Raw genomic sequence first — 69436 nt, forward strand, 5'->3', positions numbered from 1 at the left:
AGTTAATTGGGGTACTACAAACCGTTGATTTATTTTAATTTTGTATATACAAGGTATTTCATTTTTGTGGGCGAGTCTCAACTTTCTTATTTTAAATGGAACACCTGGTATACTACTTCATTTTTTAATTCTATACAAAATTTGAGACATATTTTGTGTATGATGTCCTATACCTAAGAGTAACCGTTTTTGACATTTTTAATTTTTTATGCGACCATTGACGTTTGCAAGACAAAATATCTGCCAATTTCTTCATTCTTCTTTCTTCATTATATGCTGTTCCCATATGATTTTTAAAGATTTAAAGATTTAGTCGGACGTCGGATAAGAGAAGATATCGGATATTTAAATGGGACTGAAGCTGTTAGAAATGCCATTATGTATTGAAGAACCCTTTATACTGCTTGTATTGCTCAAAAGGGAGGACATATTGAACAATTGCTAAAATAATTATTATCCTTTGTAAGCTATTAATTTTTTAATGATCGTTTATTAACAAAAAAATCACCGTTATCACTTATCCTTGGTTTTATTCTATATAATTAATGCATACATAATCTTTGGAACTTCATAAGTGCATCGGCAAGATTATGTCTATGAAATGGTAAATCATAGTGGCAGAACTTTAGCACGTCATAGCCGCCTGACACTAACTGAACTTATACGGCAACAGCATATTAATTGTGAGAGAAAAATGTTTAAAAGGAAATATTTCAAAAAGTAAATACTTTAAATAGACCTTAAAACCTTATATAAAATTACCTTCATTTTTGATGCTAAATATGACAAGATTATAAAAATAGGTAGTTTCCCTTAAAGAAAAAAAGTTTTTGGCAATTTTTTTTATTTCATTCTTAATATTTTTTTCCACGTATCCTGTATTATTATGTTTCGAAATTTCCTATAAAATCCAATATTCGAGTCCTTTGTCTACAACCAAATTTACTCAAGTGAAACAATAAATGGTTCCGAATGTAGAAATTGGAAGATATTTTACGCCTTGCAAACGTCATTTTCCACATAAAAAATTAAAATAAGTTACAAACGGTTAGACTTAGTAATAGAACATTATACACAAAACATATCTAGAATTTTGTATAGAATTCAAAAATGAGGCGTTCTATTTAAAATAAGAAAGTTGATACATACCCATGAAAAATGAAACACCCTGTATATAGAACATTAAAATAAATTGAAGGTTTGTAATATCCCCCTTAACTTTTGTATTTGACTTTTGGCTCCATCCCTATACATTGTATAACAAATATTAAATGAAAAACTCAAACACATTTATACATTTATTCTAGAAGCTCAAATATGAACTTTTTCCGATTACGATCTTTAACATTAAAACTCAACATGGGGAGCTCACTTCAAGGTATTGCCAATAGATTTGCATTTTTTCTCTTCGTTAGCATATAATCCGAATAAAATATCATTTCTTGTCTGATCATTTCTAATAAGGCTACTACGGAATATCAGAATTTGTAAGTCTTTGTTAATACTGCATAACAGCAGAAACCCTTTGAAAGGTGCAGAAGGGTATGATAGAAAACAAATACTAAGCGCCCAAAAGCGTAAAGAACCCATCGTTTTATAAATAATGCAATGTTTTAAGTAAAAAATTCAGAGGCACTCAAAGTATTAAAAGTTTTTAAATTGGGACCTGAAGGATATCAAGCAAACAATTTTCCCACTCTGTATATATTCCTCGCTGAACCGACAATTGATACGAACATACCGTCTAACGAATGAAAAGTGGTCCAAAGTATTTATTTATAAAACACACCTTTGTAATCGAAAGAAAGCATGTGAAAGCGCGTAATCGAATAAAGCCTAAGTGAAATAGAGCCGTCAAGTGTAATGGCTATAAGGATCTGCCGAAAACCAACACAACTCTGATAATTCATCACAGACTTTGTTGGCTGCAGCTTTGTCCGATTAGTTTTTGCTTTCATTTTCATTTGGACTTTCGATATTTGTAAATTGTCTCACCGTCGCTGTTTTTTAGAGAAGTATTCTTTATACAGTACTACCATCACCTATCTATCAACCAGCTCATTAAGTACATTTAGAGAGATTGTTTAAAATTGCGACTGCAAATTTTGCAGTTGTGTATTTTAGTAAGCGGGTATCCGAAATTCTTATCCTATCAAACGGGAGCAAAGTTGTGCAGTAAAATGAAATTAGATGAAATTTGCAATAGGTATTCTGACTTTTGAAGATATCCAGAAGTAAACGAAAATCGACAAATGTTACACCTCAACTGCAATAAATTTGTTAAAATCCTATGTACAACGCCAAACTGTCTCGAAAAGGCTTTGAAAAGGCTCCAAATGAATACAAGAAGTATAAACGCTTACGAAGTTTTGCAAAGAAAATTCAATTATGCCGAAAAGTAAGTCTGAGAAAATTAGAAAGAAAATTTACAAAAAAGTTTTGTGATGGCGGAAAAATACACTTTTCATTAGGTTGCTACTTTCAAACGAAATAACGCCAGCGACCGTCAAAATGTTGAGAAATACGGGTAGTTTCATCCTCAAGTTGGAGGAAAATGTACAGGGTGGCTCAAAACGAAATCTAAAATGTGCCCTATAGAATTTGTGGTTTGTTAAAGTTAAAGTTTGCTTTAACGGCGATAAAAGATTCCTCCATTTGTATGAACTTTTAATTTGGTGTTGAATTAGTTAAAGTAAAATACAAATAACGACTATAAAGGGCAAATGTTTCTTGTTTTTTAATGTGTTTATTGTTTACCAGTGTGTTCAAATGGTGCAAATGGTTTTCGAGAGAATAATATTTATTTGAAACAATGCGCACACCGTACGTCGTAATAGTAAGTGACGTCATCGCGTCTAAATTGAGCGCGATTTCACCATCGATTTTTTTCAAATATCTCGAGCAGCGTGTGTGATAGAAGAAAACCGTAAATACAAAAATTGTAATTCTCGATGTGGGCTATAACATTGTTTAAATCAAAAGCCTCTATTTTTGACGAATTTTGATTTACGGCTAATAATTTAATTGCAAAAAGAAAAATTTTCATGGTCTTTTAAATTTTTGTCCATAATTGAAAAACCCTGTAGATAATCGAAAAAATGCCTAAAATAAAAGATTTAGTCCCAGATCTGCCGCGTTTCCCTATTCAAGAATTTTTCGGGTTAATCGTTTTGGAGAAAATAATATTTTTGTGGAAGCCAAAATAAACCAAAAAATTTTTTCAACATTTTTTAAGAAATACTTTGCTATGTTTGATTGCACCCCACTTCTAAGTCGATAAGTTCAAATTTAGGACACCTACCACATTTTTTAATATAGAACAAAATAAACTGAACTCCCTGTAAAATTTGTGAAAACATTAAATACAAAAATCACCATGAAAATTTTTACAAGCCTCCAACCTTCTCCATCATTAGTTAATATTCTCAAACTATAATATTCATGGATATTATGATACTCCTCAAAAATTCTGGCTTTCATTTCTTTAAAACACCTACGTTGCTTCGAAAAGATTGAACTTTTTACTGAAGATTAAGGTCAATCAGGTCTATAAATCAAAATTCTAAAGTCCTCCCCAGCTCACACAATTTAATTGTAAATAATAATTAATATAATTTTTAAAAAATTGCAGTCTCCGACAAAAACCGTTCCCGACAAAAAACGATACAACTTATATAAGATCTTTTGGTATCATTAAATATAGAAAAGATTAAAGTATATAACGTATAAATTTCAAATTCTTAAAATTATAAATAACCGAAATATGAAACATTCTATCAAAAAAATCTGTTTTTTTTTTTGCCAATACTTTGTCCCCCGGAAGAACTAATTAAACAACCGACTTTTTTTTTAATAATCTCTCGACTCCCTATCTTCGTGCCAAATTTCAGACGGATCGGTTAATATCGACTTCGATCCAAAATTTTCATGGGGTTTGGTCGTAATTTTTCCAAAAAATTTACAGATCCCAGTCAAAATCAGCTTTTTCGAGTCGTATTGTAGCGAAATCTACCTTAGAAAAGCAATTATTTACTTAAATCCTCCTTTTCTGGGACAAATAATTGGTTTTCGAGCAGATTATAGATAAAACCAGCATTTTCATAACTTACCACACTGATATATACATTAAAACTAAAGATGACTACTTAAAAACCCATTTACGACCACCTACTACTTACGAATATTTATTAAATATTTTCAGTCGTTTTTAAGTTGAACATTTCATATAACAATTTAGCAATCTTACGTAGGATTATAAGATCTAAAGAGAGGGCCAGCCGCAAAAACGGAAAAACATTTTTGGAGTTGCTGCTCTAACGATACAATTAGGTTAAATATTTTCGCTCCGAAAAAATGATAAACGGCAGTTTTATGATGAAGTTGTTCAAACCGCCTCAATTCTCAATACGGAGCTAATTCCCGTCGCTCGCAACGCAACGCCTTTTATTAAGGACCGTCCGCCAACGAGAAAGGAACGCTTTTTGTACGACGCGATTTTAAAAACTTTGGGAAGTTGTTTGAATGAGGCTTAATTATGAACTTTGAATATTTGTATCCCTTAATTGCGCTGGTCCCACCGTTGATAATGGAAAATTCCTAAAATTGACCCTAAACGCTTTTGCTAAACCATACGGATAAACCAAGCATGTTAAAAATGTGGGCATCCACCAAAATGACAAGGAATTAAAGGATACCCAAATAATGTTATATACAAACGAACAATTAAAATTTACAGAATAAATAAAATAAATTTACAATTTATTTTTAACCTGGTAACAACAAAACACAACCATAACAAATCACAACAATGCCTTGCAAATATCGTATGTATTAAATTATTCAAAAACTTTACAGAAATATTCCTTTATACCAAGTTGGAAGCCACTAGTAAGCGATAACAGAAGAAATATAAAAATCGTTATTCAAGACTTAATATTCCTGGTGCTAGTAAGACAGTAAACAAAGAAAATAGTAAGAAAAATAGTTTCAAGTTACAATAACTTAGAAATAGAAGGCAATTGGTTTCATGTATATATACATATTACTGGAATACTTTGTTGTTCATACATATGAACGCTGCAGAAAGTTTTTATAAAAACAATTCCAATATGGATCCGCACTGTTAAGCTAATGTCACTTTGAACCCTGATGGAAGATCTTCTCTTAATTCTCCACGAAATTTGGCGTATCTAAAAAAATTTCAATAAGAACAGCATAGCAATTGAGTTGTTTATTTATTCGTTTTCTCACATTTATAGGAAATTTTAATAATAATTATTGCCTATCGTACTTACATTTTTTCATATTTTAACCTTTCGTTTCTAGTAAGGGAAGGTCTAGTACGCTTCAGCGCCTCGAGCAACGAATTTTGAGAAATTGGCGATGTCAAAAGTATACTACTACCCTAAAACCAAAACAAACTAACTAAAATTTACTTCAATTTTTTAGAGATAAGATTTTTGAATCATTTTTTGCGGTCATTCGAGTTACTTTGAGCTACAAAAACAGCACTACAAAGGACAGAACCCCTAAAATAAAAGTTTTTTAGAACAAAGTTAATTTTTCTAACAATTTTAATGAAGGTTGGATGTGTATACGACCACTATGTTCTCATTCCCCTATTAATAAAACACACGGCACCAGATGCCCATAGTACTTAAATGTTCTTAAAAGCAACATCATTGGAGATTATTTATAAAGAGACAGTTACAAAACTTAGAATACTATTAAGATTGCGTCTTGCATTGTGCAGCAATACAGCAATCAATAAAATTTTCACTGAAATATTTCACAACATTGTTCAGTGGCATAAATAATAAGATATTGATGTAACGCGAAGGAAATTGACAATCTCTTTTCTTCTTGGCATCTTGATACAGCTCTGGCTGTTGACTGGCACAATTTCGCAATACTTGACGGCAATCGAGATTTTAATTTTGGCACGAGGAAAATGCTCTCACGTTGGTCTCTACGTGAGGCGTACTAGTCCCGATCGCAGCGAAGTACGACACCGGAGCTACATATGAGTTTTTTCTGGCCATTTACCCAGTGAGATTGTCACCAAAATACGCGGAGAATATAACCGTAGCAGTTAATTAAATGAAAACTAATTTCAATTTGCTTGATATAAAAATTCCCGAATTATCAAAACTAAAGAGGAAAAATAAAACAAGGTGTCGATATCGTCTCGTAGCTATACCCATAACAATTTATATTAAATATACCTTATATAAGCCAGGCGCGAGAATTAAAGAATAATTGGGGCCGGCAACCGCAAGAAATCAATTTGCTTTTAGACCTTTAAAATCAAAGCGCTTCGCAAATTGCTTTGAAGCAATTTATGAATCCGTCGTTTATTTCAATTTTCAGTTTCTACGTTCGTTAGTGTAACCACTTTTGGTCTTCCACGAGCTGAATACTTATATTAATTTGTCGCTTTTGTATTTGTAATGACTACTATTGCGATTGTTGGTACCTTTTGCCGGCTCCAGTTTGAACAATGGTTACGTTAAAATTAGGGAACGGCAACAAAGACGCAAGGTTTGTTAATTAATTTTTCACACGTCTGTTGCTCGTTTATTTTTGGTTCTGGCTTATAATACAACGTATTTACCAAGTGGCTTATAGTATATACTATAATACTATACTAGTATTATAGTATGGCTTATAGCATCTGATATCGAGCAAAACGAATCAATACGGATTTAGTTTTAATAATTATGAAGTAAAGTAAAAGGTTATATGTTCCAGAACTAATTTGGACTGAAAAAAAGTATACTTCAACCACCAAACGTTTGTGGCCTTTATGATTGCCTCTTTGCCTTACCTTACGAAATATTTCCGTCTTTTACTTACGATAAACAGACCCACACTTTTTGTGCGGTGACGACCGACTTTCGTTAGTTTGAGATTTGTCCAATAACTCTGCCATTATGAATTGTTCACATTTCAACATGCGTTCGTCACTATTGTATTGGAAAATTTTTAGTTTATAACCTTGTGTGCATTTCATTCATTCAGTTCATTTTAATGGAACATTTTAATTATTTTTGCTTAATTAGGCATTCTTATCCAACCTATGCTCTTGCGAAAATTGAAGGAGGATGATACAGAAATAAGCTGTGGTCGTGACACTACAAAAACTGCTTTTGACAAAATAAAGAAATTAATAAGCAGTATGTGATTATGGAATCGACCCGTTTAAAGAAGTGGAGAACAGAATATCTGATATTAAATCACTTTTACAGCACAACATTTCACGCCATCAGAGAGTCTTTACTAATTCACTGACACCTTAACAGTAATTGTAAATCTATTTATGCGTATTAAAACTCTCCTGTCATTAACTAAGATTTAATTAAATTGTATATTTTTAAATAACGTAATCAAAATCGTTTAATTTTATTTGTTGGTAGATTTAAATTAACCAAACTAAGCCAATCAGGTCAAGCGTATCCGCAAAAGTGCCATTCTATTTATTACTATTTTTGATTCTTGTAATTTAGTGTATCCCATACTCTTATTTGATATTTTTGTTACTATATTTATTGCTATCACTGTTAATTTGTTAGAGAATTTGAGAAATCTTTTAATGATATTTGGAATGCATAAATGAGAAAATTACATCGGGTAACATTGTAAAATGTACACCTGCATAATTATCTCGTTTATCCATAATCTAATAACTACCTAAGAGTTTTACTACTTGTTAGTGCCGTAACAACACACATAAACGATATTGTTAGTTAATTTTGTACCATAACCATGTACCATGTACCAGAGAAAAAGAATAAATAGGTTCTTGCAGGGTAGTCATCAAAGTTAACAGGAAATATTTAATGAAAACATGTTCTGGGTTATTTGTTTGAGAGTGAGATAAAGAGTTGGAACCATAGAAATAAAAAATATTGGTTAAATGTACCTAGTTAGGAAAATATGTGTGTATTTTAAAACAGAATTTCTGATCAATATATTTTTTAAAACGTCAGAAAATACTTTGATTTTTACATTTCTAACATTTGAATGAGGGGGAAGGGGGTGGCTCTTGAGAAGTTAGATTATTATAAATTGTATTTTTTACAAATATTTAATGAAAATATTCTTTGATAATCAAATAATATGTAAAGGCAACAATCACCATTACCAGTAGGCTTTTTCTATTGTAAAATTTGCATCAATTTTCTATCTAGTGTAGATGGAGATCCTTATTTGGGCCTTTTCTTTTTTGACAAATTAAATCCCAGTTCAATAGCTGTAAAAGTTTTTAAAAATATAATATGGCGTTTATTTTGACCAGTATAAAAAGCGGAAAATGAATATCCCTACCTAATTCAGCAAAAAGAAAATATATTTCGTAATTCCTCATTTAATTTTAAATAAAAAAATCAAAATTATTTTTTGCTCTCGAAAAAACATCGCTCCAATTCCCAGCTACTACTAATTGATAATGTTCAGAAAAGAAAAACTCACATCCTCCTTAAAGCAATCAAGCTGCGCACTATACAATAATGATTGAAGGTCGGCACCAGAATAATCGTCTGTGAGTGACGCAATTTGATCAAAATTAACATCATTGTCAAGATCGAGACCCCGAGAAAGGACACTGAGAATCTCTTTGCGACTCTCCTGCAACAATTCAAATAAAATAAAACCTTGTCTAATAAAATCACTTCAAATTCACTTTTTGACTTACCTTATCTGGCATGGGACACAAGAGCTGCTTATCCAACCTTCCAGGTCTAAGTAAGGCTGGATCCAAAAGATCTGGTCTCGAGGTTGCAGCCAATACACAGACTCCTATCAGAGACTCGATTCCGTCCAAATGTGTTAGAAGTTGATTGACCACTCTATCTGTGACCCCTGTATTATCATGTCCTCGTCTGAAAGCATATGTTCTTTTTAAAAATATGCGCCTGTTTTGACCATTTCTTACCTTGGGGCCAAACTTTCAAATTCGTCGAAGAAAACAATACAAGGTCTAGCCCTCTGTGCTCTAAAATGGTTATTTTTTTACAAAATCCCAAATAACTAATAAATTTATATGTTACTTTTCAAACACATCCCTTACTGATTGTTCACTGGCACCTATATATTTACTTAGCAATTCCGGACCTTTGACGGAAATTAATCTCAAACTACACTGATTGGCGGCTGCACTGGCCACAAGTGTTTTTCCGCTACCAGGAGGTCCATATAAAAGCATCCCTGATGGCAACCTAAGTGGTGCTCCCGAAAAAAGCGTTGGATACTAGAAAAACCATCATTAGGCTAATCACTTCCACATGCTAGAATATATAGAGTCTGAACAACTTTATAAGAAAGTTTATTTTTTATAAAAGTATTACACTTACTTGTATAGGCCACAAAAAATTTTCTATCAGGATATTCTTAATATCATGCAATCCTCCTACATCTTCAAATGTTTTACCTTTGCTCGCACTAAATTTAATATTTTGAAGTGACAGGGCGCACGACTTTTTCAATGCCTCATCGCAATGGATTTGTTTTATGATGAGTGGTTGATTAACAGAACCTAGACGAGAAAAAGATACAAACCAAAAATGTTAATTTAGATCTAAATTGTCGAAAATACCTTCCTTGCAAGCTTCAAATCTAATTTTGCTGCATAGGTCGGCAATATCTTGTATAACAAACCCATCGGTCCTCACAGACAAATCATTAAAGTCAACATCAGACACATTGTGCGATAGGAAATAATATTTCAAAAGAGCTACTCTATCGCCCTAAATAATAAATAATTAATTAAGTAATCCTTACCTTCTTAATTAGTACCTTATGTAATTCATCTAGATTAAATACGTTTTTAAATAAGTGGTTCCCACGGGATCTATAAACATGTCTATTTATGTTGGATATTGAATCAACACTCGCTATGATGCCAATTGCATTTTGAGCAGTAAACTGAGAAAATATGTTGTATAATATTTCACTAACTCTAAAATAAGACAAAATTAAAAAGCTTACCAGAATCCGACAGTTCAGTGACTATTTTTGAAAAACAAAAGTTAGAATAACTTTAAATAAACTGTTGATAAAAATACAAAAATATATAAGTAAGTTTAATCTTTTAATTAACTCACAATCAATACTTTTCTAAATCAATTTGAGAAAAAAATTATTTGACCCCAAGTGAAATAATGTTGATTTGATAAAATTATTATTATTTATTAGAAACATATATTTCAGTAACCATACTGACCTATTGCAGTACAGGGTGTTGGGAGTCTCATCCCCCTTAGCACCCTCGCAAAGTACGTGGAAATCGTCCAGAACAAGTAAAGATGGTTGGCACAGTATAAGCTTTGCAAAACAGTCGCTAAAATATTTCTGTAGAGAATCTACAGTTTTGCCTTTAATTTGTTTACAATAAATTGTTTCGTTATACACAAAATAGGGATATTTCATTAAAATACCACTTAAATGGGTTAAAAAAGAACTCTTGCCCATGCCAGGTCTACCTAAAATTTTGTATTTGCTATTAGAACTTTTTTAGATTTATTGTGGAATCTTACCTATGATAATGCAATTTTCAGGGAAGAATACATTACAGCTTGTCAGAATTTGCAAAACTTTAGAAAGAATATTCGAAAACGGCGAAACATTCCAGTAAAATGAGTCTGACTGCTTTAATTTAATATCGAACTTTTCTAATGGCTTCACTTCTTCACTATGCAATGAGAAAGAGCAATTTCTTAAAAATTCCTCATCTACCACACAGAAATCTACCGGATCTGGCAAAAACTTTAAAAAACAATGGATATCGCTGCCAATATTTATAGGAATGTTAGAGTTTAATAACAGAGACTCTTTACAATTATCAGCCAAAAATAATTTTAATTTTTCTACTACATTTAGCAGATAATTCTTCTTGCAATGCATTTCAATCTCTTTAATAAACGGTTTTGTATCAATCATTTTTAATGATACTCTTGAACAAAAACTGACCTCAAGCACATCCAAAATTATATCGGGTACAAATATATTCTCATTATTTATGTCAACGTCTAATATATCTTCCAGAAAGTAAAGTCTAATATAAACATTTTTGTCATTCTGCTTTGCTAACACCCTCATTTTGTAGAAATGCGTCGTGTTTGCGTGAAAATATTCACCATAGCATCCTTTTCTTGAAACGAACCCACAAAAAGGGGGATACCTATCAATAATTTTTTTTAAACCAGGACACTCATTTAAAGGAAGTATGCGATACACTAATTCACTCTTTGATATAAAGAATTTCCTAAAAGTATTTATTTCTGCATTAGAGTTATTCTGAAACGATAATGTTGGTTTAGTTAGATTTTTCAAGTAATTAGACTCCACCTGACTAGAAAAGTCACCTAAAAACAATTTTCAAAAATCATGTCATTTCTTTGCGATTAAAATGACTACACATTTTATACAAAATACATACCAATAATATCCCTTTTTTCATTGGGAGATTTAATTTCAACTTCTGTTAAGAAATCAATAATTCCTGGGGAAACTGGTCGAACATTGCCTAGAAAATTTTATTTTCAATATGCTACAAAATGAACAGCATTCAACTTCAGGTCACCGAAATGAATATAAAACAACGAAAAAACATCCATACCCACATCCACCGTGACAGAAATACTGTTTCCTATCCAAATAACTAGATTTTGTTGTTCATTAACGACCCTCACTTGGTCTAGTAAACTTGATTGTACATCTTGGGCAAAAACCTCCTATTAAATAATGAAAATACTTAAAAATATATCAAACAAATAGGTAATAACTCCTACCAAAACCTCGTAGTCACTTTTATTTTTTGGTATTATGCTAAGACCATTTACTACAGAAAGTTGCTCAATCTGAGACACAGTAATATAATCGTTTTCTTTTATTCCTAAGGCTTTTGCATAAAGAGAGCTAATTCCTATTGTGTCTGTATCAAGAGAGTCTAAAGTGCATACTGAAAAATAGCCAGATTTTGTACAGTAGGACAGTTTCAAATAAATCTAAAATCATGCATTTAGTTAGCTTAAAACAGGCCAAAAATGTCTATTTAACCTTACCACTCTATGTATGTTAATAAGACGACCTGACAAATATACAAAACATGTCTTTGAACTGAGATACTTCACTTTTAAAACGCGTTCAAACATTTTTTTCTTAAAATTTACTTATAAACATTTAACCTAGCTTTTAGCTTAATAAATTGAGGTTATAATCATGACAGTTTGTTTACAAACGGCAGTAAAACATCTGTTGCAACTTAACGTTTCCTCCGCTAGAGACGGTTTGAAAAGAAATATGTCCCCACCTTTTGTAATCCACCAATCACGTTCTCGATTCGAAAATCGAACCAATACAACGTTCTGAAAACAACGGAATTACGAAAATCAAACGGACATCAAGCTGAAGGCTTGTCATAACGAATTTTACATGTGGTGCTTTTACAAAAATTTTGCAAGATTTGGCTCTTACTGGTGCAAAAAACACGGCTAAAGGTAATTCAAATTTTATATTAGAATGAGCTGAAAATAACAATTTGCTTAATTAGAAAAAGTTAAGGATTAGTGAGAAAGTAACCTAGAACATGGTCTCCATTTTTAATGGTCAGTGGCTTTTTTTTGTATTTTGTATATTCGTTACATTGCATACGAAATAACTTATTGCGGTATTAGTGCCTTATTTGCAATTAAATGTTCCTTGGTTTTGAATTAGATTTTTTTAATAGGAAACATGTGTAGAAAAAGGCGGCAAAACTATTGATTATTTATGAAATACTAGTAGTGTACTTAATCTGTGGAAAGTAAAAATACGCATAATTTTGCAGCATTTCTGTGAGTAACTTATTTAATGGAAGTTAATAGACTTCTATGACATGTCACTTTATTATTTTTCAATATATTTAAAACTCATGCAGTGGTAATTTATAAATTGTTTAATGTTAGCTTGTAGTTTAGTGCCGTAACATTGTACACTATTATGGATCTCCACTCACTTGAATATAAATTCATTTAAATTTTATGGAAATGTTGACCATTTTTTATAATTAATATGTTCACACAAATAGTTTTTGAGATGTTGCAACAACCTATTAGGAAACGAGTTAACCATAATTATCAGATCTTGTTGCCCCTGGTTGGTAAAGCTACTTTATTTCACTCACTTTTTTACTTTTTGAAGGGAAGCAACTTGTGTTTGATGATCACGTTTGTAGAAATAATTGTTGAAACATTAGTTTCTGTATTTATTAGAATGTATTTACGTATTAGAATAAATAAGTTTAGATAAAGTAGGTAGAGCTATGATGCTATCTACCAAACCAAATTTAAGACGACTGGCTGATATCCACTAGCTTGCCTTCACTTATTTTTGGTCAATGCCCATTTTCTACTTTAAGACATCACAACTGACTGAAATACCGATGTCACAAGAACAATTTTAGCCATAATTAAAAGGGTCCATACAAACCCAGACATGTCCTTATAAATTAATTTAAAGAGAAAAACGAAAAAACTTCTGAATATATGATTTTGACCGAACTGTGCATATTTATCACAATATATTATCACAACTCCAGTCGCCATAAGATAAATACTGTACTAAAGTTGAAATGTTGAAATTTTTAAAATTGCTTTTTACAAATCTTCTGGATTCCTCCTGCGTCGGTTTTTGCTTAGTCGAAATTGCTGACGGTTCGCCAATAATCCTGGTGGCTTCTTCAGAGCTTGACTGACTGACTGAAGACTGAAGAAGTTTTGTAAAAAGCATATTTTCTTTGTGATGTGTTAGGTATCTATTCAGAAAATTTGAAATCTTAAAGTAGGATATTTAAATTAACATCATTCTAATAAAAACAGCTCCAAGCGTTAAAATAAACTAACATATTCACTTAGAGTGCATTAAGTACTCACTAGTTACATGCGCTACTTTTTCACTCAACCTCTCTCTTCTGTGGGAGGAGTATCTCTTGTCCGTCTAAGCGGAAGGTATGCCCTTAGGCACATGCCACATGTTTCAATTGTTTTGCAGATTTTGGATTAATAACAATTCACTATATTCATCGGCTGCCCTTGTTCCAAAAAAAGAATGGCACCACTCAAAACGACGAAATTGTACACGAACAACGTAAATAAAATCGCAACCAGGAGTAGGGCGGCTACACACTTGAAGGAGATAAACGGCAACAAGGGTTTGGAGAGGGCGTTACGCGGCAAACGAAAGGCCGACTGCTCACCGACCAAAGAAAATGGCAACAAAAGAACCGCGTTAGGAGAATTAACCAACAACAAAATAGACTTTGCGGTAATATATTTGCACCTCGACTTTAATTTTTACTCGATGAACCACTTTCTGTTTTATTGCAGACAGGGAAAGGTATAAAAAAAGTCACAGTGCAATCGTCAGTGTTGCCGTCGGTAAAAACTGTAGTGAAAAATAACAAACAGAAGGAAAATGGTGCCCCACCCCCTGCCCCGCTCAACAAAATTATTACCCGGGCGTCGTTGAAACAGACGGTTCACCACATTCCCAATCAAACGGCAGTCAAGTCGAAGGAGACGCAAAAAGAAAACAATTTACCCCCAGCAACCAAAAAAAGACTGAGCAACGAGTTCGAAAAGACTGAATCTGAGCCATCGCTTTACAGCACCGCCTTGGAAGACGCGTTAGTATTGCTTTTATCTTTGCGCCTTCATGGGAGATTCTCCGCAATTCACAAGAGTCGGGGTATTGCTAAAGATTTTCCATTTTGCATACTAAATGTCAGTGGTATTTGCTGATTTTAGAAGTTTTAGCTTTACCAAATTTCCTCAAAGTTTTGTCTAATTGTAGTTGACTCCAAAGTCATATTTATGAACCATTTGGGAACAGTCAAATTAATGTCCACGAGGTCTCAAACTAACGAAACTTCGAGATTTTTCATTTTTATTGGACAAAATAAAAATTTTGCCATGTTATTTTTTTATTTTAATCAACGAAGCCTGTCTAAAAAATATCGTGAAAATTTTCAAATTGCTGAGAATCATGCCTCGACAATTATTCGTTGAACCCGTTCAAATTCCAGTTATAATTTCTAGTTAAAAATCGTTCGTTTTTCCGGGAAAATAAACTCAGTAAATTTTAGTAATGATTCTACCTACTTCAGTGCAAGAAAATCGACGAGACTGTCTTCGAAATCGTCCGAATCATCGACCATTGTCGAACAAAAGCCCAGTCCTTCAAATGTTTCTTTGGTCATTCAGCAATTAGAGTCGAAACTGAACCTAGGTAATCACGATGTTCCCCCCGGGATCAGGGATTTTGACAAAGAAAACTGGAACGATATTTATCAAGTTTCGCATTATGCCATGGACATTTTCAACTACTACAAAGAAAGGGAAGTAAGTGCACTAAATTTTACTTTTTTTAAGCTTTATTTTATACCGTTTGTTTCGTCAGAAAATGTTTCCAATTGGGGATTACATGGAAAGACAAGTCTGCCTAACTAAAATGATGAGGTCGCAACTGGTCGATTGGATGGTTGAGATACAAGAAAGCTTCGAGTTGAACCATGAGACTCTGTATCTGGGGGTTAAAGTGAGTGAAATTTGTTTTATTGTATTCTATAGTCTATTCGGAATTTTCTAAGGCACATACACGTAAGGGGCTTTAAGCATCAGGGACCATAATATCTAATAACTACAGGAAAGCTCGCTCGTTAGTAAAATAAGCAATTCACAAGAAATTTTTTAAAAATATTTAAATTGTCCTCACCTATGTTGGCCCAACATTATCAAAGTTGTGAATTTTAAATATCTATTAATCGCATGGATTAATTCTTGTTTTCCTTTGAAATATTGTACTTTAAGGATAACGTTGGAATTTTCATCAATTGTTTGTGATTTAGTATTGCAAGTTTTTTTTTATTATAGTTAGTCGACATGTACTTGGATAGAGTGACAGTATCGAAAGAAATGCTTCAATTGGTGGGCGCGGCAGCCATGTTTATCGCTAGCAAGTTTGACGAGAGAATACCGCCCATGATAGATGACTTTTTATACATCTGCGACGGAGCTTATACCCGGAGAGAAATGATTCGAATGGAGATCAACCTGCTCAAAATTATCGATTTCAACTTGGGAATACCAATCAGCTATCGATTTCTAAGAAGATTTGCCAGAGTAAGTTATAGCACTGACTAGTTTGATGTGTAGTTTTTTTTTCTTTCTTTTTTTCAGTGCGCGAGGATTACAATGCCGATACTGACACTGGCAAGATATATCCTGGAGTTTTCATTGATGGACTATGACACCATTTCGATTAAAGACTCTATACTGGCATCGGCAGCTTTATATATGGCCTTGAAAATGAAGAAAGTTTCCAATTGGACTCCTACACTTGAATTTTACACTGGTAAGAATATTTTTTTCTGTGAATACACAATACAGGTGTTATACAAAGTTATTATAATACATATGCAATACAATTCCAAATACATTTGCAAAACTGAAAAACATTTATCTAGGTTATAAATTAGAAGACTTCAAGGACACAATTCTGTTGCTCAACAAAGGATTGCACAGGCCGTCAAGAGAGCAGTTGATGACAGTACGTAATAAGTATTCCCACAAGATATTCTTCGAAGTAGCGACAACACCTTTACTAAAAGATGACGCATTCTTTTAGCCAATTTCGGTTAATTTAGTATATACATTAATTTTTCTAATGACGATTTATTTCTATGATATGTTTAAGAGCTTGTAAAATATACACACAATAAAATTTTTGCTTGATGGAGTATTTTGCTCCTATTATTATAATGTGTAGGTAAATTTGTTATCGAATATTGTTTTCGCGTCTTTCATTTTACATTTTCTCTACGTGAAATGGGTGTTTGAAATTGAATCTCATTGTCTAAAATTAATGCTTGAAGGTACTTGTTTGGCAAAGATCCGTTTTTTCCTGCTGTTTGCATCAACCAGCAAAGTACAAGCATTAGTTTTAAATGTATAACAGTAATTAAAGGTTGTATATAAATATAAATATTGTGGGAGATTGATTGGTTTTTCAATGATGCTTCAGTGCTATGGTGAGTTAGCTAAGTGCATGTTTTTGTATAAATGTTTGTTAGACCCTTGTGGAGAATAAATAAATTTTTAATAACTTATTTTTTGTTTTTCAAATAAAACATGAATTTAACCCCTTATACAATATACCATCATAATGTTCTCTACATACCAGACAATTTTCAGTGTTCATAAGCTGGAAACTTTTTTTTTGCCATTTTTGTTACATAAAAAGTTTTCCAGTATGTAGCAAATATGGAGGACAATATATGTACTCTATTAAATAAGGTAATCAGGCAAAATATGTAAAATAGATCTCACCAAGTTCCAATTTTTCCGGAAAATCTGTAAGATGTAGGGTACAAATGCTAAATCAGTCAATATGGGCGAGATCTCCAAAAAAAAATTTCTTATAATCTGGTCAAACCATCCCCAAATATTTAATTAGTTTTTAAATTTCTTTTTAATAAACCGGAAAGGACGTTTTTCAAAAATGTTGCTACTCTAAAGTTATTTATTTACTCCTTTATGATAACAACGTTAAAAAGTCAGTCACATTAACTAGCATATTTTTCGAATATCATTTATAATAGTCAAAATAATAATCTTTACATCTTACTGTCTTCGGCGGAATCATATTTACGCTTCATTATCCTCTCGCACTTCTCACACAATTGTTTGGAACTATTCCAACATTTGGTGTGATAGCAAGAAAAGCACTTGCCACATCTAGTAACGATTCGCATTTGCCACGGAAAAATAATCTCGTCTCTTTTACAGATTTCACAGATAAAACCTCTGGCTAAGCACAGCTGAAAGACAAAATTGACTAAACATAAAAGCAATTTTAAACAATAGTATTTTACTGCACCTTACACTCTGAGGTATGCTTGCAGCAAATCCCCACCAAATATTTCATCTTGGCTTTCATATTACCATTTTTGATATTAACAAGATCATCCATTGAGTACTCGTCGGGTTTTGTCAAAAAATAAACAGGAAGCTCTTGTTCCATGGTTTCTTGGACCCTAAGTGTGAACCGTTCAAAACAAACCGCCACTATTTAATAACAAACTCACGTTTCGGCAAATCGACAGCTGAATATATATTCCTTAAGGTAAAGAAGGCCTACTCTATACTTATGGATGAAAATTAGATTCTTGGAGAGCTTGCCTATATTCTTATTTAACTCAAACACTCTGAAGAGGGGATCCAAATACATTTGCTCCAGCAGTTTATAAGAAAAAGTTGACACGGGATATCTACAATAAACTATGTACTAAATGGAATACATTTATTACTGGACAAGTTGTGTCACCTGTTGAAATCCCATTTGTGCAAAACTCGAGCCGGAATTAAAGCAACTTGGTTTTTGTGGCAGCCAGTGCAAAAATATTTACCGAGATATTCACAATATCGAAATTTCATTGCATACTGCTGTGCTACCCTCATGCCGCACCCCGCGCACCTGTAGAACTGTTTCTCCATAAGCAATTTTCTTCTAAAAAGAGAACCAACTGGAATAAATATTTCCCTCTGCTAAAATTGCAAAAGTATGTAATATTTCCTTTGAATTACTAGATTATCGAGTAGTGTCTATATTTTCAACTTAGTTTTTATTCTTAAAGAAAACAGTAACTCTGCTTACGAGGGGGATGGATGCAGACTCAACACAATTTGCGGACGCGGAGGCGCCCAATCTTTTGTCCCCCTTAGAGGTATAGCAATTTCTTGTGGATCATCTGGGCTGACCGGCCAACTTTTTGGTAGAGGCAATAAAGCCTGGGGAGCGTCTTCTTCAGACACTAACCACTCCAAATCTGATGCCCTAGAAAACTACATTTTGTGAAATCCCTAAGGCATGGATAAAAATAAACTCTTACCTGGGTAAATGTTTCTCATTAAATTTACTAATTAAGGAGAGTGCAACCCCTTCTGCTGACAATATATCCGATGCGCCATCTGGAGCACCTCTAGGTTTTTTAGCAATGTCTGCGTCTGAATAAAGGGAAGCCATTGACATAGACAAACCATGGTTGTCATCTAAATTGCTTGCCTGATCTATCTCCAGATCATCAATATCATCTGAACTGAGTTTCCCTGATGAGGAATCAGGCGGTGTTGAACATGGGCTGACTGTAGTAGTAGCTAAAATTAAATTGTATAAAGCAAGAATCCTTTTTCATTAACTTATTATTAAACACTGAATTGTTATTTTAGTTTTAAACTGGTAAATAGGAAAGAAACTTACTATCAGTTTTTCCATCACTTAGGAAATTTGAAGACCACTGTTTCCTCTGATTCTCTACTATCTTCTGTCTTCTTCTAAGCCTGATCCTTTGTTTCAAATCCAAAATCTCTGGATCACTCTCATCCAGTTGTTCATCAGCCAATTTCAGATCACGTTTGCACTTCAGCTGTTCCATGGCAGAAATTATGGCTTCTGATATATTGAAATGAGCATTTTCTTTGTCCAATTCAGCATTAGTTTTAGCAAAGTGACTTGAAGTCAAGAATGATGTTAGAGTTTGTCCTTTTGTTGGTTTTGGAAAGTATCCGGTAGCCATGGGGAGAACACTCATCCCTCCATCCTCTATAAAGGATTTGTGAGGTTTCTTCCGAAAGTCTTTCTCACCTGGCATAGGCAAAAAACTATATTCAACCATTGACAAAGGAGACTGAGAAACATTATACGAGCTTTTAGGTGAAGCTGTAGAACAACTAGGAAAAACATCATTTTGTACTGTAATTCCACTACTATGAGAGCTACTGAGTGAAGGCACATGCTCAACAATATCGCAATTTTGAATAATCACTTCCCCAACATGCTTCTGCCTGGTGCTACATCTCTTTAAACTGCTCTTTAAAGTACCTTTCTGCAATGCTTCATAATCTACTTTTAGAAAATTGGGACAAATACGTTTTGTATGTATGGGAGTATTAGGAGTTGTTCTACTTTGCACAATAAACTTTCTCTCGTTAATGTTTAAATTATCAACTAGCAATGAGGGTAAACTGGACCAGGGCTTAAGTTTACCATGAATTTTGACAATCTTGTGTTCTTGATGTTTATATCTATTGCCTTCAACAATACCCCTTAAAGATTTAGCTGAGTTTTTAGTCTTTTGTTCAAAAATTTTTATCTGATTACCAGGAAATGATGAACAACGCCTATGAATCCTTACAAAATCATTTGTTCTTGTTTTGTAAAGGAAAAGGCATGGATTTATTTCTGACAATAAACTAGGTTGGTTTCTTTCAACTGCTCTTAAGCAAATAAGAGTTGCTTCAGCATATTTTTCTTGGCATAAATATGATGTAGGCTGGTAACAGGTTAATAAGTGTGTATTATCAGAAAGTAGCCACGATAATCTTTGAGATAAAGAGTGAGTTTCTAGACTTCGGTATAGCCAGATAAGACATTTGTCATCCCTAAAATGTTGCGGAATATGTGCCTTGTATTCACAATCTATGTTGAAGTAAGATTTATATGTTTCTGGCTGCAGCCACTCTAAACCTTGGATAAAATTATAAAAACCACCTTCCTGCAAAATATGAAAATATTTAATGTTAATCTATTAGTTGGAAATGAAAATTACCTCCTTCGACTGCTTACATCCATGTCTAAAAATATTTTCGAAGCACCCATGAAGTCTGTTTAAACCACCATAAATTGACCACACGTTAGCAACTTGGGTGACTAGCAGTCCTTCTACGGTTTGTTTTAAATCCCGCAAATATTGTTGATAAAGAGGTATCTCATTCATGGTATTCCCAACAACTGTAACTTAAATATATTTAAAGCATTGTCTTTGGTATCAGCTCTAGAAGAAGTGTTTTGTAATATTTTCTAATTAATAAAGAGTTGGAGTATTTAGAATAACATCTCATATATTTGTTTGTATGCCTATACTTCCAATCCTTCAAATAAAACTAAAAAACTAAAGGATGTACACTGACAGTTGTCCACCGCAGTTAAAAAATTTAACTGTACATTACAGTAATCTTCGTCAATTTCACTATATTAGGCCACTTAGCTAAGCGACTCGCTCTCTACCGACTTTTCAGTTTAGATCCTTCGATTAATAAAGCCCAGTGTCTGTAACTGAACAGTTCCTCAACAGATTTTGTTATTTTTCACGTCCAAGTCATTTCAATTTCAAAGTAGTAAATTTCATTTCATGAACAAATGATGCATTGCACGTAGTGGGTTATCCACCACTCCCAAATAAGAATTGTAACCGTGATCGGTATACTGTTTTCTTCATTTACGCCGTCAGCAAGTTGTCAACAATAAGTCATACTTTAGTGTTTTGCGAATTAGCGAATCATCGTTGCAGTCTACCCAATTTGAGAAATGTACAAAATTAAAAGATCCATTACATGAGCTGGCCAGTTGTTCGCACAACAAGGAAGAAGATCAATAAGTCCCTAGTTGTACTAGGTTATTAAGCTATTCTTTATAAACTACCACTCAACCTCTAATCAGTAAAAGATGAAATGCCAAACCTGATAAAATTCTTTGTTTAGGAATTGACTTCTTGTGGTTTATTATGGAATCATCAGGAGAAACATCGGAGTTGCAGCAGCTGGTTTCCAGTGATGCAGAAAACGATGATAGCACAGTGCAAGAAGACACAGCAGAAGGGAAAATAGTATCACCAATGAGAAGCACTAAAGTAGTAAATAAACAAAGATTGGATTTTACATTATACTAATAATTCATATTTCAGTTTTCTTCATCAGCGAATACAAGTCATAGCTCATTTACAAGATCTGCAGGCAAAGGAAATATTGCTCCTATGTTGGGTGGTTCCAAAATTTCTTTTATTAATGAGAGAAAATTAACAAGAGATCCTCCAAAGTCTGGTGTTGTCAGACCAAGAAATGCTCATAAAGGTATATTCCTGATTGAAAAATAGTTTTGGTTAGTTAGGATTATCTTTAATTTTGGTGCCATTTTTTATCTTTTCAATTAATGTTGCACTGCTTAAAGTTTAATCCTGTCACAAGTCTTATTTTTATTGCTTGTCATTTTAATTTTTTGTTGTGTTGTTGCATGTGTAGAACTCCCTAAAACAGATATCCACCACCATTCTTTTATATCCCAAGTGCCTGATGTTCGACACATGGAAAGAGCTTTGTTAGATCTGCTAGCCGATTTTCATTCTGGAAAACTTAAGGCATTTGGAGGTGACTGCACAATGGAACAAATGACAAATATTAGAGAACAACAAGAAAAATTAGCCAAACTGCATTTTGATTTAGGAGGAGCAGCTACAGCACCATCATTAAATGATGAAAACCTTAAAAGTTCGCAAAATACAATGAGCCAATTAATTCAAAGGCTGGAACAGTTGAGTGTTTCTATTGAAGCTTTACATAGCAATAACAGCAGCTGATATGTGTTTTATGTGATCAATTTCTTGTAATTTAATTAAATTTATTGATAGTAAAATGCAGTTTTATTACATTATAGATGAAATAAAACCATAGGTCTAACTACAGTAAAAGTAGTAAAAAAAATCAAAAATATAATATATATTTTTTCTTTTTCATTAAACTAAATAAGCACATCAATATATACCATAAACTAGTGTAACATGTGCTACATTAATTTCTTGCAGCTGGTAAAACTCCTGGATCTGATTGTCTCTTTTCTGCAAAAGAAATTTGAAATATAAATGGTGTTTTTTTAGAGATGGAGAACTTTAAATTAGCTGTTATATTAAAAGTTCTCAGTTAGCTGTTGTAATGGCAATATGAACCCTCACAATTCATGGTTATTAAAACATTTTTTTGTTTTATTTTTTCAAAGTCAAAAGTTCTCCATCTCTAAAAGAAAAATGTCCTTTATTGAGTAGCAGGTATCATAAGTTTTGTGTTTATTATTTAAAGTGAGTGGCAAGTTCTGAACTTACTGATTTTGTTTTCTGCAGCATTACTTGCTGACACAAATGTTCTTTGCAACTTAGTTTTCTTGTTCTCTCTATATGTTTTGGCTACATCTTTAGATAGTTCAGCAATTCTTCTCATAACAGCTGCGGGATAACTAAAGAGTGTGATGGCATTCAAAAGAATTTCTCTAAAATGAACATTGCTTACCTGCAACCCATGAACTCAATGTTTGTAAATGTTCTAGCAAGTGCTACCAAATACTCTTCAGAAAAATTTCCTTTATGAGCCTCCATAAAAGCTTTGCGCAATTCCCAATGCTCTTCCGGCTCTGTATCATCTCTGTATTTTTCAATATCCCAGTCGGTAGAATAAGTTTGTGTCATTTTTATCGTTTTTTTATTATATTTCTCAATATTGCACAAAAATTTAGGTTATTCTTCTTCTCTTCTTGCATGAGACCGACGCCACCAACTAACCAACCAAACCGTAGAATTACCAGTGCAAACACTTTTTACGCTAAGAAATTGATGAACAGGAACACAATTTACTCAACTAACAGTTCTAAATAACACGCCAGACTTCTTTTTTACAATAATTTAAAAACATTTATTTGGATCATTTTCCCAATAATCTGAATAATGAGAATAAAATGGTATAACGGCCCATCTGGTTGAGTAAACAAGTGTTTATTAAGAAGAAATTGAATTCTCATTTGTTCCTTAACCTGAAAATTTATTATGCATGGTTGTATGGTACATTGTATTTGTTACAATGACGAAAGATTTGAAGCATTTAAGTTATGAAAATAAAGTTATATTGGCTCCAATGGTAAGAGTTGGAACTCTTCCAATGAGATTGTTAGCTCTTGAGTATGGAGCAGATGTTGTATATTCTGAAGAATTAATAGATTGGAAACTGATAAAATCCGTTCGCAGAGTTAATGGTAACTTCGCTTCCAAACATTAATATTTTTGCTAATGTTCAGCTGTTAGAGGTCTTGGAGACTGTAGATTTTATCGACAAGTCTGATGGTACAATCGTATTTCGAACTTGCTTGAAAGAAAAAAATAAAGTAGTGGTGCAGCTAGGTACTTGCGACAGTCAACGAGCTTTAAAAGTTGCCAAATTGATGTATGTGTAATTCTTGAAATGTTTCTAAGAAATTCTTGTTTTACAAAAATTTATAGTGAAAATGATGTTGCTGGGATTGATATAAATATGGGTTGCCCTAAGGAATTTTCCTTAAAAGGTGGAATGGGTGCTGCCCTCTTATCTCAGCCAGATAAAGCAGTGGAAATTTTATCAACTTTGGTTGATAATGTAAAAATTCCAATTACTTGCAAAATCCGAGTGTTTGATGATGTCGACCAGACAGTAAATCTCAGTGTGAGATTAGCTTCAACAGGTATATCTGCGATTGCAATTCATGGAAGGACAAAAGCTGAAAGACCAATGCACCCCAACCGGAACTATATAATAAACGCTGTTGCCAAAGCAATCAGGATACCCGTCATTGCAAAGTAAGTATTTTTTTATTTGGATTTTGGAAAGTCATTTTAATTTTCAGTGGAGGGTCTAGAGAAATTGAGAAGTATTCTGACATTTTAAAATTTAAAAATGAATGTGGTAGCAGTAGCGTGATGATTGCCAGAGCCGCAGAGGGAAACTGTTCAATATTTTGTAAAAATGGCTTAAAAGATCTGGAGACAGTTATTTTACATTATTTAAAATACGCTATTGACTATGACAATTCACCCAGTAACACAAAGTATTGTGTTCAAAATATGCTCAAGGAACTGCAAGAAACTCCAAGGGGAAAAAAGTTTTTAGAGTGTCAGACTTTAGAACAAATATGGTAATCTTAATTGCACATTGCGTGTAGAAGTTTAATTTTGTGTGATTCTTTTGTATAGTTCTATATGGGGTTTAGGAAGCTATTGCAGAAAGAAGCAGCTAGAGTATCAATCAAAGGGTTTGCTCGGTAGACGGGAAATTACTCCAGATTTATTCAGATCTGCTCCAAAGAAGTTAAAAATCGATGAAGAGAATGATATATATCAAATCAAATGTGCCTTTATACGAGTCAATTTTGTGGAAGATATAGATTTGCCTAAATCAAAGCTTATAACTTACTGTGGAAAAAATAAGCTAAAAACTCCTTCTTATCAAGTCATCAATGAAGATAAGCTATTTAGAGCCATTGTTACAGTAAATGGAAGAAAATATGGTTCATCATATTGGTAAGGTGAAATGCATTTTAACTCCATGGTTAAGTGATATTTTCAATTTTTAGGGAAAAAAACAAGAAATTCGCCGAACAGGGTGCTGCTTTGGCATGCTGTTGTGCCTTAGGACTGATAGATAGGCAAACACTTGTTAATAATGGAAGTATACTAGAATAATATAAAAACATTTTAATCGATTTTAATATTATTAGCCTTATAGATGAATCCACCAATAATTCTACCGAAAAATATTGTTTCTGCCAATTGCCATTTGAGTTAATACGATAAATTTGAAAATGCGCTGTGCGTTTCATTTGGATGTAAAATTCTTAGCCACCATTCCAAAATTGGTATACTATGGTCAAAAAAGAAGAAGTAAATGCTAAATTTGCCGATATTGGCCCAATGATTCCGGCAATGTTTTCCAATATCGGATTAAAGAGCCCTGAATCAAGGATTGCTATTGTTATTACGAAAACATCCAATACTCAAATGTGACTGAAAAATTTTTGGTAGACATTTACAGCCCCTGCCCTATTTTTGTTTTTTGTAAAGTGGAGATTTAGTTTTTATAATTTTTGCCCCACAATCAGGTAAACCAATTTATAATTATCGTATTATAGTAAACTAATTTTGGATTGGGTTTATAAAGTTAGACCATTTAGAATGTCCACAACCCTTATTATTTATAAAGATGGTTCGGTATTCGACAGCATTATCGCACATAATTTTGGCGGGCACTGCCTTCTATTGCCTAAAATTCACGAATAAAAGTAACCTCCAATTTGCTCGTTTATCTTTTGGAATTCTTGGAGTAAATTCGGTATTAGGCGTTTGGAGATGGGGTATATATATTTTAACTTGTCGATGTTCTACTGGTACTTAATAGATATTTTTTAGGCAATCCTTCCTATGGGCATAAAATAGAAAAATTGTATAGATTGACTTCAATTTTACAAGACTTATTGGCTCTTCCATTGATTGTTACAAATATATGGTTAAACTACCATTATTCATTGGAGCTCGCCTACGCGCATACTTTGGTTGCATTATTCCCGCTGCTGGCATATTTATACAACACACGCAACATCGATGTAGTTGATGGGTTTCTGGCAGCAAACTGCATCTCCCTTGGACTGATATCCTTAACGAATCAAAACCATTATGGTCTAACAACTATGGTTTCATTTACACTGAATTACTTTTTCATTAAACGTGATGTGATGGGATACCTTCCGGGGTCATACTATGACGTACCAACTCAGGATTTATACAACTATTCCATGTGCTTTTTTGCATATTTTGCTTTAAAAGCAGTCTCAGATTGCATTTAATACTTTCTTTTAATAAATGGCTATATTTTTCGAATAACTTGGGTTTAGCAGGCATATCATTGTTGTATTGTCTATTTTTATATTAAAAGTTTGAATATGAATGTATATTTTATGTATATTGTTCATTGTTTAATATATTAACTCAGGTGTTTAATGATTTTCAATTTAGTTGCATAAGGATATTAATTACATTTAATTTATTAAGTTAAACGAGGCTGTGTCTTGAATTGCTCTAATTTAATCAATCCTAATTAAGTTGTGTCCTTTCCTTAGACGCAATTACCTATATATAGTATCCAATTTAATTACAAAATAAAAAAGTCAACAAAAAATATGTAATAGGCTCGATTTTTAATATATTTTTTATTAAGTTTTTTTGAAGGAGATATAAAGGAACGAAATTGCACCATACCCTTGAATGAAATTATCTTACCTTGCAAAATGCGTAGATTGACTCCAATATTCTCCGCATTATATCGAGAATTTTTCAAAAAATCTTTGGAGGGAATATTTATTTCTCCACCGTTTGGTACTTTAATTAAATTAGCTTCCGTGTTTGAGATCGTGGACGAATTTGAACCACATTCTGGAAAATCCACGTCAGATTCCTTGTACATCTTGCGAAGCTCCTCTTCCGTTGGCAACAGATGAGCAACACTTACACCACAACAACACATCTTATCCTTTAGAAAGTTCATAATAATATTCGTGGTTGTAAGGATCACGAGTGGACCGGGAAGCATTGAGTAAAATTATTTCTTGTTTGTCTTTTTAAGGCACGGCGAACAATTTAATAGAGAGGTTATTTCTATTGGTTGCTTACGAAGTACAAATAATTAAAGGAGGTAATTTAAAATTAAGTTTGTCATGCTGATAAACCTGAGAGACGGGTTGAAAAGAAAAACAACAATACGGGCAAAAGTTGGACTCATAAAGGTCCTATCTAACATTATCTGCAGTTTTAAATAATGTGCAGCTGAGTAATTGGATTTGATTAGTTGTATCTTCTTGGATTGAACAAACCGAATTACAAAATAATCGATTGTCGAATAATAAATGAGCACGACGGAAAGTTTGTTGTCCTGGTGCTGCTGATAGCAGCTATCTAATTTTTAATCAGTTTTTTCCAAATTGTGTGTTTTTTTAGAGACAAATGACTGCCTAAAACTTTTAATCATCGTCGAGCTTGTAAGCAAGATATGTATTTTCTTACTGCAAAAGTTATAAGGTTTGGGAAGGTGTGGACTCAGGCAATATTCAAAATTTTAAATAATCGAAGCTTTTTGACATATCGCAAAATCTCACAAACACACTAATAAATAAATAAAAATATGGAAATGTAGAAAGGTTAGATAAACAGGCAAATGTAATTGGGTCATTACTGAAGCTTAATTGGCCCATTTTTACAAGTTAGCTATATGTGACTGCCAAAATAGTACTACTAAAAACAAATACGCAATTTTTTGTTTAAATTATGCTGACAGTTTCTATATGGAATTACACAGAGGTCTCAAAATAATAATGATAACGTTACCGAAAAATTATCGCATTTTGAAACATTGAAAATTCAGCAAGTTAATTTCGAGTAAGTAGGACTACGGTAATAAATTGAGTAAGGTTTTGCCACTATTCAATTGTTCTATGGCGTAGCAGCAAATCTCCCTATTCATATCGTACAATGTTATTAAAATAACAATAAATTAAACTCGAAAATAGGAAAATACATGTTATATACGATTGCATCAACTGAATTAGCAATTCCAGTGTACATTTTTGTTAAGCTTACATGTAGATACAGTATTACACCCAAGAGTCATTTGCTAGTTCAACCGGAACCCAAAATGGCAGGAAATTTACTCCGGAAATCTTGAATCAAAGCCGGATCGAACGATACCAGAGACACTACCGCAAATCCTGCCATTAGGAAATTAAATCTGTCCTGAAGCGCCAGACAACACTGGTTACATGATCTCTTTAACAGACAGTAGCCGACAGCGAAAACAGTCGCCGCAAATCCTGCTAGTGGGTCCTCGTAAACTGCAGCGACAACCAGCATAGATAATAAATTGGAGAACACTGCTAAATCGGTCAGATCTTGCCGCTTGTATTCCAGAAAGATAAACACTGCGAGAGCCAAAAATCCAAACGCAGCGTGAAGCAGTGCAAGTTCTTGAGGACCAACTTCATTTTTTATCCACACCTCTGCTGCATAGCACGGCAATGTGAGAACTAGCTGTGCATAGTCGAGAAGATCCCGTAGAGCCCAGAACGAATCTTCGTGTACTAAAAGAACTTTCGCAGCTATAGGAAATATACGACAAAAGAAAATCGTCAGGACTTACTGAATTCTGTAAATCCGGACAATCCGTTCAGAAACATAACGCTGTATGTTATGAAGGCGTAGTGCCAGAAATCGCCTCTGACTATCTGGGTGTAATAAAAGTACCAGCAGAAAGCACTTACTGATGCCAGAACTGCGTAGGAAGTTCCTGCCACGATCAGAGGGAAGTTTTGGTGTTCTTTAAATGATTTGAGCATGCTGTAAATTTGGATTGGTTTTTTAAATGACACGAAATGACAAAATGATGTTGAAAATGACTTTCCAAGTGTAACACCGACAACCACCTATCCAGTCAGCGAGGTGGAACCGCGATGTTGCTCACCGCTAAACATCTTTTTGTAAATTCACGTACCTACTTTTTGGTTGGCAAATTTACTATTATAACGTATCATCTGTTAGAATCTGAAAATGCTATGTGATAGGAGCAGTCCGTTTTTGATCATCATAAATCATACTAAAATTTTGTTTAGGGTGTACCGAGAGGTACGCCTAGTTTCAAAGTTAGGATCCAGTACATTCGGCTTCTACCCTGCAATTAGGGAAATATTATAGGAGCTATAATATACGCCTCGTGCGTTAACGTCTTTGAAAATAATGCGTAAACCCACCTACGTCGATTTTATGATGGTTTTAGTCGGCTGAAGTTGAAAAAGCTAGTGTTTATAAAGTAACGCTTTAATGGCCGTTAAAGGTAATTTAATAGGATCTCCGGCGTCGCGACGTAATACGATAATTCCTAATTTTCGTGGCGTCAAAAAGACATTATGCATGTTATAGCTACCTATTTATATATTATCCAGCACCCGGTGGTCTGGTTGCAACAATGCTTTCAGGCTAATGCAAGCAATTCAAAAAGTAAGTGATCTAAGATTACCTATTTTTGATTGTGGTAATTGCAAATACAAATCAGATATCTTTAATTTTGTTTTTTTTTTATAAGTAGTTGTCAAACAGTGGTGACAGTTCGTAATTATTAGTTTAATTTATGTCTTCTCTTTCTTCTGCTATGGCTCAGCGAAAAAATATGTAATAAATAACTAACTTATCTGAAAAAATCTGTATTTTCCATGGTTTATTCATAAAAAAAATAAAAACACATTGGTTGAATAATAAACCTAATTGAATTATTAAAAGATATACAGCGTGGTCCATTAAAAAAATATACAAACTTAGAAAATATAATATCCAAATTTGTGAGTTCCAAAAGACTAGATCAGTTTTTACCTGTATTTCCAAATTCACACTGTATCTAAATATCCAAGTTTATAAGAAGACTATCCAACTCCAGTTACATTCGTACACATTTCAACTGTTTTTGCAAGAATGAACGTTGTCAACAACTGCCGGAAATTAACTATAATTCTAATGTTAAACAGTAAGACACAAATCGATCACCTGTCCTTCTACCTGCCACTCTCGGGATACTTGACAATTATCAAAACGGGTAAGGCCACTAGGTTTTACTTTTAATGATTAAAAACTGAGCATAATACGCTGAAAACTATAAAAAATCACAAAAAAACGCTTTTTCAAATGTTTGGTCAAGTCTAACAGAACAATCAATTTCAATGAGATTTGCAGTATTCAGATGAGTTGTCTTATATATAGCGCCAGAGGAACATACTCAATTTTGAAACACCTCAAAAAGTAGTCTGTGGCCTAGTTTATGTAGTTACTTTATTTGGTTAGATTTATTTTAAATTGTTAGGAAGGACTCTATCTCTCTAAGATATTTTCAAGAATGCAGTTTTGCCGCTTCTATATAAAGGTGGCAACACCTTGCTTAGTTAATAGCTTCCTCTGTATATCATTTCACTTTTAGATTCTATGCAAGAAATGTCTTCACGGTATGTCTTCCCGTTATCAAAAAAAAACATAATTTCCTATATTTTTAAGCAATTTTTATCCTTGAAGAAATCTTAATAGTTCCGTTTTAATTAAATATAAAATCAAACATTTGCTGGCAGTGCTTAGAAGGGCTGAGACACTCTTTCCTGGTATATCATTTTAGTTTTTTTTACGAATTTTTTAGAAGAAACTAACCCAATTTTCTTCAAGTTTCCCTATACCTATTTGTTACAGTTTTTGAAATAGAAATATTTTTTTTATGATTCTTACGTCATGTCAACATTGAATATTGTCATTTTGAAGAAAGCTTCGCATATAGGTAGAATGAACTTTGTATAACCTTATTTTCGTTTAATTTTAGTTTCTTTCCAACCATCTAGATGGAGAGTCAATAATCAATCAACTAAAACACAAGATTTCTTCGTGCAAAGCTTTCTTTGTGAACAGATTAACAATTTAAATGATCCTACTTCATTAAATTTTATTAGGTTATTATCATTAAAACGGAGACCAAAAAAGGAAGGAATAGTTGGAAAGAGGTTTTACGAAGTTTATTCTGTGTTCAACGTTGATACTAGGTAAAAATCATAAAAATTAATTTTTACTTTAAATATGGTAAGATTATAGGTCTAAAATGCTATCCCAGGAAAGAACGCCCTTTCACTAACTGTTTGGAAAAATTCGAAAAAAAATCACCGAACTAAGATTTCTTCACTTCAAGGGTCCAAATTGTTTATAAAATTTGGAAATTATTTTTTATTTTGATAACGGTAAGACAGCCTGAACAAAATTTACTTTGTTTTTTGAGTAGAATCAAAAAATGAAATGATATACAGGGGTGCCATTTAAACTAAACAAGATGTTGCCACTTTTATGTAGAAGCGGCAATATTCCGTATTTCAGAGAGATAGAGCTCCTTAAATCCATTGATCTTTGCGCCACCCGGTATTTATGTTTTGGTTCTTCATAGATTATATTTTAATTAATTTATTGACTAAAAAAGCTTGGCGTAATTTTTAGGCGAAAGCAAAAAATCCTAGATATAACTCTAGGAACTTTGGATATAACGTAGCTAGGGTATAAATTTACCGGTAGTCTGCCACTTTTGTCGAACTTACCTTTGATACTTTGATACGAATAAACTCCTGGTGGAATTTATCATAGAAAACTAAGAACTTCAAACTTAATACGACAAAACTAATGTTGTAATAAAATATCCTATTCTAAATTTTAAATAACAGTGTGTTCTTAATGTTGCTCTATTAAAATAGATTTAAGTTTCTTAAGATTTCATTAACTGACGTCCCAAAAGAAAAGTGAAGTATTCCGTTGCAGAAAAATGTCAATTCGACGGTCCCCTTAAGCTTCATTTAACTCGAACCGGGGTACCCTTAAGCTGTGCTTCATTGGCCAAAAGGCATGGTAAGCCACTCCCATTTCAGTCCCTCTTGCTCGAGCTAAACGAAAAACGAAAACAGTGGCAGGGATTCAGTATCAATCGGAACATATAAGTGGCACAACGCTTGTCTAAGGAAACTCGTCAATATTGTGAACCGCGAAAAAATTACATTACTTCGATGCATTCCACGTCGATTTTTTCGTTTGGTTCTATGTACGAACCGCCTAGGCAGAGATTTATTGTAAAAATGCCCAGGGTAGTGCCAGATCAAAAGTCCAAATTTGAAAGTGACGAATTGTTCCGACGACTCAGCCGAGAGAGTGAGGTATATAGAGGAAAAAAACCTTTCTGATTTTGTTTCCGTGTTTGTCCCCAAAAATTTTTTTTGGCCAGTTACTTTTTTGTTCCCCATTGAACTGTTTTTTAAACATGGATATTCCATACCGCGATCTATCTAGCAGTTTGCAGTTTCTTTCCAGCTGAATTTTGAACCTCTTGTCAGTTCGCTCGTGTTTTGATTTGGTGCATTCATTTATAGGTGCGTTTTACTGGATGCAGGGACAGGCCACAAGAAGAAAGAACATTGAGGTTTCAAAGAGCATGTCGAGAAGGTCACACAGAGATCGCCTTTGCCTCGACGGGCACCAATTTGCAGCTAGTGTTTGCTCCACCTTCTACTGGCCAAAGGTCTGAATGCGACTTCGAAAAAGAATCCGGTAAAGTAAGTCGTAAATTATTTGATAGTCTTGATTGATTAACGATATTAGGTAATAAAAAAATGAACTTTTTAAAATTTGATTTACATCTCTAATAAATAATAATTTATAGTTTAAAATTATTGGTTACATCGTGTAATTCCATATATTGCATATGCATATGGGGCTTATCCTTTTTGTTTTACACGTCACGCATGGGTAGCTATATAACAAAGTAATTAGTCTTTAATTTTCTAAAATCGATAACCTGTTTTTTAATCGTTTTTTTTATATATATTGGTAATAGCTGAAATTTTCCGTCGTTAGAATGAAATTCACCTTGAAAATTCCGTTAAGAGTAACTTTTGAAGAATGGATTTTCTAGGAAATTATAATTGAACGTCAGGTCCGTACAATAAAAACGCTTGGAGCAGAATGTTGATGTTTAATGAAATGTATTTTACTTACTGCGGGGCTGTCAATAAAATAAAAATACTCCTCATTAATAATTTATCGTCTTTCACTGTATGTTTTCTCCTTAAATAATCCTCATTGATGTTGAACATTTAGCAGAGAGGATTATATGAGTTCAACCGTATTTCCAGATGATTCAGGGCAAAATAATGTAATATTTGCAACAGACGTTTGGCTATTCTCATGCAGATGTACTCTGAAACAGCTAAAGTTTCAAACAAATGCGACGACGTTGAACAGTTTCTAATTACTGTTTACATGAACTTCTGACCAGCTCATTCTACCTGTATAAGCAACTAGAAAGCATTATTAGAGGCACTGTTATAATTTTTTGTGGTGCACGGCTTGTGGAAAACGACGCAAGAGCTACATCTAACCATAAAATCCAAAACCGGAGTTTTCTAGAAGCCGAATTATTAATTAATTATTAAAAGCAAAACATGTAATTTTAAGTGAGTCTACTGCAGAAAGCGATAACTTAAACAACAAATTTTTGCACCCAAAATTATTATCAACACAATTGTAATTCAATATTTCTTCAATTCAATATATTTTGAACTTTCAGATTAATCTATAAAAGCGCTGAAGCGTGAAATAAACCAAACGAACAATATCAATTTTAAAAATACAATGCAAACATGAACTTGATATGAAAATGCAACCATTCCCAATTTTACTTGCCATCTATAGCAATATTTTTTCCGGCAAAGTTAGGTGTGTCCAGGACCGGAGTTAAAATAATTGATGAAATATACCGAAGCTAAAGTATAAAAATATATAGTGAATATAAGTATAATAGTCATAGATTTCGTGTTTGTTGATATAGTGTGCAACAAAATTTAATCATACGATCCAGCAATATTGATCTGCAGACATTTGTTATAATATCAGAACATAAAATTTATTTTTCAATTACTCTTGCTGAGTCCACTAGGAGTGCAGGTAGTAATTTGAAATATAATTGACTTTTATTTTATAATTATTAATTTCTAAATTTCCACAATATTTCTTTTGAAATCCATGCAAATTGTTTTTTATGTTTGTAATGAAACAATTCCGAGTAATAATAGATTATGCAACAAGTGCGGTAAACGGCATTTGACTCACGAGTTTATTTGACACGAGCGGAGCGAGTGTTTAACAAACGAATGACTTAAAAAGTTTACCGAACGTGTTGCATACAACACTTTTTCTCCGACCGTTAGTTTTTGGGTACATTCTCGCAAAACACTACAAATACATTCGCTGACATGGCCGTGAGAATTGACAAACGTCAAAATTCAAGGCCTGGGAAATATCTCCGAAAACATCCGATTGCTCTCAAACCCGTGCGGTAAAATCCCGGAAATATCCGAAGTGGCTCGGATCCGTGGAAAACGAAACTGACGTGGTAAAGTGACGCTTCCCGCGCGCTAGATCGCTGTGCAATTAGGCATTTTACAGACGGGAGTAGAAAAAAGCAATTTAATATTTAAAAGTAAATTGTTTTCTTGGTGACACTTCAATAGGGGTATATTATGCAACAAGTAGGATAAACACCTCTTCAGTAACGAGTTTGTTTTGGTTGGTTTTGGTTTGCTTAATCTAGTGACTAAAGAAGTTTATCAACGTGTTAAGCTGAGTGACGTGTGACGAGAATTGACGCTGAAATACCACTACCAAAATTTACCTAAAACATCCGATTGCTTCCGAACCCATGACTAAAATACCGAAAACGTTATTTCAACTTAAACAACATCAAAATAACAAAGGCGTTTTTAAATATGTTTATGTTTGCGTTGTTGGTTGTTGGAACCTTATCAAATTTAGACGAAACGCATTAAATGTTTAGGCGTTACTGATCTATCAAGCTAAATTTATTTGTTTTTTTTTTTCTATTTCTATTTTATATTGCATCTTAATAACAGGGCTAATTGCCACTGCCGTATAACTTCGAATAAGATTTATGTCGTTCATTTACTTTTTTATTAAAATCCCGACAACTGCAAACCCTTTAAAAATGACTAGATTCGTAACGGAGGGGCATCACCTGGTTCATGCAGTCGCATCATAAAGGGTAGATGAGTTTTAATATCTCAGTAATTTGTCATCCGACGTGTTCGAAAGGGTGGTAGAAGTTAACACTCTTGTTAGTTCGCACCGAATGCGCCTTTCACTGAATTAATAAAGGACTTAATTGTTGGAGCGTTGCCTGACGGATTGAGGCAACAGCAAATTTGCACTCGCCCATTATTAACGGATACAAAATTATATATTATATATTAATTATATATTATTAATTAAAAATTATATATTTTTATTTCGGTTCGGCGAATTTATATTTAATTTATAATTTATAATGTTTACTATATTAAAAAAAATAATCTCACTTCGGAGCTAAGTTGTGACATACTTTCACTTAAAATTTTAAACACACTACAATAATTAAAATGGGCAGATATATTGTAATTTCATAAGGTATGAAGAGTCCAGTCGAGGAGATTTTCAATATCTCTAAATAGTTGAATTGTTAGTTTTTAACCATCTGTTTTGTACATGTCGCATATGCGAGGGTTACTTGAAAAGTTCCCGACCTCACCCTGAAGATGGCGGCACTAGTTACTAAAAGCCAGCGATCCTTGTACCTCTTGATAGTTACTTACCAATGTTTCAGTCATTTTGGACACGTGTTTTTTAGTTGAGAGTCGTTTGAGTCAGTCGGTGTGAGTGTTTTCGTGAAAATGGAAAAAATTGATTATAGAGCTGTTATAAAATATTTGTTTTTGGCAATACGCCTAGGCAAATTAAAGTTGAGTTGGATTCTATGTATGGAGAATTTTGGGCAGTTGAATTTAAACGTCGTCTAAAAACTGTAACTATGACAATAATATTGCTCAAGTTCATCAAATAGTGTTATACGACCATCGAATTAAAGTGAGAGAAATATGTTTGTTAGATTTTAAATCAAGATTGAGTCATGAGAAAGCTGTTTGCGCGTTGAGTGCTGCGCTAACTCACATTAGACCAAAAACGTTTTGGAATGAACTTTTCCAAGGCGCAGATCCGACTTTTGGCGCCGATTAATTACTGTAGACGAAACTTGGATACACCATTATACGCTCAAGTCAAAAATGCAGTCAAACCAGTGGACTGCGAAAACAGTAAAAACTGTTTTTTCGGCTGGGAAAGTTATAGCGACTGTTTTTTGCGATGTATCTACCTTCAAAAGGAAAAAAACCATTACAGCAGCACACTACATATCATTATTTGACGGCAATTGCGGAAAAATGGCTACATTTGGAAAAGAAAAATCCTGTTTCAATGATACCTCAGCGGTTGCCGTGGCGAAAATCCACGAATTACAGTTTGAACTGCTTAACCATCTGCCTTACTCACCAGATCTAGCTCCAAGCGACTTCTTTGGGTTCCTTTTTCTGAAAACTGCTCTCGGAGGAAAAAGACTTTAGTCAAATGAGGAGGCAATCACCTTCGTGAACAATTATTTTGCGGATAAAAAGGCTGGGTACCATTTGGACAGGTTAGAGGTATGGAACCATCCCTGGGAGAAAAAATGTCTTGTTGGTCGGAAGCTTTTCAGGTAACCCTTGTATCTTCTTAATTTTTCTTAGAACTTGCATTCTGCCAATAATGTTAAAATTGCTTTTTGACTTACCATTGAAATTTTTGGTCTTTGCTCTTGCTAATCTTTATTTCATGTCTCTATGAAATTATATTATAATGTAATGTAAATTACCTAGGTTGCCGTATAAAAAGTTTCATAATTGCCTTGAACTTTTTGCTATATTTAGTGCGAACATCTCTCAGATTTTTGGAAGAGCCGGTCCAAGCAAGAAAAAAGAACAGAAAAAATGAAGAGAAAGATTTTACATTAAAAAGAGAAAAATACGAAATGAAAAAGGAAATCATCAACAGACGGTGATATTTCAGAGGAGTTTTTGATGAGAGGCCAGAAGAAGAAAGGCCGTTTTGAAAAATATGTTATTACGATGATTATATTAGATAGCTACCCCTCAAAAATATTTCAAAATATGTGTAGAAAATTATTGTCAAAAAATGGATGAACTAACCGTTATTATCTTCGTGAGTTGGTCAAGATAGTCATTTTACACAAAAATATATATTTTTTAACCTAATTGTTTGAATATTTATCAAAATATTATTTACTACTTAAAATTTTATATATTTTAATTTTTTGTGACACCAAAATTTATTGAGTCCTTCATATACAAATTCTACGAGAAAGAAGGGAGCCCATTGGTCAGAGATTGAACAAAAGTTGAACGCCTGCATTGAAAAAAAAAACACGTGAAACTGTCCACGCCTTTTCTGAAATTAATAAAGAAGCAGATTTTGCATAATAATGGCCAAATAGGCCGTATGTAACGTATAGGGTGGAGCTGCCGGAAAAGGTCAAATGGGGAGAGAGTAGCCAGGGTGGACATAACGGGTTGTCCAAGTCTATTTTTTACTCGCCGCCAGGTGTGTGGTAGAAGCGTTGTAACTCATGTTTTCAAATTTTCGATTTTTGTTGTGCCCGATTGAATAAATTTTTTGTTTAGAGCACCCTATTTATTTTTTTAACATTAAAAATTAAAAATAAGTTAATGAACTAATTAAATTAATTAATTAAATATTTAACGAATAAGAGAAAAGTGACAGCTAAAGTTTGATTCGTTGAGTCGCCATTTTATTATTGAATTCAAGCAACGCTATAGTAGTTAGATTTGTAGATACACAGCCCTAAAATTTGACCTCACTTTTGGCGCACAAATTCGTTTCCAAATTCGAATTCCATACGAATGAAAAAAAAAATCCATATGTAACCGATTGGGACGCACATAATTAGAGTTAAAAAACACAAACATCGATAGTTCCACAAATTTATATAAATTGTGAAATTGTTATAATTTCCTTAAAATTGCAAAACCCACCAACTTACAACCATCTCTTACTTAGGTTTTCTGTCACGTATGGTTGAAAAAGCTTCAATATAGAGGCGAAACGTCTCAAATAAGAATAGTCTCTTTTCCCGATGGAATAATCAAATACATAATCCACATCAAAATCAAAATTAATAATTTGTATTTTTAAAATGTTGTTGGCTTACATATCTCTTTTAATTTTTAAATTTTATTGATGTAGTTTTGGTTAGTTCATAAGGTGGTCCTTTCAACCCGTGCGTTAACTCAAATGTCACAAAGTTTAAATTTTACAAAAGACTGATTAGAATATCCCTGGAATACGTGTGGCTAAAGTCGTTTTTAAAAGTCTCTGTGTATTTTCATAACGCAATTTGACTAGCCCAAACGCGAAAATTCAGCTTTGCGGAAATTATTGGAATCGATATTTCATTTATTTATATATATTATATTATATGTTTATATATTATACTACTATTTACACTATAGATAAGTCTTAAAAGTCCAGCGAATTGATGTTCCCTGTTGTATCTTAAAATATATTCAGTTAGCCATTAAGTCAAATGCTTAATCCAAAGTAATTTCTTACTTTGGAATGACATGATGTCAAAAATTCTAAGTGATTTTTTTCAAAACTTTAGCTTCCGACCGTTACATTTACTACGTACCCCCGTTTGCGATTGGGATGAATAAAACAAACATTAGAAAGGTCAGGCTATCCGGAAACAAAGCATGACAAATGGACAACAAGTTCTATAATAGATTTAAAACGGGCCGTCATTAATATTTCAAAAACAGTTTGTTAAAAAATGACCCTTTGTTAATGAGGGTATCGTGCCCCCTAAACATTTTAATATCGCGCTTTAACAAAAGGGGGCCCCGTCCTAAACAATAGCGGGGTCGTAATTTTATGCGTCGCAAATGGACACGGTAACACATGTTTCTTTTTTGCTCGGCATCTTTGAACTGAGGCGTTTTTTCTTAAAGTAGTTAGACTAGACACATTATCTGTTAATTTGTTAGCTTGAACTGTTTAAAACTGACGGGTGTGAGAAAGGCGAAAAAAATAAAAGAAATAATTAAAACTACTCTCGTCACTGAGAGAAAAATAAATTAATGTACTAATAAAGAAAAGTTTTCTCCATATTTCCAAAAGAATCAAAAATAACTTAACGTATTGTACAGTGTGGGCGTAATTAGAGTGTTTTGACAAATTTAATGGAAAGCTCCATGACGATATCCTCACTATCTACCGAGATACAGAGCGTTTTTCAATTTTCAAACATTTTAAAAACCGTCCGGTAACCGGTAACTTTTTTTATTAACTAAAATTTGTGGATAAAAACATTATTGGTGCACTTTTCAATTTTTTTTCATTTACAAGCAAACACGCAAAAAAAAACAGTTTTCTAGTCCCTTCTGTAGAATCCCTAATTATACACTATATCTATCGTGCTAAAAATCGCAGTCACTTCGAACATATCCGAGATATTACCGCACGGGTTTTGGGAGCAATCGGATGTGCCAAATAAACTTGTGACTTAAATGCCATTTACCACACTTGTTTCATAATAATATAATATAATTAGTGTGCAAAATTAATTTTAACACCTTTAAAACCAATTTATTGTTTGAGTTTTTTTTATTTGTATTGCAATGTTTATTGGTTTGTTTATTATATAAAAATAATTATGTTTGTAAGTAAAGTATATAAATTCAGGGTCTTTCGTGAGTAATCCAAAATATTAAAATTAAATATTGCATTCTTAGACTACCACGGTTAGTTATATTATTCTTAAAACCTCGCTGTGATGGTTTTAACTTTAATCGTAGCTATATATATACACGGCCAACTGCTACATTAATGGAAAAACGAGAACTCGAAAAACAAACAGTGAATGTGTTAGTGCTGTATTGCAGAAATGTACCCAAAAATAATCGTCGTAGTTTGCATCACGTTTATAAGCTTCATGAGTCGCTCGTATATCAAATGGTGTTAAACGACCGTCGAGAGTTTATGAAAATGTCCAAAGAACGTATTTGACATATTTTGATTCAAGATTTAGGCATGAGAAAGCGTTGGGTGCCAAGTTTACTCAGGTTAGAGCAGAAACGTGTTGGAAAGAACCGAACGAACGTTTTCAACGCTCTGTTTGCGCTGCATAGGCTCAATAAATCCGAGTTTTGGCGCGGATTAATTACTGTAGATGAAACTTGGATACACCATTATACTCCCGAATCAAAAAACAATCAACAAGCAAAAACTGTTTATTCGGTTGGCAAAGTGATGGCGACCGTTTTTTGGGATAGCTATGGTGTCATCTTAATCGATTATCTTCAAAAAGGAAAAACTATTACATGAGCATACTACGCATCATTAATTGACAAGCTGAGGACAGAAATTGCGGAAAAACGGCCACATTTTCAAAATAAATCCTGTTTCACCAATACAACCTCATACCTCAGCTGTTGTCATGGCGAAAATACATGAATTACGGTTTGAACTGCTTGATCATCCGCCTTACTCACCAGATCTAGCTCCAAACGGCTCATGTGAATACTGCGTTCAGAGGAAAAAGATTTTCGTCAAATGAGGAAGGGATCCCCTTCGTGAAGATTTATTTTGCGGAGAAAAACGCTGGGTACTATTTGGACGGGCTAGAGAGATGGGAGCATCGCCAGGGGAAGTGTATAGAGTTACAAGGAGACTAGATAGAAAAATAAAAAACAAATTTTAAGATAAAACATCTCGAAATCATTGTTAGGTAGGGAACTTTTCGAGTTACACTCGTATATCTCCGTCGGATAAGAAGATATCGTTATTTACTAACAACCAAGCGCATGTAAGTAGATTTTGCTCTACCTTGTGCAGAAATAGATATTGAATATTTGCAATTCTTTATATAATGTCACGACGGAAGGCAAAAAATATCCCATCGGGCAATCATTCAATTATTCACATTCGAACGCCCTCTCGGCGTGTGGGGCCAACTCGTTTTCGGTGTGTAAGGGTGAGTTTTAGAACAAAAACGAAATATCTCTGTGGGCATGACCGATCGCCGTGGGGGCACTTTTCATTTCCAGCAACCCTTTGCGATCGATCGTAACATTATTTTATGTTTCCAACTTGCACGTACAGAAAAGGCGTGCGAAAATTATGTCATTATTAAGTTTTTTCGCGCGACATCTGGGATACCCGTCGTCGAAGGGGGTACCCCGTTTAGAACCCCGCGGGACGCACGCAAAGCACCTTTGTGTATTTGTTATTATTCGATCTGTCAAAATTAATATAGTTAACAGCCCTTCACGTCGAAATGTGACTTACGATTTGCATGACTATATAAATATCGGTACCTATAATGCTTCTAGGCTAAAGGGTAAAATAGATAAGTGAAATATTTATGGCAAAAAGAGAAATCACATTCGTGAAGAGGAAAAAGTGGCAGAAATATGTCAGCAATTTTTCTTCTCGTGTTTACCTTTTTTTTGGCATTATTATTGTGTATAAATATTTAATTTTTGGTTTCCACTTTCAACTTTAGAGCTCGACAAAATATTTAATTTAGCAACAAAGACCCTCAACTGAAAAATTGATATTAAAGAAAAAATAATAAGGAAGATTTATTTAAGATTTAAGATTAAGATTAAGATGGAGGATTAATGTATTTGTTTTATATCTTTACGTATTTTATAGGAATTTTTTCCAGTAGGTATTTCTAAATATATTTTTAGTGATTTAATAAAATATCAATCAATACTGTTATAGACTTTTTCATCAAATCGAAGTAGCAGAAATAGTTGGCTATTTGGACGCTATGTTTTTGTTGATCTCCAAATTTTGTAATTAAATTTATTTGACCCGAAGTTAATATATTAAAGACGACTTCTGCGCCGTTAGATTTATGAGCAAGATTTCCAATAACAAGCAAAATTTTACCCATCTTAAGTCTTTCAGAAAAAGAATGAAATATTGTATGGGGAATATTACAGGTGACAAAACTTCAAAATAAATAAGAACTAAAAGTTCAGATTTTCACGAAATCATATATTATGACATGACAATTGTTACGACAACACCGTGTCTTTATCAAATGTTTAAAATACCAAATAGCCAAGAAACCAATTTCAGCTTCTTTCAAAAATTGAACTGAGGTGGCTTTTACTTGATGAAAATCCATTTATCAAAATAAATAAGAACTATAAGTTCAGATTTTCACGAAATTATATATTATGACATGACAATTGTTTCGACAACACCAACACATTTGATAAAGACACGGTGTTATAATATATAATTTCGTGAAAATCTGAACTTTTAGTTCTTATTTATTTTGATAAATGGATTTTCATCAAGTAAAAGCCACCTCAGTTCAATTTTTGACAAAACTTCAATATTAACTAATTAATTTAAATGAAAACTAAAAAAATAAACTCCTTCGCATTGAAAATAGAAAATGCAATTAATATTTCGAAATTAAAAGGTTGCATTCGATTTAAACGTGTCACACTGTGTACATTTAGTAACAAATTTAATTATCATTATTGTTTAATAAATACCATCGTCACGTAAGCTTCTGAGAAAATGAATCTTGCTGGTGAATTACACCAGTTAGGAAAGTCCTGCTTACATAACGAAAGGAATATTCCTCGCACATACGATAATTGGACGGAAACGGTGGTACCTGTAGATGGTAATACTGTTCCAGCAATCTGCTGGAATTATTTAGTGAGTTGGAAAACAAGCACGTAAATGCTTTCACACTCATATTAGCATTGCGTACACGTGTATATCTTACCATCGGAGTACCCAATAAAACAAAAATAAACGGGATTTTCCTATACCATTCATTACTCATTCGTTTTTTATTGCGTACGTTCGACCTTGACAGAGAACTTGTGTAGGTCACCTTTGAAATCTCTTAGCTACATGTGCCGGTAATGCTGTTAATCAATTATGGATCTCTTTAAACAATTATATCCGCAGAATATTAATAAGTCCCGTGAATCATTTTATATTCTCCCTTACATTACACATATGACGGATAGTTTGTTCTGATTTGTTCTGCTGAGGTCTGATAAATCACTATTTAAATAAATAAATAAACTATAATAACATATTATGTATAAAAGCCCCTTTGGTCACGAGTGGAGCGGATGTTACTTTCACACAGTTGACTACGTGTATAAAAATGATTCCGGTAATTTAGAGTAGGGGGCAGAAAAATATGTTTATAATTAGACGTAGCATTAGAACTTAAGAGTATCACAAAAACGGTTTGAAATAAATACTGCTTTGGTTATTTTATACATTTACAACGTACATTAAAATTTCTTTCATTTTGGTTTTGCCGTGACCATAAAACACATATTTAATGGATGCAATTTCTAACTATAGTAATAAAAGGTGCCTAAATCGTAACAATTCCGAACCATGTGTGAGAATTGTCTTGTATTAAAATTTTTAAAATTAATGAAAACTTTACTGTAAAAGCGTTTACTCACATGGCAACAATATTCCCTGCACAATTAACCGCGGTAGGTCACTTCCGGATGTAACAAATAACGTCAACGGTCTATAAATTACGTTCCTTCGTTCAGTTTTGTCTAATCGTCGTTACACGTGTTGTTTGTATTTGTGATGAAACATTTTTGACACAGTTTGAATTAGCAGGTCAAGAAAGCAAGAATTGCACACCATTGCTAAAAATTGAAACAATATATGTAGAGCAGAAAAGCTAAGTAATCGAAGTACCTATGCTAAAAATATAAGTATTTTAAAGTATGTCGTATTGATTTTTTACGGCAATTATCGAAAATTGCCTACGGCTATAAAATATCTGACTTGTGGGTATTGTATGACATAGCATCAGGAACGGACTATTAAGGTGTTTTAAAAATATAAAGACTAAATATAATAGAAAATACGATGAATTTTTAGATTCTTTATAAAAAATATATCATCAAAGTTGAGAAAATTTCAGAATCCGAAAATGAGTAGACATGAAGTACTAATTATATTATTAACTCAGTTTTTTACAAATAATCTAAAAATGTACAGGGTGTTCTATTTACAATCTCAATGTTGATAACAGCAGTTTACAATTGGGACAGTCTATAGACAAAACAAATGAATACCGAAGAATATCAGTTTGAACCCTGCAAATGTTGTATAACAGAAAACTAAATGAAATATTACAATTAAAGTTTTCGGGTTTTGTAAATTATTTGTTAATCCACCTGTGAAAAGTTAATTTTAGTAGCAGTCTGCATCTAACATTTACAAATTTTATCCTATTTAACCGACCCCGTATCTTTAATGGTTTAAAAGTTAGCCATACAATTTCATTTCATCCTGTACACCAACTAGTGTTTTTGTGGGACACTGAAAAAGCTGTTACAACGTATCAACAGCATTACAATTGGCGCCAGTTTGAGTAACAAGGAGGCACTTGGGAGAAATTAAAATACCTGCCAGTAGATCAACAATTCTTCTTAAGGTGCTTGTCCGCTACGAACATTGGCGATTATTCTCGCTATGATAATTTTGTTGATTGCAATCCAGAACAGTTGTGTGGAAGACTTGCCAAACCATGCTCGAAGATTGGCCAGCCAAGAGTCTCCTGCGTTGTAGTGCACTTAACACTTTAGGAGTATCTTCTTTATTTCCAGTGAGATCAATAATACAAAAAGACAAACTCGGCAAAGAAGGAACACTTCTTTGGAATTTGAAAAGATATACATACTTTTTAGAAATTGGACAAAGTGGAAAAAAATGAAATAAAGATATTAAATTGAAATATCCAAATTCTGTACATTAGTTTGTTTAGTTTTGGTTAGTTCTGAATTCTTAAAAAACGTGTTCTTGTTATTAAAATTGTTGTTTTTTTTTTGTTGCCCTAGGACTATAGACTTATAATGCTGAATGACTGAAAACAATTTGAAGCTAGCTATAATTTTTTGCTAGTTAAGGTTAGGGTTATCTAAAAGAAGTGTTACTACAGCACGAAAGTCCTCTTACAAAAATTTTTCTTTTTCAGGTTCATATTAGATCGTCTTTCATAATGAACGGGGTTAGCGTCAGATGGCGTGGTTGGATAGACCTTAAACGATTGGATGGTTCTGGATGTCTTGAGTTCGACGAAGAAAGAGCTTCTCAAGAAGACGCAAACCTTAAGAAGGCAATGGAAATATACAACCAAAAAGTGCGGCACCTTGAATCTAAAGACATGGGTTACAGGCAAGACCGAGGACAAAACATGGGATTACACAACCACAGTGCCGTACCCGTTCAAAGGCCGTACATGAAAATGTTTTAATATTCAATATACGTTCGTTATCGTCCAACAAAAGCGACAAAAATATTGTTTAAATATTATTCACACGTTGTTTTGTAGATATAAATGTATATAGGCAATATAGATAATTGTACAAATCGAATACAAACATTGGGCTAAATAAATGTAACGATCTAGTTGTTTTAAAATATACGTGCATTACTTAGTTGGCGAGTTTTAATTTATTCTATCGGCAAAAAAGGAAAAACACAAAAAGCAGCCAGGAAAGCAAGAACTACAGTTTCCCTTTTTTTTATTTCGCAGCTTTTAACGTCAAATTTGTTAGTGGTACTTTTATTACTCTCACTGGTTCTAAATTTTAAAAAGATTAGAAAAAGTCAACTATTACGCTTTTTTCGAGGGCTACTACATTACCTAAGTAATCGCAACTATTATTAAAAAGACATATTTACTGGTCTATCTATAATCTAGTCCCTTTCTACCCGTAGGATGTAAAGGTGACATTTCTGCGTACAATTTAACTATCGATAAAAAGTTTCTAGTCTTTTCTATTTAGTGCCAAGTTTTTAGCTTCTAGCAATGTTCCTCCCCTCTTTTTCAAAATCTTTCCCAATGTGCCCACGTTTCTCTGGGTCTTCCTCTTTTCCGTTTTCCCTGCATTTTATTCTGCCAAACTCTTTTAAATGGTACAGTGCTGCCCAACCTCTGTAAATGACCCCACCAGCCAAGTTGTTTCTTTTCAATGAATTCTTGTTTCATTTTAGTTTCCTTAGAAATTTCCTTTTATTTATGAGTCCCTTACTCAATGCATATTATACCTTATTTGCCTTTTCTATTATATTATTTAATTCTGTGTCCTGTCCTCCTGTTTCTTCGAACATAATTCCCAAGTACTGGAAGCTACTAACTAGTTCTACTAGTGTCCCACGTATTCTCACCTCTAATTTCTCTTTTCCGTTTGACACTGCCTTAACTTTGGTTTTATTTATGTTCATTTTCATTCCGTTTTTTGTTAGTAACTGATCCCAATTATTTAGATTTTGATCGTTGATCGATGATCGTTATATCATCGGCGAAGACACATTCCGATATGTTAATACGCTCTAGATGTCAGTATCCAACGTAAAGATTTTTTGATCGCTGTTCTGCCATTCTACTTAGATCGTCCATATAAGTTATGAATAATAAAGGGCTCAAACTACCCCCCTGTTCTTTTTGTGTTATAAATGCCTTTGATCTCATGTTCTTACTTATTAAGCAATTTCTTATATTTACTGGTATATGAGATTATCAGAAATTGAACCAGGACGGACTAAAGAAAATTTACATTGATAAATAATATGTTATTTTATAGTCATACACTTTCATTTATGGGGATATTAATAAATATAAAAAGTACTCCGTCATGGATCCCTTCACCAATGTGGGGCTCGATTGATTCATTCTAACGAAAAGCAAACATTTGAAGTGTCTGTAAGAAGACAAGGCCTATATCGATTTCTTCGGATTAAAAAATAGCGGGCAAACAAAGAAAGCGTACAAAGGTTTAATATTTAATTTAATAACTTAAACGTTATTAAATTTATATTCGTCAAAAAGCAACAGATTAAGACGCTTCACCTTTTATTTTCAATCATTGTTTAAAAAACGTAGCTGATATTTGTTACCTGCTTCGTGTTATTTTTTTTATATATGTATTTTTTATATATATTTTTGAAAAAAAATCTTTCATAAAATTATTTTGTAACCACTTGCAACGATGGTCCGGACTACCAGAGCTTTTTTTTACCGTTTCTACACAAAAATAATCGCGACATATATAATAGAAACTTCTTGCACCCCGTATAAAATATCATAATTTTTATTTTGATTTTAACAATCTTATTTTTTGTACAATCATTTTTTGGAAGTATAGACATACCGTCTTAAGAAGTATTTATGATGTATGTTGATGTATCGAACTTGGTGAGGTTTCGCCAATTATTCTGTTGGCTTCTTCAGCGCTCCTTCAGATTCAGTTAAGCTCTGAAGAAGCCAACAGGAGGATAAATCAGCGCGTTCGATTTATCAACAAATCGACGCAGGTGGAATCCAGAAGATTTTTAAATAGTATTACAGTAGCCTGTAGAAGTTTCTTTGAAAAAATAATCGCAACCTTATAAGAAATATTATTATGAGCCTCCCGCAGCAGCACTAGTTGTCATTATAGTCAAATTGCATTCCTTTTCGAATATTTTGCAAAATTTATCTTCAAACTATTAATAAAAATGTGAATAGTAATAATAATAATAATAATAAAATAAAAGTAAAGTCACGCGTCACTGTCACCCATGAAAATGGACAATACAAGCCTCGGAGAAATGCCGTTGCCTGGGGAGCGCCAGGGCGTATCTGGTGCCGACGCTGGATATGACAGCATACGATCCGTCGGTGCTGAGGAGGCGGGCCCCTGTCGAACAACAAACTAAAGCCCAACAACAACAAGAAGTCGAACACAACGATATGGCAGAAGAAAGTAATGCCACTCTACCTACCGGTGTGATGATAACCCACTTCCAGGATGGAGACACTCACTCCTTGCCGAATTCTCGACAAAACGACACCCGGAACTACAACTAACAGAACAAAACTTAGCTGACAGGAAAAATGTCATCATAAGAAAATCATACCTTACAAAAGTAGAGTTAGAGACTATTAGACGCGAGATTGGCAACATCATGCATCAGGAAGAGGTCCTTCAGAACAACATTGAGCAACACCAGACGGAACTAATGCACATGTCGGATGAAGACAAGAAACCCCAAGCAAACCTAAAATATCGACAAATATCGGATAAATTTAATAGCCTTTTGTCTTACTATGAAGCTACTGACCCTCTAATTCGTCCAGTAATACCTATACTCAGGAAAATTGACAAGGCTAAGGAGAAGATAGCTCTAACCAACGCAGCAGTGGGCGAATATCTGTCTTCACCTCGCACTCTGGAGGAAACCCACCTGGCAATATACTGTGCAGCTATCACTGTCATCGAGCTGAACGGACAAAGGACGTACGTACCAACGACTAGAGCCCAAATTAATAATAAACCACCAGCTGGGCGAAAGCGACTAGAATTGGATGTAGACAGACTCAGAGGAAAAGCTGATATAATAGATGAATACTTAAAAAATAATCAATCTAGAAAATTGCAGTCATTTCCAATGCAGCTGGGATAAACCTTCGCTCAGCACAACATCAACAAAGACTTTTAGAACTGAAAGACCGATTTAGACAACAAGCAAAAGGCCAAGGGTGCCAGACTTCGAAGATATAATGAGCTCTGCCAATTAATGATATGACTTTGGATCATATAACAGCCGAGGATATTGCTTCCACTATCCGAAAGACCAGTAACTGGAAGTCTCCGGAATCAGACAGAATGCATAACTTCTGGATAAAATATTTTCCGGTCTGTTTTCCGAGCCTGACTCAGTGTTTTACGGACGTGCTGGACGATCCACTAAAGTTTCCTAGTTTTCTCACTGAGGGGAATACCTATATGATATTTAAGAAGGGCAACCCTACCAAACCAAATAACTACCGCCCGATAACCTGTTTATCGGTGATATACAAATTGTTTACCTCCATAATTAACAACAAGATATATGAACACTGCACAACAAACGGAATCCTATAGGAGGAGCAAAAAGGCTGTATCCGAGGATCAATTGTATGTAAACATCAATTAACCATTGACGCTGTAGTCCTAAAACAGGTTCAAACTAGAAAAAGGAACTTAAATATATGTTACATTGACTACAGCAAAGCTTTCGACTCAGTCCATCATAATTGGCTCATAAAAGTGCTTAAACACATGATGGGTACATGGAAGTCCAACATTTTGCTAAACAATAACAGCGCTGGAAAAGTAAACATAACTAGAGGTATATTTCAGGGTGACACTTTATCACCGTTGTGGTTCTGCTTAGTGATGAAGCCACTGTCAACCCTTCTGAATGACTCCGGCATTGGATATAAAATCAACAATAGAGAAAGACAAAAGCTATCCCATTTGCTGTATATGGACGATCTGAAGCTCTACAGTGAGAGCTGAACGGAACTCCAAGCGCTGATTGAAACAGTGAGGACTTTCTCACAAGACATCTGTATGTCTTTAGGGCTGGACAAATGTGCCATTATCAAGATTAACAGAGGGGGTGTTGCAGATGCGAAGGACCCGTATCGGGATATTGATGAGCTACCACCTCATGAAACATATAAATATTTAAGGATAACTCAAAACCTACGACTTGACCACTCCCAATTGAAAAAAAGTATTTACCGAAAAATACAAGAGCAGGATTACCAAAGTATTAAACACCAAACTGTCAGTCAAGAATCAGGTCACAGGTATCAATTCCTGGGCTATTCCTGTAGTCACGTACACTTTTGGGATATTGAAATTGTCCGAATCGGACCTTAATGAATTAGACAGACTAACCCGCCGTCTGATGACAAAATTCCGATGCTTGCACACAAATTCATCGGTAAAAAGGCTTTATCTTCCTAGAAAAAGCGGAGGCAGAGGTCTAGTGAACATCTATAGTCTATGGCGAACGCAAGAAATGAACCTAAGACAACGACTTCTAGACTCTCAGGACCGCTTAATACATTTGATCGCCGAGGAGGACAAAGGATTCACGCCACTTAATTTGCAGCACCGAGAAATCATGTTTGATCTGAACACGAGACAGGAAAACTAAACTTTGTGGAGACAACAAACTCTACATGGAAAATTCCCTAGAAGTCTGGATGCAGATCACATTGATAAGGTCGCCGCCTCGCTGGCTTGATTGAATGCCGGACATCTATATCCCGAGACTGAAGGCTTTATTATGGCTATTCAAGACAGAGTCATGAGAACCCGCAATTATGAAAAACACTGTCTCAAACTCAACGTGGAGGACAACTGCAGAAAATGTGACTCAGTTGGAGAATCAATCGAACATATTATCGCCGGGTGCCCTGTTCTCGCGGAGAGCGCATATTTGGACCGTCATAACCAACTTGCTAAAATTATCCACTAGCCTTAATGTATGGCCTTCTAGAAACATACCAACCGTATTATAAATACCAGCGCTCGGCTGTACTCGAACATGGCAGAGCTGTACTGTACTGGGATAGACCTATTACAACGGATAGAACAGTGGACTACAATAAACCTGATATCGTTCCTATAGACAAAGAAAAGAAAAATGCCCTCATAATTGATATCGCTGTTCCACTCTCCTACAATATCAGTAAAACTGAAACAGAAAAAATACAAAAATACGAAAATTTGGATTTGTAACTGAAAAATAATTGGCAGCTCAATAAAGTGTTTATCTACCCATTTGTAATTTCGGCGGAGGGAATTGTCTTCAAAAACTTCTCCAAAAATTTAAAAGACGTCGGACTTCCACCGAACATCGTGGAATACGGACAGAAGGCTGTCATACTACAGACATGCCACATTGTTCGTAAGTTTCTGAATTGAGTGGGAGAATTGAACTGTTTTCTCGCCAGTTCAGAGAGCCCGCAGCAAGCAAAGCCTCTGGTGAAAACAGACCAGTGAGAGCTGAGATGTAATCGTATAATAATAATAGTCATTATTGAGAATTAAGATACATTTAGAAATATGTATGACGCATAGGACACAATATTCTCATAGGGCGAAGTTTAGCTGACTAAGTCAGCTCATCAACATTAACCCAACTCGATAAATCTATCTATTATTTTAACTATTTAAGTATTAAACTTTCAAATGACTATTAAAGGTTAAACATATCTTCAATGTTCTTTCAGAACAAATTTTCTGATGATGGGTGTTGTCGGTGAATTTCGGTGTTTTAGAATAAACAAGTAAGATACTAGTCAAATAAAAATATTTAAATAGTTCTAGCCCAATAAAATAAAAGCAAATCTTTATTTTTTTAATTCATAGCCCAGAATATTTGCTATTTTTGAAACTTTCTTATTACAACACTGCCCACGCTTTAAACTTTAATAGCGGGAGCCTTATTTCAGATAACGAGGAAAAAGAGATGCAAAAGTCTCTATTTTTTTTTCGGAACCATCTGCCTCCGAATTGTTTAAAACCCCCACCCAAATGAAGGTCATAGTCAAATTAAACTTTTTTATATGTGCAGGTGCAATCGATCACATCCTTCACGTTTCCGATAACAAAGGAGATTCCGAAATCCAATAACCAATATTGAAATCCGCTAACAAAAGGCCAACGATTTTAAGAAGTTTAAACTACGGGGGCTGTTTTATTACGATCCGGGAGATATTTTGATTTCAATTAAATGGTTTTATTGAATCGGCCCCCCTCTCGGAATGCTGTTATCAGCCCGTGGACTATGTGGAACTAAAATACGAAAGGGGTGGCCTACAACAAACCCTCGCGCGCAAATGTTTAGCCCCGACGAAAACCGGACATGAGGATAGAGTGATTCGTTTCAGAATTTAATAAATGACCCTTTAAAATTTATTGCCGTGTAAGCTACGAACTTTCTTTAGGGTCTGTCATCCAATACTTTCTGTTTTCTTTTAATGATCATTAACACAAACAATTGCAGACAAGAATCACTTTTTTATTTTTTAGAGGTGTTCAAATAAAACACTTCTCATCAGCTTCTATAACATGTTATACGATTAGTGGTCGTTGGTTAGACTTTACGGAGAAACGCAAATAGATTTTTTTTAATATTTGAATGCAACGTTGCTGCTTCTAATAACAACATATAGCAACATTGTTAATTTAAATAACACCCTAGATTTTATTACATTTTTAGTTTCACTGCACTGCGGTGCAAGAAATTAAGTTCGTTTCTGTCACTCTTTTCCGTATGAAACACGATGTTGGTGCAAAAAAACGCAGTAAACTTTCAAATCTCAATTGTTTTAAATTTTTTTTGTTTGCGAGTTAAAATGACTCGATAATTTCGCAGTGTACCATAGATTAAACTTAATGGTAGATCAAAGAAAATGTGCAATAACTTGAAGAACACTTAAGAAACCCTAACCCTACAATCATCCGGGAAAATATTTCTATTTTACCTTTTTTATAACGAAATATAGTAATGGAGACTGCAACAGAATTCGAATCCCTAACAATTTCACGAATTAAATTCCAAAATCTATTATGTATCACTCTGGTCTTCAACGCGCGTATATTGAACGTTCCGCCCTTATTAGACACCCAGAGGGGGTGCTTCGGAGGGGGTCCGATCCCCCCCTCGTACGAGCTGAACAATATCTCGCCCTGCACGACTACCCTATTGACATTCGAAAGGTGCCGAAACGAAAAATCAAAAACTAGGGACTCTTATTTGTGTTTATGATGCCCCCTGGGCAGATTCAAGTCTAGCCACGTTTTTGTTACAATATTTCCTACTTTAAAGCATATGTCAGCAGTGGATTTGTATGAGAATAATAAGCTTAGCGATTTTTAACTGACGTTAATGTTGTTTGCATTCTTCGCAGGTATTTTTCGAGAGGATATTAGTTCCCCGGGTACAGTGAAGTGATAAAAGAATTCCGGATTTATGAATTATATTTTTGGCCATTGAATTTCACGTGTGTTTGCTTTGGATCGCGAAAGATAGCTTGTTATCGTGTGATCGATCATTCATGGAAATTTTAACTTGTGGACGGTTGCAAAGGGACAGGCACAAAAATTAGCTCAATAGAAAAAAAAGATAAAATTTGAGTTTTTTATAAAAAGTAATAACCACGATTACAAAACAAAATTACAAAAAGTTGTAAATTTTTGAGCCAAAGTCAAAAATTCCTTACAGCAAACTTTACTTTTTATTATGCATGCAAACTGGATTTTTTAGTTTTTGAATTTTGAATATTGTAATTCCAAAAATACAAACTACTTAGGAAAATACCTAACAAGGAGGTTTGCATTGATTCAATTGTTCACATGCAAATGACATTTTGTCAAACACTCTGTCATATAAAATTGACTTGCTAATGAATAAATTGGAGTTTTGATAAAACTGTATTACAACAGTTTGATAAATTTATTTAATTAAGGCTATTTGTCTTTTATGAATGCGTTGCATACTACAATTTTTCGATAAGGCCATTAGGCACTGAGTGATGTGGGACGTAACCAAAGACATATCCAGGCCCTTTATATTTCCGCCGACAGACCGATTTCCAACTACGCATTTTTCTATCTCGGGTAATATTTTTTTAAGATATGCTTGGGATTTTTGAAATTTTCATTTATAGATTTTGTGATGTTAGTTACACGACATTTGACAAACTTAAACCTCTTTATATTTATCACAAGGCAAGGTCTCTATTTTTATAACCAAACTTAAAAAGCTAATACCAAAGGAAAACACATTTTGGTTGTGTCTTTTCTTACAAAGCGGCTAAACTACCTAACCTAGGGAATTTATTAATCTACTGTATACGCAATTACAAAAAAGGGGTAAAATTATGTATTATTATTTTAAATGGTTTAATGATAAACATTTCCAAGCATAGAACGTGATTGGTTGAACTACTTATATATATATATATATATATATATATATATATATATATATATATATATATATATATATATATATATATATATATATATATATATATATATATATATATATATATATATATATATGCTCACTTTATGAATTAATTGTCGTGTCGTCATTGCATATAACTTCTTCGGTCGTGACCATCAGAACTGACAAACGTCAAAATATCCAGCGGCTAAATTCTCGCCCCAGTAGTTAACGAAGCTGACATTTTACAGTTTGATTTGATACATTTTACGCTTGATTGGAGCATTATTAGATCAAGCTAAGCGCACGAAATTTTTTCTAAATGCAATTTTATTTTAGTTACTCAACAAACAAAACGAATTTTTCGGTAAAGGAAGTTGATAACTTCTACAAACACTTCCTGGAACGATAAAGCAATTAAATTATGAGAAAAATGATTGCGTGCATCAAGTGTCAACAACCTCTCTCCACTTCAAGACCAGAGGAAAAATCTTTTTTTATAATAATTACGTCGAAGTCTGTCCCCCGGATTTAATTAAACGTAGGATATTAATATTTTCGCTGCTCTAGTTAATGCTTTGACAGGAGAGATTTAAGTTCTGATGGGCCCCCAATTAACCTAGGATTAAGGCAGTTTGCTCACGAGACACGTGCCTACATGGGTGGTCACGTGACAAGACAATTGCCAAACGCATGAATACATAATAAAATCGATCATGTGCGACTACGCGCGTAAACCTTCAGCGGCCTCATTTCAGATCTGCGAGTTTCAGATTTTTCCTTTGAATAGAATTCGACAATTTCAGCTAGCATGTCAAATATGAGAACATAATAGGTACCTCCGTTTTTGGATAATTACATCCTCGAATAACCGATACAATGGTATGAAAGCTGTATGTTTCAAAATATGGGTGTTAAACCTCGGATGGCAATACGCCTAATATCGCACAAACATCCGGGATTAGAGAGTATTGCTTTATAAAGGGCTTCAAATATCCAGTAATAGAACTGTCACGCAAGCTTTGCTTCGCCATATTACATCGCCCGCTCGCTATTTGATTCTTTAGAAGGAAATGGGAAAAAAAGAAAGTCGATAATAGAAATTAATTGAGTACTGAGTTTTAAATTAAAATTAGAGAATCAAAGTTATTAATTCATTTTTGCCAAGCTCCCAAGTCAATATTATCAGGAATTTCTTATATTGACTAAAAACTAGCAACCAAATCAAAAATAAAATAAAATAAAATTGTGTGAAGCACACTAACACCGACTTCTTGCGAATAAAATAATTTCAATAACGAAAGAGATGACAGAAAAAAAAAACAAATTTACTACAAAGTTCTGTCCACTAGAGATGTTTTATTTTTATTTTTTGGTTACTATCGCTTCTGGTTTCTGTTCTATTTATCCAATAACTCCAACACTGGTAGCTTGCTATAGCACCATATTTCAAAAACGGCCATTTTGTCTATTGCGCATGTTTTCTCTTTCAATGACTTAGCTTATTTGATTAGGCATTTCACGTTTGAGAGCTTCATCATTCGAAATCTGTAAATTAACACATCAGCTCTCACGACTAACATAAATTACCCCAAAATGTCCAAATATTATACGATATCTGCGCGGTGCCTCTCAACACTCAATGGGCGATTCCAATCAAGGGTCGGCCCTTAATAATAAATCATCTGTCGGATCCTAGCATTATGTTATTACTGTTATTTGCAACGATTCAGCATCCTGTTTAGTCAAACAGGCGAACAATCGCTCTCTGCACCGGTCAGCGCGATCACAATGGCTCTATTGGGCCCTATCTCTGACTGAATGGGGCCCTGCAATCCATCTCGATGCCGCCTTGGCATACAATTACCCCGAAGTTAAGTTGAACATAAGGGCGCAAGTGATTCGGAAATTTTCGATGCACTTTTTTGTACCTAAATTGTTGGCGCTGAAGTACCGACACTCCCAGTATAGGTACCGGCGCTTTATCGAATCGTTGGGCCCTAAAAGATTGAGCTAAATATGTTAAATAGAAGCAGTACCTGCTTAAACACTACAGAAAATGTTGAACAGAATTATTCATTTAAGAATTTTCAAATTAATCAAACCTATTTTTGAAATGGATGTATATGAGAAATGAAATGAAACATTTGGTGAATTTAAGATGACGATAGTAGGTAAATAATCTGTTATAATTTCGAAAATTATATTAGTGTATATTATTATATTTATAATGTTTGATTATTTCACATTAGTAAATTTATTTATATGATATTTTATATCTATATTACTAATATTAGATACGCCGACAACTAATTTAGGAGCATATAATCGTGCCTATGTTACTTACAATAACTCTACCTACCCTATGTACCTAAATATTCTGTGTTTTTATTTAATAGCAATTGTAAATCCTCTGGTGTACTCAATTTTGAAAGGAAAAATCCAATAAAGCCCTCCTATTCTTAACAATGATGAAATAAAAAACCACTATCTAGGTACATTACTCATATAGCTACTAGATACCTTGAATGTAGAGGCATTGCCTATCTTGATAATACAGGTACTTTCTTAAGATTAAAATATGTTTCTAGAGGTCCGATCTTGAACCGGCACGTGTGCATATCATTTAAGGTTTCAATTTCAACCAATATTCAATATGACCGCTAACAGTTCGTAAATTCAACCGTATTCACATTTATTATGCAATTTATTCTACGGTATCATGTTAAAATATCCCCCGTTGCTACTAAAGTTTCGGAAAAAAAACGCGCCATGTCACCTTAATGCTTGATCGTAAATGGCGCAAAGTGCAGGTCGGTGTGTTTAATTTAGCTGTATGGGCGGATAAAAATCTCATAGCTGGCTGAGGTGTAATTTGACTGTATTTACGGGTGGTCAAGTGCAGGGAGCGTTAACCCCTTTAACGAAAAAAACATGTTGAACTTTGCTCAAATCAATGCCAGCTAGAAAGGACCCTGAAAATCTGAAAAAACGAGAAAATCGTTGGAAAAATGTATAGTATTTGAGAAAATGAAGTTTTACTACTTTGAAAAGGATGTGATTGGTGGCTAAATTTTCGACATCTTTTAAGTGACAAATCAATACTTATTATCAATTTCGAAAGTACATTTGTTGCATTTTTGACGACTATACAAATGTGTTCAAATACTTCGAAATTTTCAAAATAATCAAGATATCCATTGTAAATCTATTGTAGATCTAACTGATACCCGGCAGAATGAAAGAAGCCACAATTTGGAATTCTCGAGTTTAAAAATTATAGTCAGTTTGGTGAGATTGTATCGCCTTATCTAATATTTTAAATTGGTTCCTAAGAGGTCCACAGTGAAACAAATTCCAAAAAGAAAAATACATTGGCTGCAATGGAACAGGTAAGTTGATTAAACGATAAGGAAAAAAATAACAAAAGTGTGTAAAAGTCATAGTTTCTTAATTTGGATCAGCACATGGTTGTTCAAAATGGACACCACAATGGAACTTTCGCAAAGTCGATGTATTATATTGTGCATAGGCCCTGTATAAAGTGTCTTTCACGTATCGCTAAACTTCAAAGCCACGGCAAACTATGACAAATATCAAAAATTTGTACAAATTATAGCAATTTCCAATGATATTTTTTCAAGTATCTCTCGCGCACCCTGTATGATTTGTCTATCATTCTCTCTCGATATAATTCACTGCTTAAAACAAATTATCATATGTTTTATAGTTTTTCATATACGGCCAACAATTTAACCAACGAAAACCACACACCCTGTACATAATTGATAAAATTTTGGATATAGAGGTTATGGCCCTGGATCTTCCACGTTTCCTTGTCCAAGAATTTTACCGATAAAGTAAATGGTTTTCGAGAAAATAAGTTTTTTCTGAAACCGTAATAATCAATGATGTTATCGCATCTTGACTGAACCCGAGGTATAGTGATTTTCATATGGATTTTGCAAATACAAAAATTGTAGCTCTTGATGCGGCCTTTGGCACTGTTTGAACCGATTAGGCATATTTTTTACCATTTTTGATTCGAGGTTAATAATTTACTGTAGAAAAGAACAATTTTCTTTTAGATGTTTGTCTATAATTGGAAAACCCTGTATATAATCGAAAAAATACCTGAAATATGTGTGTGGGTATAGCATTGGATCTTCCACGTCTGCTGGTTAAAGAATTTTGATGATCCCGTAACTGGTTATGGAGAAAATCATGTTTTTTTGGAAGCCAAATTACCAAAAAAATCAAAGTTTTTAAAAAGATACTTGGTGAAATTTGATTGCACCCAATTTTCAACGTTTAAATGTGGGCATGGACTTTTACTTCTCTGCTAAATTTGAAGTCGATATCTGCAAATTTAGGACACTTGACAGATTTCTTATGTAGCACGGAATATCAGGAACACCCTTTACAATAGGTGTAAACCTTAAATAGAAAAGTGTTAGCTATCTATACGGGTTATATCGTAATGTAAAGGAAACTGAAACACTGTATTTTTTAGTTATCGACAAATTTCAAGTAACAAGGTTTTGTTAGTTCTTAATGACAATACCACACATTCAAAAATTATTGAGGTCATCCAACTGACACGTAATAATGGTGTAATCATGTCGCAACTTCCAGGGCATCCAATTAACAAACTACAACCTCTAGATCTCGCGGTTTTTAAGTCACTAGAGCTTTACTACAACGAGGCAAATGAGAAATGGCTTAGAACTAATCTTCCCGTTTCTTAATTTCAAGTAGCTACTTGGAGAAGCATATTCTCGAGCGGCAATGATACCCACTGCTATCATTAGATTTCGAAAAAGCAGAATATGACCGTCAAGTGAAGTCCATTTTACTCCTGCGGATGACCTAACTGTAAAGAACAGTAGACAAGCAGTTGAAGATTTGTCAAAGTCTGAAAACTACGTCGACAATATCCTGTTAATCGAATTTCTTCAAAACAAGACTTCAAAAGAAAACATGAAATTACAATCAGAACCAACATCATCAACTCCTCTGGATCCTCAAAGGCAGGTACGGATGGGTTAGGTCGCCATTCACCTCAAAAAGCAGTTTCAGAAACAGAAACATCAACGTCAAAATATGGATTATCTTCTAAGGTAGTTTGAAGCTAAATAAATATCTGCCAAAAAAAAGGAAACCGTTAAGCGCAAAATTTAGATTTGGGAAAAAGTTAACGCCAGCGAGTGGTATTACGAGCTTTGTTCTGAAGCAATGTCGTGAATGGGTACACGAATCATGTGCTAATGTGCAATCAAAAGACAAATTTATATTTATATACTTTTGTATGCTTAACTAAATGTTTTTTACATTTTGTATTTTTCTATAATACAATACGTTTTTAAAATGTCTACCCGATCTATTTTTCTTCGTTATTTGCTTATTTTTGAGAGGTTCAAAACTTACCCAGTCAAAGAAAAGCATATAAATTAGAGTAGGTGTGTCATGTGTAGATATATCCATATGCAAATAAAGTTCTATAATATTGTTTTAGACCGTTTAGACCCTAGAATCGAAATAATGAAAACTGGGACAATATAGGCAACATTCCCTTAATGAGTACATGCACCGTGCATTTCACCCACTGACGTATACTTTACGCCATTTTCTTGCTAAACGGCGTTTTCCACACATTTAACTCATTTTACCAGAAAATTTAACGAAATGTAAGTATATTTTAACAAACTCTAGCCGTAAAAATGCCGCATCCAAATTTCTTGACGATCTGTCAGCAGCCATGTTGGTTAAAGATTTGAAGTCTCCCTCATGCTAATTTGTAATGAACCAGCTCAAATTTTTTTTCATAGTTGCATCATAAGGTCCTGTAGGGCATAGGGATGCCTCTATATCTCTATATCTCTAGTAGAGTGAACGTATTTTCAGAATGAGGCCCTACCACGTGACCGATTGGAGACGCCAGCGAACCTGAAGCCACTCCATCGCTTGTATCGCATAATATTTAATGAAGCACTTTCCCTTTTATACCAACATTTTTATTTTGTACAAATTGCCTGGAGATGAATAATCAACTACAAAATATTAAAAAACAACCAACAGAGCACCATAAAATAAACACGGACATATCAGAGCAGGAAATAGAAACACTGCACTGCTGGGAGACGAAGACATCCACTAGTTGGCTAGGCAAAGGCATCGGCCGACTGCAGCCGAACAATAGCAATGGGATTAACTATTCATATATAGGAAAACCTGAAGGAACACCCACCATGAAATATAATCAGAAATCCAAAACTCACCAGGTTATCAGTTTAGAATAAGGAAGTTAGGTGGTGTGTAACTCTTATTTGCATTTTTTGATAAAATTAATTAATGTGGAGATATAAAAGAATTCCGCAGCATTGACCTTCACGAATCTGCATTTTTTTTTATTCTACGACATCAAACGATCAGGAATCGAAGATATGTAGGAAGTCGGAAAAAGGGGCGCCAGCCTAAAACAGGAAGAGGGTTCCAAATGAGATTGGCCGTCAGCATCAGCATCGCGGGACTGTAAGTTATAATACAGACGAGAGGTTGCCCTCTAATTTGTGAGGGTCGCGCCCTCTTCCATGCCACCCTCGATGCTCGTTATAGAAACAACGCTTCGACTACAAAAAAAACTGTCGGAGACTCTGCGTGCGTGCATTGTGCCGCGATGCATTGTCATTGTTATCGGCGAGTTTTCCGTACACGAAAAAGATCCTTTTTTTACACCGTCAATTAGGGAATGAGTAATTTTCAATTCATCAGCGAATAAAGTCAAAAATTTATATTAAGCGCGAAAATAATCATATCTTAATTGAAGAAATAATAAAAAGGTGAAGTTCGAGAAGTATAAAACTAAGTAACATAAATAAAAGAAAACTCCATACATGTAAAAATTATAAATTAGAAACCATTCGTCTGTTCATATATCTTTAAGAGATATAATATGTTAAGGGGATAAAAGGGGATAAAAGTGGTTCACGGGATGAATCTAGACAATGTATTCCATAGACTGATGAACTCGTCATGTAGAATTAATGACCACCGGTCAAAATGAGAAATGTACAGAATGTTTTTCAGAGGCCGATTCCGATGAAAATATAAAGTTACTATAAGCGGATGTCAAAGTTGTATTTATTTATTTTTGCTGCATAATTCGCTAAATTTCTAAATGAAAATTGGTAGATAACTTTTGGTTTTTTGACATCAAAATTTTAATTTGTGTAAATTTAAATTTTGACGTACGATATTATTGAGTTTTTTTTAATGGTAAATTTGCGAAAGGAAATTGATATACAGCTTCGACGTTTGTGTCAAACCCGTTATTCGAATTGCCCAGTTCAAAAAGTTTTTTAAGAAGAATTGAAAATGACCCTTTCTGGCAGAAAACAAAACCTCAACGTAAGGGGTCGTTATACAGCAAATCGAAATCAAGATTTTTCTTTAAAAATTAATTAATAATAATTAATAATTTAATATAACACAAAAAACATTTACTCTTTTTTTAATTGATTCCGGTAAGACATACACTTATTTTTAAAATTAAAAAAAAACACAACACAACAGCTTTTAATTTTGAAAATCCTTTTTTTTTTCTACTCCCGTTTGTAAAATGCCGAATTACACACCGATCTAGCGTGCGGGAAGCGTCACTTTACGACGTCAGTTTCCGGGATTTTAGCCCACGAATGTTTTCGGACATTTTACCGAACGACTTAAATTTTGACGTATGTCAATTCTGACGGTCATGCAAGTGAATATATTTTGCAAAAATGTACCCAAAAAATAAATACACAAAATTATGTTATGGAATATATCAGACAATTTAAATACTACGTGCTATAGACTACTATAATTTAAGTTTACCACAGAAATTTTACATACCGTTCGCATGAACTTTAGTGGTTTTTTTATATTATCTTGACACGACCAATTGTACGATTTTCAAGTATCCATATCGCATCAGTAAAAACAAAACAAAATTGAAGGTTAGGACCTGCTTTTTCCTCATAAAAGCTCTATCCTCGGATGATTTTTTTCCAATTGCAGTCTTTTTTTTAAATATATTACTTAATGATCAATTGTAAAAGTTAAATAAACAACATAACTTTTTAAAATTGTGTTCATTCCGTTGTTTATGACATATCCAATAATAATCTCTCTCTGTCTAACATACACAGTTAAAAGGAGACAACAATAGCCGAATCCATCGGTACCATCAACGAATAGGTGCAATGGCAACTAGTACATTTTTTGTTTGAATGGTACGAAATTTAGTAATCCGATAATCTGCTATTATTTTTAGTTTGTTAAGTTGTGATTTTTTCGTGACGGTCGTAGAAAAAGGGTAGTATGCAACACGTTCGATAAACCCTTCATCTCACTCGTTTATTAAGCACTCGCTCCGCTCGTGCCAAATAAAGTGAATCAAATGCCGTTTACCGCACTATATACTATAACGGTTCTCGCTGAAACTCTTTTCGAACGTTTAGATACAACAGTGTTGACTGTAATCCCACAAAATTACCTTTTTTTTACAGTTAAAGTGGAATTTTTTTTTATATATTTAACAATTTTTCGTTTTAATTTATGAGAAATTGGTTGAAATATTCTCAGCCTGCATATCAAATGCAGTATAGCACTGGACTTTCTTCCGTCTTAGCTTTACTGTTATAAAATCACATCATAAAAGTAACAAAAACTTACAATTGAACTATATATTTGTAAAATGAATTTTCTGATTCTTGGATAAACAATATTTATGGCGCTTGTTTGAAGGTGGTTACTACACATCTGAAAAAGGGTAATGATACATATAGTGAAGAAAAAGCTGTGTAATTTAAAATTAAAATATGCCATCTGTAATTATTTTTTACATACTATTATCCGAATGCAATAATGTGGTTTCTATCTTAGTTCTCAATAACCTTCTTTACCTCCACGCGAATGTAAATACCGAAATTTAACGTCATTCCCACACGAGGACTAAAGCCTATCGCAGATCGGAACAGGTGCTTTCTTCGATGTAAAACATGCATATCGCATTAGTTGATCGGATTAAATACGCAAGGCACTTTATCTCGAACAAAAATAGTCTGTAATATATCCTCGGGCCTTTCGGAGATCTGCGTGGGAGACAGCAGGGTGGATAAACAGATTTACGAAAATTAAAGCGACCCCTTGGGGAAGAAACGGGTGCGTAATTCTGTCGGTTCAACGCGCGTGAAACATACGTTGCCAGGTAATACTGTGACGTAAACGATAAGAATTAAACTTGGCGAATTGATTAAAAGTTTGTCGCTGAGGCAAACATTTCAATAATTATTTATTCAGCATTTCCAGCATATACAAATGTTTTGCCAAACTTCCATATTTTTTATAAATTTACAAATCAATCAGTATGTATGATAACTTTTCATTGAATACTAAGAATGTAGGATAAACAGCAGTAACTTTTGCAGTTATAAGTATGAACAAAATAACAAAGCGGAAACTTAACCTTTAATAGTAAAAATACTTACCTACTGCTCTTAAGAACGTTTTCCACAAAGTTCATAAAAAATAACACAAAATAAAATACACATATTAAGGATACATACTTATTTTATTTAGTCAATTATTGGTCTGTAATATTTTTCATTTGATTTTAGTCTTGGTTAGTTTTCGTGTAAATTCCGGAAACATTGACAATAACTTGACGGATGTTGGATTTTGGTTTACTTTTGATAAAGCCCGAAAAAAAATCCAGAGGCGTTAAGTCTCAAAATCTCGTCGCTCGCTTGTATAAATAGCTAAAATGTGAGATATTGCGACCTGAGAACTTGTCGATGTGGTAAACGCTGTGTAGCAAGTCAATATCTTCGAATTTGTGCCAGAAATAAAGAGTTATCAAGCGTCTATCTCTCAAACCTCATGAGGATTTTCATCCCGCCATAGGTATGCGACTAATTTCCTTATTAACATAGTTTAAGAGGCTGAAATGTACCTCATCAGAAAAGAAATTTCTCATTAAAAAATCAACGCCAACCTCCTGCATGTAGCTCTATTACACAAGCTACGCAAAATCTTTGAGGTCCATCGTCTTAAGGTTTTAGTCTTTATGTGACGTGAATTTTATATGAGGGTAGATTCAATATCTGATGCAAAAGGTGCCAAAGAAAGGTCCAAAATCTGCAAACGCTTTTGAATCGACAGGTGCGAGTTTAGAGTAGCAATATTTTGGCACGAACGTACACCATACTTAAGCACACTTCCTACTCTATCTCCAATACTTCTAGTCTCTTTTCTTTTTTGACGACATTGCGAATTGTTCGCTCAGTTGGTTCGCTGGTTCCTGTAAGAAATTATCATTAACAGATCTTCGAAGAGGCAGAAACTAAAACACATTACTTTATACACTTATTTTGGAAAGCTGTTTCTAAAATATTACAATATTTCAGGTGTAGCTTGTTCTATATTAAGAGGACAAACCGAGGAGTAAACAGCGAACGCAATACTTCTATACTTAGAAAACTTTACAATTCCACAATTCATCGGAATTTTTTAAAATTCTTTGGAATTCCTCTGCAATTAGTTGAAATCCTTAATACTCTACACCATAATTCCTCTCCGGTTTAATACTCGGGAAAAGTTGTCCATCCTCAAAAGTTAGCAGATAATATCACAGCAATATGGGATATGTTTTAATAACGAAAATTAGTAGCGGTTTTTAAAACAAACTCCAAACGCCCACGACAAAAATCGTTAAAATGTTCATGGTTGAAGAAACGACTGCAGTCTTCTCTACTTTAGAGTATTTCCATATACTTATAGATCCATTATTCTTGCAAATTGATTACGCTTTTGTTGAACACACTGCTTTACGAAAGCCTTCTTCTGTGGTACCTACCCAAGTTTCGATACGCTCCGTAAAATAATTCGTATACCGTTTCTGGAGAAAGGAATATCACCAGCAATATGGCTACGGTTTTAACGAAAAGAAACGCTAATTTAGCCGGCAAAGCAACCACAATTAAGAGAACCTTCAGCGGTAGCAACAAAATGTAAAAGAATAAAATTAAAATATATACCGCGAGCGCCAAAATCTGTATAACGAAAAGCGCGACAAAGAGTAACAAGGCAAAAGTTCTCGTGAACAACAAACCAAGCTGCGTTTGGACGATTTGTGGAACTGCACCTGCAAATGTCGAATTAACTTAGGAAGAGAATATTAACGTTATAAGTGTTACCGGCTATCATCGAAAAGTTCGGTCAAAACCATTTAAAAATATTTTATTCTTTTTTACATATCGAGCTGTCACCTACATTGTCAATTTTGATTTTTCTACATTGAGACAGTTTTACCCAGTAAAACAACTTAAAAAATATAGTTCTTTCGCAAATAAATGGTTGTGGCTTATTGAATGAAATTGAATGAAACTGTTGTTGCCACTATGTAGAGAAGAGTTGGGCAAAAAACATGTGTATAATTAATTTTGCTCTATGATATATATAAATATATATATATATATATATATATATATATATATATATATATATATATATATATATATATATATATATATATATATATATATATATATATATATATATATATATATATATATATATATATATATATATATATATATATATATATATATATATATATATATATATATATATATATATATATATATATATATATATATATATATATATATATATATATATTATTATTATTATTATTGATGTTCTAAGGAATAAATGGTCCAAGACAATTCTTGAACTATCAATCGAAAAGTTCTGCCGATATAGCTTTATGGTATTCGACGATGTTTTTACAGCTCAGCCACTAAGCATTTGGGACCCGAAGACTAAATTTTGAAATAAAATCTCCCAATATAAGGACGCAATTCTGCCTACCTATTTATTATCTTTTCAAATCATCATTTTACCCCAGATCATGCTGGTAATTTAGGTAGCACCACTTTTTTTTATCCCCCTATATTTATTTTTGAAAACACTATAGCTAGCTAACCAAAATGCCACCAAGCGAATTAAGAAAAAATCATTTTACAAAATTTAAAGAAAAAGTCAAATGGGTGTTTTTATAAGCTAATTTATTTTTCGAAAAAAAAAGGGTGTATAATAATAGTAATAATATTAATAAAATACCTTTACTTCACTTAAACAAAGTATTTTTCAAGTGAATATGCTCCTAGTCTCATTAGCATTTCTTGACAGCCTTCTTAAAATTTCTACATGGTGATATAAATAACTTAATCCACTTACAGGCCCTTTCTCAGTTATCGAAACTTTGTGATTAAGTGGCATGATATTCTGGTTTTAATTGTTATGATTATCTATTATATTTCCGACGAACTCATTTTTATTTTTGAATATAAATAATAGACCTTTGTAAATATAGATTATATACAGTCATAACTAGCTATTCCTTAAAGCTTCCTCTATAAGAAGACCAACAACTCCTTTTAAGTCACCAAGGAGTGACTTGACAATGACTGTAATTTATTCCAGCCTAACTAGGTTTGAATCTTCAAAAATTATTAATCAGTGTAGCAAAATGTAGCACTTTTAATTTGATTATTTTAATCAAGAACGATGCATCTGACGTATGAGGTGATTTTCATGCAGCAATGATTAGTTTTTCAAAAAAATATTCATTAGAAAAAATGGCAGCGCCATAACAAGTTTTTCTTTAAAAATATGTGATACAAATCCATCCAGGATGAACGCCAAAGGTAGAAATAATAAAAAAAGTGATGTACGTGTAAAAATGGTTCTTAGTGAACAGAATGCATTTACGAAATTTAACAAAGGTATATCAAATCGTTATATAGATGATATAGAAAATAGGGTTTTTCATTAAAACGTCGCCATCCTGTATCTCCAAAAATTAAGACGTTTAAGACATACGTTGGAATGAAGTTTTTTTTTCGTAAAATGAACTCAATAATCACCTTCATCTTAACACATTAAGAAACACTCTTTATAGGAATTTTTGTTTTTAAAAATTATGTAATTAAGTTAGTAGTCAGTAATAAAGTAAAGTAGTTTATAAAAAAAGAGATAGGGAAGTGATAGGAGTGTTAAAAATTATATTGAACATTTTTTTTTAATTCAATTTGTTAAACTTAAGAAACAATTACTAAAAAAACACTTTTCAAATCTGTGTTGCGCGTTTTTGACCGGTGTCCTCGGCTAAAAGAAACTTAAAAGTCCGTAAAAGTCGACATCCGGTCTCCTTTCATTCATCACAACCGATCCATCAGCGAAGATTCGTAATCTATCTAAATTTCTCGCTTGTTTTTTTTTTATTCACGGAGCCGAAGCAATTTAAAATCAATAACGATCCTTTTCGGAAATTGAAAACCATACGGAACGGCAACTCTGGCAGGTTAAGTTTCGTAATTACACCTTCCAAGTCACTATTTACAGCCCCAATAATCGTGCGCAGCTGAGCGTGAAACAATCGACAGTTCTGTGCGTATCAAGTCACCCGTGATCGGCGACGCGACGCGTAACGTAATCCTTTTTGGACAGGAGGACCACACCTGATCCTGATCCAATACTTTAAATGTACATACAGGACGCTAGAGATGAGTCACAGCTATAGATGTAAGTATAGTGCGTATGAAAGTGTAATATACAGAGTGTAAGGATGACCCTGACCTGTATCTCAGATATTTTTGGTCATAAATTTTAGGAAAGAACATTTGCATGAGTTTACTGGAAGAGAGAAAAAAGTCACAACTAATTCAATTCATTCATTTCATTTTGTTATTGACTATCCAAATTGGAATGTGAAGGTTTTTTTTTTAATAAAAAAGAAGTATAGCGATCTTGTCTGTGGCGCATTTCTCAACTGAATTTCCGAAGCTCGTATTTAAGAAAAAAAAATTAGAGCTGTCCCTAGTCTACCAACAGAAGAACAGTACAAGAATCATTTAAAAATTGAGAAGTAAGTTGATGTCGAAGATTTGTAATTAAGTATCCAGTTTATATATATGGTTACGGAAGTTCGATAATTGTTTCATTTAAGTAAATTTCACGACACGTAAAAATTTTATGCCATCTTGAAACTATCGAAATTTTACAAACTTTCACAAGCTTCGAAGAATGGACTGTACAGTCGCAATTTTAAATAATAGTTTTAGTGGTAATAGTTTTTCTAATAATTTAATTAAATTCATTTAATTAAATTAAATATTTTAGTTTCTGAAGAAGACAACAAGAAGATTGGCGAAACCGACGCACGTCCTCTATAGAAAGATATATTCAAATTCGTACACCTAAGTGCGATGTTTTTTAAAAACAATAATAACTAATAACTTAGCTCTGACATACACTAAGTTTAAAGCAATGTCTTTAATGGTGAATTTTAATATTATAAAATTAAACTTCGAGGTGTAAAAACCTTTAGGTATTTATATGGTGCCATAATTATCAGCTGTTGGAAGTAAACAACTTATTCAGCAATGTAAAGAAGGGCAATTAAGAGATCCAAAGGTTTAACGTCAAAAGAAAATAACTGGTCGGAATTGTTGAAAACGTCGAGACTGAAATAGAAGTCTAACCGTACTGCACAGACAAGAAAACGGAAAGTAGCTAATTGCGGAACTGTTAAAGATGCTAAAACAGTACAAAGTGCGAATTACATGTTTTAACAAACTTTTTTATACTTTTACGTATATTAGCAAAGTAAATTTTTAACGAAGAAAAAAACTTTTCAAAAATTTTTTTGAGTGAAGACCAGTGAAACATGTATCAGCAAAATTGTGAGCAGGGACTTTTTACAAGTACTAACTTCATCTCTAATAAAAATGGGGTTTATTTAAATTAAAAATATGTGTTACTGGTTTCACAATGACACTTGAAATATTTTGTAAAAATAATATAATGATTCTTAAGCCTTGGCCACAACAAAGAAACACAAGGGACACTTTGTTGTTGGTTATTGCAACGCGTTTATGGAAACAGATACAATAGTAAACGTTCTATTCATACCAACGCAACTCATTCTGGTGCGGTGTGTGTTCCTAGTTTCTAAACAATATGGTGCGACGAAGATTTACAGGCAGCAGCAGCTGTAATTGTAATTATTTTACAAAATTACAAAAACCGAAAAACCAGTCCGTAAATGTTGAAATAGACCAAGTCTTTTAGAGACAAAGTCACATGGAGTCACGTTTATTAAAGAAATATATACATAGATGGACAATTCTTTCATTTCAAAAATTGTCATCAATAAATGAAATGACGTCAAAGAGCCGCAGTAGGTCAGCTACTACTAGAGGTACTTATTGCTAGAACAATCGTAATACTAAATTATGTTATTAATGTTACATAAACATTTACATGTTTAGATAATTGTCTAAGCTATATGGCTCAAGTTCAATTAATTTCCCTTTTAAA

At 33.6% G+C, this 69436-nt stretch overlaps 9 protein-coding genes and 1 long non-coding RNA gene across 16 annotated transcripts; 5 read left to right on the forward strand and 5 right to left on the reverse strand.

Moving 5' to 3' along the window:
• Positions 1 to 3575: 3575 nt before the first annotated feature.
• On the reverse strand, positions 3576 to 12268 carry LOC132696170 (peroxisomal ATPase PEX1). The gene is made up of 15 exons (XM_060660833.1): positions 12060 to 12268; positions 11787 to 12002; positions 11615 to 11729; positions 11435 to 11521; positions 10533 to 11360; positions 10220 to 10478; positions 9793 to 9955; positions 9593 to 9743; positions 9351 to 9532; positions 9048 to 9247; positions 8933 to 8992; positions 8693 to 8879; positions 8470 to 8625; positions 5295 to 5404; positions 3576 to 5189 (listed from the first exon to the last, which is right to left on the reverse strand). Exons 1-15 carry the CDS (start codon positions 12147 to 12149, stop codon positions 5123 to 5125), a joined length of 2871 nt encoding a protein of 956 aa, XP_060516816.1. The 5' UTR covers positions 12150 to 12268; the 3' UTR covers positions 3576 to 5122.
• Positions 12269 to 12367: 99 nt separating this feature from the next.
• LOC132696172 (G2/mitotic-specific cyclin-B3) lies at positions 12368 to 16963 on the forward strand. 3 transcript variants are annotated; one of them, XM_060660836.1, is made up of 8 exons: positions 12368 to 12494; positions 14026 to 14298; positions 14361 to 14659; positions 15119 to 15374; positions 15433 to 15570; positions 15906 to 16154; positions 16212 to 16386; positions 16499 to 16963. In XM_060660836.1, exons 2-8 carry the CDS (start codon positions 14083 to 14085, stop codon positions 16657 to 16659), a joined length of 1494 nt encoding a protein of 497 aa, XP_060516819.1. In that variant the 5' UTR covers positions 12368 to 12494; positions 14026 to 14082; the 3' UTR covers positions 16660 to 16963. The 3 variants fall into 3 exon arrangements, with proteins under 3 accessions (XP_060516819.1, XP_060516821.1, XP_060516820.1); XM_060660838.1 differs by having other exon boundaries at positions 15140 to 15374; XM_060660837.1 differs by lacking the exon at positions 12368 to 12494 and adding an exon at positions 12537 to 12830.
• Positions 16964 to 17549: 586 nt separating this feature from the next.
• On the reverse strand, positions 17550 to 21007 carry LOC132696171 (run domain Beclin-1-interacting and cysteine-rich domain-containing protein). The gene is made up of 8 exons (XM_060660835.1): positions 20639 to 21007; positions 19291 to 20584; positions 18923 to 19187; positions 18688 to 18867; positions 18358 to 18540; positions 18119 to 18301; positions 17911 to 18067; positions 17550 to 17851 (listed from the first exon to the last, which is right to left on the reverse strand). Exons 1-8 carry the CDS (start codon positions 20804 to 20806, stop codon positions 17648 to 17650), a joined length of 2634 nt encoding a protein of 877 aa, XP_060516818.1. The 5' UTR covers positions 20807 to 21007; the 3' UTR covers positions 17550 to 17647.
• Positions 21008 to 21152: 145 nt separating this feature from the next.
• On the forward strand, positions 21153 to 22497 carry LOC132696494 (uncharacterized). 3 transcript variants are annotated; one of them, XM_060661352.1, is made up of 4 exons: positions 21153 to 21483; positions 21570 to 21721; positions 21773 to 21938; positions 22152 to 22497. In XM_060661352.1, the coding sequence occupies exons 1-4, from the start codon at positions 21423 to 21425 to the stop codon at positions 22439 to 22441; spliced, it is 669 nt and encodes a 222-aa protein (XP_060517335.1). In that variant the 5' UTR covers positions 21153 to 21422; the 3' UTR covers positions 22442 to 22497. The 3 variants fall into 3 exon arrangements, with proteins under 3 accessions (XP_060517335.1, XP_060517333.1, XP_060517334.1); XM_060661350.1 differs by having other exon boundaries at positions 21165 to 21483; positions 22107 to 22497; XM_060661351.1 differs by having other exon boundaries at positions 21173 to 21483; positions 21570 to 21718; positions 22107 to 22497.
• Positions 22498 to 22560: 63 nt separating this feature from the next.
• LOC132696496 (partner of xrn-2 protein 1) lies at positions 22561 to 23440 on the reverse strand. Its single transcript, XM_060661353.1, has 3 exons — positions 23145 to 23440; positions 22961 to 23091; positions 22561 to 22699 (listed from the first exon to the last, which is right to left on the reverse strand). Exons 1-3 carry the CDS (start codon positions 23318 to 23320, stop codon positions 22653 to 22655), a joined length of 354 nt encoding a protein of 117 aa, XP_060517336.1. The 5' UTR covers positions 23321 to 23440; the 3' UTR covers positions 22561 to 22652.
• Positions 23441 to 23670: 230 nt separating this feature from the next.
• On the forward strand, positions 23671 to 25469 carry LOC132696340 (tRNA-dihydrouridine(20) synthase [NAD(P)+]-like). 2 transcript variants are annotated; one of them, XM_060661104.1, is made up of 6 exons: positions 23671 to 23880; positions 23930 to 24068; positions 24125 to 24457; positions 24505 to 24792; positions 24851 to 25177; positions 25231 to 25469. In XM_060661104.1, the coding sequence occupies exons 1-6, from the start codon at positions 23679 to 23681 to the stop codon at positions 25337 to 25339; spliced, it is 1398 nt and encodes a 465-aa protein (XP_060517087.1). In that variant the 5' UTR covers positions 23671 to 23678; the 3' UTR covers positions 25340 to 25469. The 2 variants fall into 2 exon arrangements, with proteins under 2 accessions (XP_060517087.1, XP_060517088.1); XM_060661105.1 differs by having other exon boundaries at positions 23923 to 24068; positions 25231 to 25434.
• A 140-nt stretch (positions 25470 to 25609) lies between these two features.
• LOC132696341 (uncharacterized) lies at positions 25610 to 26639 on the forward strand. The gene is made up of 3 exons (XM_060661106.1): positions 25610 to 25755; positions 25815 to 26007; positions 26063 to 26639. Exons 2-3 carry the CDS (start codon positions 25857 to 25859, stop codon positions 26494 to 26496), a joined length of 585 nt encoding a protein of 194 aa, XP_060517089.1. The 5' UTR covers positions 25610 to 25755; positions 25815 to 25856; the 3' UTR covers positions 26497 to 26639.
• A 1597-nt stretch (positions 26640 to 28236) lies between these two features.
• LOC132697082 (uncharacterized) lies at positions 28237 to 31937 on the reverse strand. 2 transcript variants are annotated; one of them, XM_060662356.1, is made up of 3 exons: positions 31804 to 31937; positions 28839 to 29035; positions 28237 to 28779 (listed from the first exon to the last, which is right to left on the reverse strand). In XM_060662356.1, the coding sequence occupies exons 1-3, from the start codon at positions 31845 to 31847 to the stop codon at positions 28322 to 28324; spliced, it is 699 nt and encodes a 232-aa protein (XP_060518339.1). In that variant the 5' UTR covers positions 31848 to 31937; the 3' UTR covers positions 28237 to 28321. The 2 variants fall into 2 exon arrangements, with proteins under 2 accessions (XP_060518339.1, XP_060518340.1); XM_060662357.1 differs by lacking the exon at positions 31804 to 31937 and adding an exon at positions 29619 to 29685.
• A 235-nt stretch (positions 31938 to 32172) lies between these two features.
• On the forward strand, positions 32173 to 45666 carry LOC132696941 (protein big brother-like). Its single transcript, XM_060662098.1, has 3 exons — positions 32173 to 32409; positions 32623 to 32805; positions 45210 to 45666. Exons 1-3 carry the CDS (start codon positions 32263 to 32265, stop codon positions 45486 to 45488), a joined length of 609 nt encoding a protein of 202 aa, XP_060518081.1. The 5' UTR covers positions 32173 to 32262; the 3' UTR covers positions 45489 to 45666.
• Positions 45667 to 63617: 17951 nt separating this feature from the next.
• Positions 63618 to 64996, reverse strand: LOC132696674 (uncharacterized). Its single transcript, XR_009618061.1, has 4 exons — positions 64640 to 64996; positions 64409 to 64582; positions 64047 to 64352; positions 63618 to 63993 (listed from the first exon to the last, which is right to left on the reverse strand). It is a non-coding gene; the product is annotated as an uncharacterized LOC132696674 (long non-coding RNA).
• Positions 64997 to 69436: the final 4440 nt, after the last annotated feature.

The sequence above is a fragment of the Cylas formicarius genome, unplaced genomic scaffold (genome assembly GCF_029955315.1).
Source record: "Cylas formicarius isolate icCylForm1 unplaced genomic scaffold, icCylForm1.1 PGA_scaffold_1__22_contigs__length_36826433, whole genome shotgun sequence".
NCBI classification, from domain to species: domain Eukaryota; kingdom Metazoa; phylum Arthropoda; class Insecta; order Coleoptera; family Brentidae; genus Cylas; species Cylas formicarius.

Bases quoted from the DNA above. Each gene is read 5' to 3' on its own strand.
- LOC132696941 (XM_060662098.1), top strand. From the start codon at position 32,263: ATGCATTCCACGTCGATTTTTTCGTTTGGTTCTATGTACGAACCGCCT. The intron at 32,410-32,622 runs GTATATAGAGGA...ATTCATTTATAG, and splicing joins GACTCAGCCGAGAGAGTGAG to GTGCGTTTTACTGGATGCAG. The intron at 32,806-45,209 runs GTAAGTCGTAAA...TTTCTTTTTCAG, and splicing joins TCGAAAAAGAATCCGGTAAA to GTTCATATTAGATCGTCTTT.
- LOC132696494 (XM_060661350.1), top strand. From the start codon at position 21,423: ATGAGCTGGCCAGTTGTTCGCACAACAAGGAAGAAGATCAATAAGTCC. The intron at 21,484-21,569 runs GTTATTAAGCTA...TTCTTTGTTTAG, and splicing joins TAAGTCCCTAGTTGTACTAG to GAATTGACTTCTTGTGGTTT. The intron at 21,939-22,106 runs GTATATTCCTGA...TTGCATGTGTAG, and splicing joins ACCAAGAAATGCTCATAAAG to AACTCCCTAAAACAGATATC.
- LOC132696170 (XM_060660833.1), bottom strand. From the start codon at position 12,149: ATGTTTGAACGCGTTTTAAAAGTGAAGTATCTCAGTTCAAAGACATGT. The intron at 10,479-10,532 runs GTAAGATTCCAC...ACAAAATTTTAG, and splicing joins TGAAAATTGCATTATCATAG to GTAGACCTGGCATGGGCAAG. The intron at 9,744-9,792 runs GTACTAATTAAG...TTTATTATTTAG, and splicing joins ATCTAGATGAATTACATAAG to GGCGATAGAGTAGCTCTTTT.
- LOC132697082 (XM_060662356.1), bottom strand. From the start codon at position 31,847: ATGATAAATTCCACCAGGAGTTTATTCGTATCAAAGTATCAAAG. The intron at 29,036-31,803 runs GTAAGTTCGACA...CCAAATTTACAG, and splicing joins TTCGTATCAAAGTATCAAAG to CATGCTCAAATCATTTAAAG. The intron at 28,780-28,838 runs GTAAGTCCTGAC...AAGTTCTTTTAG, and splicing joins GTCCGGATTTACAGAATTCA to TACACGAAGATTCGTTCTGG.
- LOC132696172 (XM_060660836.1), top strand. From the start codon at position 14,083: ATGGCACCACTCAAAACGACGAAATTGTACACGAACAACGTAAATAAA. The intron at 14,299-14,360 runs GTAATATATTTG...GTTTTATTGCAG, and splicing joins ACAACAAAATAGACTTTGCG to ACAGGGAAAGGTATAAAAAA. The intron at 16,387-16,498 runs GTAAGAATATTT...ACATTTATCTAG, and splicing joins TACACTTGAATTTTACACTG to GTTATAAATTAGAAGACTTC.
- LOC132696171 (XM_060660835.1), bottom strand. From the start codon at position 20,806: ATGAATGAGATACCTCTTTATCAACAATATTTGCGGGATTTAAAACAA. The intron at 18,868-18,922 runs GTAAGAGTTTAT...GTAGTTTTCTAG, and splicing joins AATGAGAAACATTTACCCAG to GGCATCAGATTTGGAGTGGT. The intron at 18,068-18,118 runs GTGAGTTTGTTA...GTTCACACTTAG, and splicing joins AGCTGTCGATTTGCCGAAAC to GGTCCAAGAAACCATGGAAC.
- LOC132696340 (XM_060661104.1), top strand. From the start codon at position 23,679: ATGGTTGTATGGTACATTGTATTTGTTACAATGACGAAAGATTTGAAG. The intron at 23,881-23,929 runs GTAACTTCGCTT...TTCAGCTGTTAG, and splicing joins ATCCGTTCGCAGAGTTAATG to AGGTCTTGGAGACTGTAGAT. The intron at 24,069-24,124 runs GTATGTGTAATT...AAAAATTTATAG, and splicing joins TTAAAAGTTGCCAAATTGAT to TGAAAATGATGTTGCTGGGA.
- LOC132696496 (XM_060661353.1), bottom strand. From the start codon at position 23,320: ATGACACAAACTTATTCTACCGACTGGGATATTGAAAAATACAGAGAT. The intron at 23,092-23,144 runs GTAAGCAATGTT...CACACTCTTTAG, and splicing joins ATTGAGTTCATGGGTTGCAG to TTATCCCGCAGCTGTTATGA. The intron at 22,700-22,960 runs GTAAGTTCAGAA...TTTCTTTTGCAG, and splicing joins TGCTGCAGAAAACAAAATCA to AAAAGAGACAATCAGATCCA.
- LOC132696341 (XM_060661106.1), top strand. From the start codon at position 25,857: ATGGTTCGGTATTCGACAGCATTATCGCACATAATTTTGGCGGGCACT. The intron at 26,008-26,062 runs GTATATATATTT...GATATTTTTTAG, and splicing joins ATTAGGCGTTTGGAGATGGG to GCAATCCTTCCTATGGGCAT.